Genomic DNA, 53,683 nt, shown 5'->3' with positions numbered 1-53,683 from the left:
AACAAAGTCACTTAAGACTTGAAAAAGAACTACTACAACATACTCAACTTACTCGAAAACAATCTACCTAGATTGTGCCATGTTTACAACAAAAGGGATACTACAGCTAGAAAGCGCACCTTACTCCTTAATGCACACTTTTTCTGACTTGAAGTGATGAGATCCAAAGTGGCGTAAGAAGTTATAAATGCAAATCGTGGTCCGACCTCATTAAGCCACTTGTACTAAATCAAACTGGCAAGGGGCAAAGCCTAAAACGAGTTGCACAAATAACTTAAAGACAGCGTGATCATAATCAAACATCAATACGAAGAGGATGTAAACCCGACGTCACAACAATTTGTTTAAAACAAATTGAGAAAGGATGGCGATTTATAAGAATGCCTCCTCAAGCCAAGAGGTAAGTATCCGACCTTACTAAGTTGACACAAGTATAAAACAAGTTATCCGACCTCCCAAAAAGAGAGTCTAAAATAACTTGTAAAAGTCACATAGCAACAAATAGTAAGATTCAAGAATGGCATGACTGAATACTCGAGTCCGACTTTATGAAGCTCGACCTCGAGTAGGGGCACTGGCTTATCATGAAAGCTAAGTCCAAAATTATTAAAAACTAAAGACAACATTCTACAATGATGCTAGAGCACGAAAGAAGAACGTGACCCCCTTCCAGAAACCTGAGAGCAAACTCAGATAAGGAAAGAGCTCTTGAGACAAAGGATGGCTACGAGATTCGCCGCAAAAGACCTCATCTTGATAAGAAAAAATATCAGGCTACTGAGTTCGGGCGAATGAAAGCTGACAACAAAAAGGATAGGACCCTACAAGATTACTGAGATCTTAGGAAAAGGTTATTACAAGGTGATTGACTTAAACAACACCGAGCTACCAAGGTCGTGGCATGCTTGTAACATGAAAAGGTACTAAAAACGAACTCTACTCCCTGATGTACTCTTTTTCCAACTTCATGATTTATTCCCAAAATATAAAGGATTTTTTCTGAAGAAGGGTTTTTAACGAGGCATCGTAGTAGAGACTAAGGGATCATAGATAGTGAAAAACCCTTAGTAGCAATAAAAGTACCTTCGCAAATAAATAAAGATCTTTTATCTCTTATAAATTCCTTCTCGTTTTTCTTTCTTTCTACGAAACGCACCGACTTAAGCTCGACAAAGCGTGAAAATCCCATGAACCGACCTAGATGGTCGTCAGGATAAAACGACGAGGTACAAGTCGGTGTAAAGAGGTTATAAAAGTCAATCGTAATAAACTCGAAAATTATCTGACTTACAAGTCGGAAAAACCGAGAAAAAAGGAAACGCATCGCAAAAATAACCTAAATCATAAGAGCTCAATAAATCAAAAATTGAGTATAAGGAATACCAAAAAGAGATCAGGAAACCTATTGAAAGCACTAAGGCAAAAGGCTGTCCCGAGTTGTTAAGGAAAACTTAACTTAAAGAAAGGGACAGTCAGCCAAGAAAAAGGTTTTTCAAAACAAAGATCAAAAAGGTTTTTTCTAAGATTACTGAAATCTTAGAAAAGGGCTACTACAAAGTGTCTAACTTCGAGGGTGAAAAACTACCCAGGTCACAACACACCTCCAACATAAGGAGATAAAACAATTCCTTAAGAAAATTGATTTTCTACAATTAACACACACCAATTGAAGCTCGATAAACCGCGAAAATCACGGGCCGATCATATAGAAATCGCCTGGATGAAGCGACGAGGAACCAATTGGTGGAAAGAAGTTACATATGCGAATTGGAAAGAAAACACCTCGAAACAGCTCGGGCCAAACGGGTTGAAAAAGTTGTGTTTAGAACAAGTCGCAAAAGTAACTTGACTAAATATGCCCCTTGAGGCATAAATACGATCTAACAACTCGATCCACACGGATAACAAATGGATCGTACAAAATCTCAAGCCCACAATCTCATCTCTACAAGTTCTAAAAATAAACGACCTAGTCGTATAAAATGGAACACTTTCACAAAAACAAGTTGTTCCAAGAAAACTTGTTCTAGCATTCACAACAACATAAGGATAACTTGGATTAAACGAGTTATGCCAATCAACCATATTTTCAACGAAATTGTGTTAAGCACAAGTCGTGTCTATCTAAAAGCAAAGCTTTAAAAGTGATTTGTATGAAAATGAATCACTTCAACCAAACGACTCGTATAGAAATGAGTTAAAAAGGAAGGATTGTAAACGTTTTTGAACAAAATCGAAACGTAAAAACTATCCTCAAAAACAACTTGTGTAAAACAAGTTGTATCATACATAAGGATGACAACCTTGTAAAAACTAGAAAGGGGAGGGAATAAGCATATAATCCCTTCACCTAAGGCGCCAATTTATGCTCGACAAAGCGCAAAAATCACGAGCTGGCCTTTTCAATGGTCGCTCGGATAAAGCAACTAGGTATAAATTGGTGTCCAATGGTTATAATACGGCTTGATGATTTAAAACAACTCAAGCCCATGAGTTGAACAAAATCGAGTAAAAAATAACCATATGATCTAAGTAATTTAAATTGCGCAAAACAACTTGATATATAACGAGTTGTGCTTCAAAAAAGTGACTTGTATAAAAAACAAGTCATCTAGAAAACTCAGAATGAATGAGTTCAATAAAAAAAGGCTTCATTTGAAAATCCTTTCTGCTTGATTGCTCGAGTCCGACTTCATAAAGCTCGACCTCGAGCAGGGGCATAATGGATAAAGCAACGAAGTTCGATGGTTATAAAGATGATCTGATAGTTTAAAAGGACTCAAAATAAACAATTTGTACTTGAAACAAGTTGTGAAGTACAAAAAACAGCTCGAATTTAAATGAGTTGTATGAAATTAGATCAAGAAATAGCCACGTTTTAATTAAACGATTTGAAATGGAACAAATCGTAAGACCTTAAAACTACTCGCATTGAACGAGCTAGATGAGGTTATACTAAAAAAATAATTACGAGTTTTGAAATAAACGATTTGTATCAAAACAAGTCGTAAGAAATCAGAATAAGTTTCAGAAAGGTGATTTGTATTAAAACAAGTCATGCATCCTCAAAACAGCTCGAACTGAACGAGTTGTACAAAATTAGGATAAGAAATGTTTTCTGGTTAAGCACGATGTGCTAAAACCAGTCATACAAAGCCTACAAGCCTTAAATAACTCGGAAAGAACGAGTTGTACCAATCAGTCTTAGAAAAAAGACATGGCCAAAAACAAGTCGTTTAAAGAGGGAAAAGTATTTATAGCACGCCAGGGGCATAAGGGTAAATTGACGCGATCATTAAAGAAACGCGCTGTTACCAATGTAACTGCTCCCACGTGTAAATGCGAAAACCCCAACAGACGCGACGTTTGATTAGACTTGGCGGTTAAGAAATTTAAAATCACGCCAGTTTTAAAAGTTACGTCAGCTACAGACCAAGTTCAATACTCGAATCTAACTCATAAGCAAAAGAGATTGGACTCGAGTAGGGGCACTGTTCCTACCCTGACCCAACGGTATGGCCCAGGTCCAAATACACCAAAAGGCCCAATCCAAAGATTGGCCTTCGTTATTCACCGACCTCTTCAAAAGAGGTCGGACTCAACACAGACTTCTTTCCAAAGAAGTCGGGCTCAAGAAATAGCTGGCAGATAACACTTATTCAAATAAGTAACTGCCCCTAAAATCTCTCTAACCACTTCTAGAAGCCATATCCCAACAATCCCTAGATAAAGGGACGGTTATCCACCTAAAAAGGTGGCACTACTCCAACGGTGGTTATTGGATCACCACTATAAATACCCTGACACTCCTCAGGTATAACCAAGTTCCAATACATTCTAAACCTGCTTAATCCCATGCTGACTTAGGCATCGGAGTGTCTTTGCAGGTACCACCCCCCATCTCTTGGAACACACAACTCGGAGGCAGCTCCCAGACGTAAACCAAGTCGGAGACCACACTCCTCCAGCGCTTGGGCCTCAAACAAGTCCAACCACCGTCCGGTTCTAGGTAAGCCCCGGAACACTATTCTTGTCTAATAACTATATATTGACAATTATGAGGAGTTAATCCTATTAAGTTTACTTCTAAAATTGAAATATGTCAAATAGGCTTAGTTAATATCAACCCATAAGTCCCAATTTAGCTACTAATTAATTTAGTAGAAGATTAGTGTCAATGAGTATCAACTTGGCTAATAAGGACTCCTAAATCATCAATTCGATTAGACCCAATGACTCAAGGTCACTCAATTTCTTTAACCTAGACCAAGAGTATGAAAAACTACTCCTATAATCAAAGAAGACATTTCATCAAACACTTGATATGCAATAGTCAAAGACATAATTAAATTGCAAAATTAAATAGAAATTAAAAGGGATAAGTACTTTTTTCGTCCTTAAGTTTTGAGGCAAAAATCAAAATCGTTCCCGACCTCTTTTTATTATTAAAATAATCTTCAACATTACAAAACGTTATAAAATTGTCCTTTTGTCCATAAACAATATTTTTTAAACAATTTTACCCTTAAACAAAAATAATAAAAAAATCTCCACACCCTCGTCATTAACTTCACATCATCATCATTGCTTCGCATCTCCTCCCTCTCCCTTTCCTCACCATGACCACTGCCACCATAACCAACACTCCTTTATCTCTATTACTCGTTTATCATTTTAGATTATTATCACCCATTCATTACTCCTAACACTTTCCTTCAGCAACAACAACAGTCCCAAAATAAATCATCCACAAAATAAATCAACAAAAATTTCAGATTAAACAATAATTCAATAATCATTAACAATAATTTCAGATCTAAAATCAGCAACAACAGACATTAAAAAAAATAAAAAAAAGAGATGATTTTATGTTCTTCAAAAAAAAAAGGAAGAACGAAGATAGAAACAGAGAACTCAAAAGAGGGGTAGTGTTGCTGCCATCCGTTGCCGTCGCAGTTGAGGGAAAGAAGAGGAACGACGTGTGGGAAACTACTGCTACTGACGAGGAAAGAAACGACAGTGATGGAGAACAACGTGATGGCAGCGGCCAGAGCTAAAACGACGTCGTTGAGATCGATGCCAACATGGTTGCCGTTGGTGGGTGGCTGAGGAAGGTGAGGCTAACGCCAATGAAAGAAGGGTTGAGGTTGGTGATGGAGAGGAAGAAATAGGTGGAGAAGGAGGCAAAGACGGAGATAATAGGGCAGCAAAAAGGGAGATAAGAAGAATTGGGATTTAGGGGTTTCGAAAATAGGGGTATGAGGAAGGAGATGGGGAGAAAAGAAAGGGAAGAGATACGAAAGTGGGGGTGCAGGTTAGGGGGGTTACGAGGAAGGGGATGGGAAAAGACGAAAGGGAATTGGAAGAGATACAGGAGTGGAGCTGCAGGCGCGAGCGAGGATTTTGTTTTTATTTTTTAATATTATTTTTATTATTGATTTTAATTATTAAGGATAATTTGATAAAAAGAATAAAATTAAAATAAAAAAAAGACGATTTTATAATGTTTTCTAACGATAGGATGATTTTAATAACAAAAAAAGGTTAGGGACAATTTTAATTTTAATCTCAAATCTTATGAACGAAAAAAGTATTTAACCCAAATTAAAACTACCCCCTAATAATTATCAATAATAATAACTAAAATAAAACTATTGAAACATAAAAACATCAATGCGATGATAAAATATTAAAATTAACAAGCTTCACAAATTGAAACAAAGAGATAAACTAAAATGAAACTACTAGTAAAATATTTAAGCAAAATTAGAATGAAAAAACTACAATTAAAGTAATAAACACTGAAATTAACAAGATTCAATCCATAGCTCGCGTACGCGACCAGGTGCTCGCGTATGCAGAACCAGCAGAATTCCAAGCTCCAAGTTTCTTCATGATTCCTCACTCTAGCATGCTTTCCTCTTCAACTTTCCATGTCATTTTTACCCTATATAATCTGAAAGAATTGAATAACTTTCAATCCCACACGCGCAACTTTCTGAACATTCTCGTTGATACGAAGCGCATGGGGCTGTTGAAGGAGATTGTGAAGGAGTATGAGTTCGTGTACAACACACTCACAGATATAGAAATGGCTGTGGTGAGTTCAGTGGTGAAGCTTGAGTCGCAGCACTTAGCACAGATAGCAAAGCAAGTGCACAAGTTAACGGGGTTAATAAGAACGTTAGAATCAAGACAGTTATTGACCCGAACCTGGTGGCTGGATTTACCGTTAGGTATGGTCATTCTGGATCCAAGTTGATTGATATGAGCCTCAAGAAGCTGCTCGATTTGATTTGGGTGACATCAAACTCAATGTATGAAATTTAATAATAAAATCAGATCAAGTCAATGATGCAATGAATCTGAACCAGATTAACCAAATATCTTGAGTTTTCTTTTTATCTAATTATTGGGAACTCATATGAATTTTCTTTCTGTAACTTGGTTAACCGTTTTATTTATTTATTTGTTTATTTTTTAAGTGTGCTGGAGATGAAAATGGATATATCATATTGGATAGGTCATGCAAAACTGGTAAGTTTCATCCATGAAAATTGTTGAAATATACTTTTGTGCTCCTGAAATATCTAATATACTTAGTATATTCCTCAGTCTATATACTTTGTGTCGTGACAAAAGAACCTTCAATCTCATGAAGAATTATTTATTAGTAAAGTCTGTTAATCGCAACAATTGGAAGCCTGATTCCTCCCTAGGGTGAAAATAAATAACTTGTCAATGTAAGCAAATTAAAAAGCCAAGCTTGGTAGGTAGGTGGAAGATGCATTTAACAAGTTGCCCTACTGCTACTTCAAGTCCACTCCTCACTTTCAATATATTCATATATATGGAGGTATTGTTTTGATAATTGATCCTTAGAGGCAGTATGATTCTTCTTGTTTCGTCACCCTCGCCAATCTGCAGATGATTTCAGGTAATGTTCTTACTCTGTTCCTCAGTATTGCAAAGAATTCAACACAAGATGGGATGCTTGAACAAGCAATCACCTGCATTAACCGAAAAGTATCAAATACTCTATTTATTCGGCTTTTTTTTAGTCAATGTATCTGAATAATTCTTTATTGTTATTTTGTTAATAAAGGTTAGTATGTTATTCATTAATCTCTTTATGATTAACTACTTCAAAGTAGTACCCTGCTGAATGCTGATCTTATCCATTTGAATGTTTGTGCCGGTACAAATTTGTGATACAAAGACAGGAAATTTTGATCTAGCATTTGCTGTTTACAAAAACAGCTGATTATTATCTTGATTCAGAATATGTATATGATTTTTATTTTATGAAATTGCTAACCGTTGATCAAGGGAAATCTTGGGATGACTTAATATTAGTTGAGCATAGTGAGTGAAGTGATACATGCCATTTATATGAATCATTACGATAAAATTCAGTACCATACTCTTTAGACACTTGATCTATTAAGTGGATATGACATAAATGAAGCTACACCATTTATTGAGTGGAGTATTAAGGGAAAGACTCCAATGCAATCTCCTGCTGGAACATTAGCTTGTGTATCTTGAATTTTATTGTTTATTTAACCTTACTCACAAATTAAAGTGTACGCTTATTGATATCCATATATGTAGATAGCAAACTGAGTAACGGGAAGAGTTTGTTTCATAATTTCTTTCGTCAAATATATTTTATTCAGGTACACAACCGATTGGGGCATCTTCTGTCTAATGGTTCAGAAATTTGGAGCAAGCAATATTCATTCAAGTCATCACCTTATCCTTTTATAATACTTCAGATTCAGGTGGTGAATCTGGAGTTTTGGTTCAGACCATGTTTTATGTCCTAGCTGAACCCTTGAATGCCTCGTTATAATAACAAGGAGAAATCATTTTCGCCTTTGGAAAAAATTTCAAGTTACATTCAAGAAGATACCTTTCTTCTATTATCACCTACCTCCTATCTCTCTCCTTATCTCTTTACAGGGGTGCACAGACCCGGCCCGGCCCGAAGACCTAGTTCGGTTCCGAACACTTTAGTGGCTAATTAGGTGTGATTTTATTGGGTTTAGAGTCGGGTAATGGTCTCAAAAGTAGACCCGATTGTTATTTCGGGTCGGGTCCGGGCCATAGCTCGGGTCATCCGAAGTCGACCCGGTGGCCCGGTCATCATTTACAATTAATATTTTGTGTTATTAGTGATGAGTCATGACTATTCTTATGTGGAATTTAAGTATTGTAAACCTTAATATTTTGTGTTATTTGTTTTGAGAGACTGAGACAGAGACTGAAAGATTGAGACTCAGTATTGTGTTTGTTGGTTTAGAGATTGGTATTAAAATTTCTGTCTCTGTCTCCAAAATTTCAGTATTTCAGTACCTCCAAAAAGTAGGGACACAGGGACTGAAATTTTTAGAGATGAAGACTGAAACTTTAATAACATTTTATACCTAAAATACTTTCATTTCAATTAATTAATTTCAATTTTACCCTTTGTGCAAATTAAATTAGAGTTTCATTCTTGTTTCAATTCCTGTCTCCCATTTTGCACCAAACACAATACTGAGATTTATTTCAATCCCTGTCTCTTAGTCTCTGCTCTCAGTCTCAGTCTTTCCGTCTCTGTCTCTCCACCAAACGCTATATAAGTTAATGTTTTATGTTTAGAATGCATAAGACTTTAGACTAATGTATAATATTGTGTTATTTGTATTGATTTAAATATTTGGTATTATTAGACAATATTAGTATTGATTGTGGTTTTGCTTTAGTATTAATTGTGGTTATGCTTTAATTTTAAAGAAGGATTGGTTCTTGTTATATTTTTCTAAGTGAATTTTACCATGTTAAATAATAGTTGGAGTCTTAGAAATTTGGATATTTTTACATGCTAGCTTACAAAAAGGTATCAACGTAATGTAATGTTAACGATCCAATTTTTACCCGATATAATTGTGGCCCGAAAATGTATTAGTTTCATCGGGTCTAGGGTCAGATTCGGGTCTAATAAATAAACTCGGTGTATATTTCGAGTCGAATCTGGATCCTATCAAACCCGGCTTCACCCGTCCTATATGCACCCCTATCTTTTTATTCTATCAATTCCCAAATTCCTTCTTACTTTTTCTTTTTATTCCTTGAGGTCATGGGCTGTAAAGCATTACATAAATTTTGAAAATAAAGGAAACGTAGTTTGTCCGTCAAGGAAGAAAATTCAAAATAAAAAATATAAATTTTCTGGTGTTTTGTAAATTTTTCAAAAAATATGTAAAAAATACTAGAATTTTTATTATTTTAAGATAACACAATATTTTTAAAAAATAACACTAAAGTTCTAATTAAAAAAATATTCTGAAAATGAGATTTTCACATCAAAATTATATTATAAATTTTTAGATGGTTAATAAGTATATTTGGTAAGATATATTAACAATACCGTTTTGGTAAAAAGATATTATTGTTTACGATTTTTTTAATATTGGGAGAATAAAGTGTGATCTCTCACATTTAATTCTATAAATGAGACTAAAATTAAATAGGAGAGAAAAAATAATGAAGGATAAAATCAAATAGTGAACACCATTTATTTTTTTTGTAGAGAATCCACTCCCATCATCCACCATATAAAATTGTACAAATAATTTTCTTCTTCAATTTCTTCAAAATAAAACAAAAAATGGGAGAAATTGCATAAAAATTCAGTTGAGAAGAAGTGAAAAGTGGATAGAGTGAGTGAGTGAGTAATACACTACAGACTCTGCAGCAAAAATGCAAAGCCTTGAATCACCTTATCTCTTTTTCTTCACTTTCCCTAAACCCTTAAACCCTCCTTCCACCTCTTCATTCCACCCTCGATACCGTCATCCGCCACCGCCTCTGCGCCTCCACCGCCACCATCCTCCCCTCAAATGCTTCGCCTCCGACGAGTTCCCCGTCGACGAAACCTTACCCGAAAACTTCGTCCACAGGAACAAAGAAACCGAAGACGAAGCTCGCCGCCGAAACTGGATCGACCGCGGTTGGGCGCCATGGGAGGAAATCCTCACTCCCGAAGCCAATTTCGCCCGGAAGAGCCTCAACGAAGGCGAAGAGGTGCCTCTGAAAACTCCCGAAGCCATTGAAGCGTTCAACATGCTGAGCCCTAGCTACAGGAAGAAGAAGATGGAGGAATTGGGGATGGACGAGGACGAATTCTCTGAGAAGCAGTTTGAGATCAAAGGGGAGATTCCGGAGCCTATTGAGACGCTTTGGGCGGGTCCTATGGTGGTGCGCTTGGTGCCGCCGAGGGATTGGCCGCCGCGGGGATGGGAGGTGGATAGGGAGGAGCTGGCGTTCATGAGGGAGGCGCATAAGATGCTGGCCAGGAGAGTGAGTTTGGAACAACTTGACGGTGGTGTGATTGTGGATGAAGACTATGATACTGGTGGGCTTGCATTGGATAGGTACAAGGTGTTCTTGAAACAGTATGAGGAATGGGTTGAAGCTAATAGGGATAGGTTGGAGGAGGAATCTTATCTGGTATTTTTGTTTTCCTACCAATTCAATCCAAATGTTACTTGCTTTAAGTGTTCATGATATTGATATATAGGTTGTGCTTTGTTCTGCTTTGGAGAAAATGATTCTATAACCCAAATGTTTTATGTGATTGCAAAAACTGAAAATTGATTTTTCTATGCTACTATTTTCAGCTTCTGTAATGCAAAAAGAAAAAGTAAGAGAGAAATCCAAATACTGATTATTTTAAAAGATTTATTTAAAATAAGTTGAAGCTTATAATTCATGATAAAGATTGAGTCCATGGATCAAGTGATTAAATACTTATTCTGTTTAAATGAATTCTCTGGGTGAAGACCTTTACCTCATGGTGGATGTCTTGACCAGATTAGTTGCAGCCTATTTGGTTATGGCATTTAGAATTTTGGATACTAGTGCTTGGGATAAAAAATGAATCATAGATAAATATGTAAAAAAGTAGTATAATAATGTGCTTTTTGTGAGAAACAGCTAAAAAGGAAATTGACTCTCCTTTCTCCACCACAACCCCCCTCCCCCGGAGATATCTAATTTTCTTTTTCCAGTAAGTTTACCTAAATGTTCCCCCTACGTACTCTGGTTTCATCCTGTGTATGACTTTGTTGTTGTTTGGAGTTATGTTGATTGCTGATAAGTGTGTTTTTGTGTCAATGTGACAGCATGACCAAGATTATCACCCTGGTAGGAGGAAAAGAGGGAAAGACTACAAGGAGGGCATGGTAGGATTGGATGAAGTAGCAAATTTTTTGTTTCTTTCAATTTAGGAACATTACAACATGGTGCTCACTGTTTGGATTTTTTAATGTTTTCTGCAGTATGAACTTCCATTCTATTATCCTGGTCAAGTAAGCCCTCTAGCTCCTGTTTTTCATTTTGATTAATGCTGCAATTTTGTCTTCTAGACACTTTACCTGTTGTCAATTTTCCAAGATTGCATATACTGCAAGTGTTTTTAGGTGTTAGGATGCTTGCATTACCAACCTGCTGATTATGATTTATGAGTTCAAGTGGCTTATAGGGTAAGGGCATATCATTGAAAACCAATTTTGGGGAAACCTAATTTCATGGTAGAAGGCTCCTGATGATTTTCTGGTAGCTCTTTGTAGTGACCGTTTCAAGTCTGATCATGAAACTTGGTTGCAATTCTCAGCCGCTGACCAACTCTATGCTTTAGTGGTTTGCAATGATTTTCTTCCGTTTAATAATGATGACTGAATTTTCATGTTCACCTGTTATGATGTCCTAATTTGAACAGTTATATAGTATTAATAACTTAATAGATGATTCTTATGTAATTCATGGTTTGGTTGGCTCTGTTTTATCTCCATGCCTACATATGTTTCGAAACATTTTTTCCAACAAGAACCAAAACTTACCTGAATGTGTATAATTGAGATGCAGGCAATTGTAAATGCCTAACAGCACTTTTCACATATACTATTTGTTATTATGATAATATTAATTACGTAGAATTTCTTCTATGCAGATTTGTGAAGGGATGGTGACAACTTTGCATCTCTATCAAGGGGCATTTGTTGACATTGGCGGCGTATATGAGGGGTAACTACCAATTTTCGTATTGTTCTTTTTAGAATTCTTCGAGTCCTTTCTGTTCAGGATGTTAATTTGCTTAATATTTTGGAATACACACTCAAGTGAACATGTTGCTTCCACTATCATGATGTTGCTAATTGATTAGCTATAAGTTTAGAAAGTAAAAGGTTATTTAATGCATACATGAACAAAATGTAGGGAATTAGTATACAAAAACAAGATGAATTTTCTAAAATGGGAAAAGCAACTTATGAGCATCCATAGCACTTAGATGCTCTAATCTGTTGGCATCAACAACCATGAACGAGGTCAAGCCTTAAGAGACAGATATACTTCATGCTTGGGACTATTTAAAGCATTTGAGTTGAGATATTGGATCCATTCTCTTACGGTCTTACTAGAGAAAAAGGAACAGTAGTTTATTTAGAAGATAATAACCATAATCTCTCTCGTTTGGCATGGTTATTGGAAGGATGTCGACACTATTCTATTTTATTTTCAAACAGTCCTTCTGTGTAAAATTTCAAAATGTGATGTTTTCTCTCCAGAAGCCATCAATTATTGCATATTTTATTTACTGTCATAGTGTTGCCATATAACCAGCACACTCATCTTGTTATCATTAGTAACTTAGAGGCTTTAAATATTTTTTGCCTTCCAGTTTTACTATTTGAGCATGTTCCAATTATTTTTATTTATTTATTTTCGCAAGTGTTTTTTTCTGGAAGACTCATATAGCATGATGTATTCTAGGTGGGTTCCCATAAAGAACAATGACTGGTATTGGATCCGCCATCACATAAAAGTGGGTATGCATGTCATGGTTGAAGTTTTGGTGAGTGTTTAAAATCCCAAGTTGATAACTTCCTATATTAGTTGTCACTTGGACTGTATATTATTTTGGCCACTTGGACTGTTCCAAGGATAAAGCTCTTGGCTTATACTACCATTCACGAGATTTCACATTTTGTATTGATGGATTGATAGAAGCTTTTGGCCATGTTCTTATTTATTTATTTTATTTTGTAACTGAGATCAACCCTCTCGCTTTAACCATGCACTTTACTGAACCCTTAACTATTCCTCTAGTTAGGATACATGGTCTATTTGTCTGATTCTATATTGTATGTTTCCTGAGCAATCTGAATAATCATTATAGTTTTTTCACTATAGTATTAAGTTTCCCTCATGTACAAATATCATCATAATTTTTTTGAATCAATTTTATTTAATAGTGTTTGTATTTTTTTTTTTTGGCAGGCAAAGCGAGATCCCTACCGTTTCCGGTTTCCGATCGAACTTCGGTTTGTCCATCCAAATATAGATCATCTGATGTATGATTATCTATTTGCAATATTCAGCTTTCTATAAGTATTTGATATTTATTTTGATTAGATTGAGGCATCATATTCAACTTGTGTTTTATATTTCAGCTTTAACAGATTCGAGTACCCACCAATATTTCAACGTAACGATACTAACCCAGATGAAATACGGGTTTGTGTCTTTCCCTCGTTATGCAAGTTGACTGCAATCTTGTTAAAGAAAAAGTATTTCACAAACACTGATCTCTAAGGATTCGTGACATTTATCTATATCTAAGAACTTTTAATTGAAAATGTTTTCACAAAGTTGATTGCAAAGTGTAAGTTTCCGCAATGATGTAATTTAATCATGGATTCTGCACATGATATTAGAATTGTAACTCAATTGAATTAGGCCAGATTGTTCAATTGACTTTGTTAAGTGTCTTAATTTCATGGTTATTTAAAAAGGTGGCAGTAATAATTTAATGTTTCAAAAGCATTGGTTGACCTTATCATAGTTGTTCTCTTGATTTTATATTTTGAAATTTGCAGCGAGACTGTGGAAGGCCTCCCATTCCTAGGAAAGATCCTGGAGACAAGCCGGAGGAAGAACCTTTGTTGTCAGATCACCCATATGTTGACAAGGTTAATTAGATGCACCTCTGTTTAAAATTTTATTCCATTTTGGAATTGGAGTATTTTGGCAAATCAATGTTGTCAAATCTTATATAATTCCTAAAAGCTTATGCTAGTTATCTTAACAACATTCATGAAAATGTAAGTATGCGCCGTGCAGAATCATCCTTCAGGACATGGGATATGACCTTTGTTTTGTCTCCACCCTCATCATTCATCCACATTTCAAGTTCTCTCTGGTTGGTCCATCTTTACCTGACATCATCACTAACTAGTAACTACTACATTTTTGCAGTTATGGCAGATTAATGCAGCTGAGCAAATGATTTTGACGGATATGGAGGTTAATCCAGATAAATATAAAGGCAAAAAGCTGTCAGAGTTGACTGATGAAGAAGACTTTGATGAACAAAATTCTGCTCAGCATACAGAAGTCAAATATAAGAACACAATATTACCCAAGACTATTCTGGTTAGTGATATTTTTATGAGATTGCATGCATCTGGCTACTTATGTTTTTTTATTTACTTCTTGTTTCTGATACTTTGGCAGAAAGTAAGTGTCAAAGAGCTTGACTTAGAGGCTGCATTTGCTGAGCGTCAGGTAAGCTTCCAACCTCCCCAGCCTTTATTTAAAATAAGGTTTTTGTGTTGCTGTTGGTACCACACATTATATGGCTGGTTTGAGAGTTCAACGTTGTAAGGGTCACTTAAAATTTGTTGGGCATAATGAAACAAAAGCGCCAAAACATAAGTTCACTGAATATGCCTCATTTTCCCCCTCAAATTATCGTTCAAATTTCTATTACCCATATGGCTTGCACCTTTTTGGATGCAGCACCATAATAAACAATTTGCGGAAGCAAAAGCCAGAGGCGAGGAGTACGAAATTTCCAAATTAAGGCGTCACATCGAGATGGATGAGTATGATGCCATGCATTGGCGCAGATCATTTGAGGAAAGAGAAGCCCTGCTTAGAGACGTCAGCTGGTAATGTTGTGTTGATGTTTTCAAATGGATTCCCTGTTATTACAGATCTTTCTATTCAAAATGTTTCTTCTCCCTTGTTTTTCATCTTATCAGTCGCAAAGCGCTTGGTCTGCCATTGGAAGAACCAGGAAGGTATGTGGATGCCAGTCACTTTGGTAAAGACCAATTTGATCCTGAAAACCCTTTATATCGTTATGATTATTGGGGAGAACCCAAGAATTCAGAGAAGAGCAGGCTAGAACGCATAGCAGATCAACATAACAAATCAATTGTGGGGAAGGGCACTGTTTGGTATGAGATGTCATACGAAGACTGCATCAAGCAACAAGAAGTAAGAAAAGCCCAGGCCAAGAGAGAGAGGGAAGAAGAACGGAGGAATGCAGATAACAAGCAAGATCAGGGATCAAATGAGGACGAAGACTCTGATTCTGATGACGACTTTGACTTTAGCCTGCTGAGAAATGTAGATGGCAACTTGTCTGAACAGATTCATGTTAATGGAACCGAGTCTTTCAAAATGTCAGACGAGGGTATGTTTGAGGAGTGAGACTATAATCATAATGTATTGAGATAAAAAAAAAATAGTGTACAGCTAGGCTGCTGAGAAATGTGCATAAATTTTTGGCGGTGTAGGAACTCTATGCAGTAAACTTCAGCATGTGATTTTAATGAAATTGGTTGTATTATCTACTGTCTTTCATGAATTATTTGTAATTTATTCATTGGGTTGGGTTGGGTAGGAAATTTGCAAAAGCTCGCAATCCCCATAAACATGCTAATGATCCTATTCATTCCGATACGAAAAATGTACAAATAACATCTAAAATATGCAACCTAGTTTGCCTCATCACACTAAAGCTATCCTCTCACAAGCACCACAAGCAACTTTAAAGATTGAAATAAATAGAAAGAATCGATTTTAACCTCTGTTCTAACATACTTTACTTTGCAACTGAGGCTAACTAGTCAAGGTGATGCATAAACTCGTTGCAAAGGAGTTACTTCTTGCAAGCAAAATTGGCACACTTCCCATCTACACATCAAACCCCTACAATAAATGCGGTCTACCTTGGTATACCACATTTTTAAACTGTTTCCCAAACTAAAACTAATATTGAAGAGAGCCCAAACCAAATCCAATGTCCAGGCAGTCCAGCCATAAACTTTTACTATACCATCTTCAAACTTGTCAAGGAGACAGCTCATCTTCTAACTTACAGGGGTGCTGGAAAAACGAGCACCCTGTAACCCTACAACTGTTCCTCACAACCACCAAATTCTTGCATGAGCGAGAAGGAAAACAAAGGGACAGATCAGTCAATTTCTCCTTCTTCAACATCATTTGATTTCCCAGCAGCACGTTGAGATGGTTGTTCCTCCAAATCTTCATCATCATCCTTCATGTATAATCCCAACTGCTCTAAGGGATTACCCTCCTGTTTGGAGCTATCCAATCCACTTTCAGGATGATCTGGATTTGTCTCGTCTTTGAAAATTGGTAACTGTTCACCAGGAGCAGCACTAGCCGTCTCTTCATCTTTTGGTTGTCCTGCAGCACCCTGAGGCAGTTCTTCATCCAAATCCTCATCATCGTCCTTCATATACAATCCTAGCTGTTCTAAAGGATTTCCCTGTAGCTTGAAACTACCCAATCTACTTTGTAGAGGATCTGGGCTCGCCTCTTCTATGTAGCTTGGGAACTGTTCACCTTGTACAGCACTCAGCAACTCCAGATCTTCCAAAAATTGACTGCCCTCATTGATGTCAACAGTTTTCTCCATCTAAAAAAGTCACCATTCGGTGGGAACAAAAGAAGCTCAATTTGTATCACAACATATGAACTACAAGATATTAGTGTTATGTACTAGTGGATTAATCCTGTGAGATTAGTCAAAGACAGTAAATATTTTTCTCTACTTTAGGTGGGCTTGATTCAAGTCTTGAAAACAGCCACACACACACATATATATCATGTAGAGTATTTTAGGAAGAAAATTACAAATCCCATCCAATCCCCTTTATAAAAAATAGATGGATGATACCAGAATCAATTGCATGATTTTACAATGTCTCATTGCAAATTCTTTGTAAAATAGAGAAAATAATAATTGTGGGGAACAATGAAGTTAGTTTGGAGACATTAAGATTTTTAAATCTTTTGGATTACCTATTGACTTGTGGGATAGAATACAAATCTCGGAATCACTTTCTAACTCTCTTAAGGGAGATTATGTTACTGATTTACATAGGGACTTTGGAATTGTCTGCTATTGTTCACTGCTATTCTTTAGGACCCCACAGAGGCTTTCTTAAGGAACTGTATGTTTCATGTTTCTTATTGATTTACATTTTCTACCCCTCTTTAGAAGTTACCTTTTGCAATGCCAACCGAGCTGCTTCTCTCTCCTGTTCCCTCTTCTTCTTAGCTTCAGCTGCAGCTACTGCTTCAGCTTTCCTCCGAGCCTCTTCTGCAGCTTTTGCCTCTGCCTGCAACCGTGCTTTCTCTACAGATGCAAACCAAATTGAAAAAGACAAATTAGTAAAACGATGCAAACCTTGAAAAAGTAGAATTTGAGAAAATTAGACTACAGGTACCACAGAATGAGTATTACAAGGTTCAAAAAGCAGAAACACACCTTCCTTCTGCCTCCTTTCAAGTTCTTCTCTCTCCATCCTAAGTTTTTCTGGATCCTGCTTTTCGGCCTGAGATCAAAGGTGGAACCAATTAGACCAGATTTTAAAAACCACTTGCATTAATGTTGGCAAGGCTTTTATCAAAGGTGGTAATGATGGTAATTACCAGATTAGAAACCTGTGAAGTGAAAGAACTTTATTGGTGAGAAAAGAAAAATTAAAAACTTCGAATTTTTTTTTCAAGATGTACCGAGTTGAGAGCCAACAGACTTGTTTCCAAGAGTAGGGTACAAAAATCTCTAGCTACCACATTACCACCTTAACAAACCTTTTCAAGAGCCTTCTCTCGAGCTTTAAGAATAGTGTCAGCAAACCGGCTCCTTAGTAAAGCTGCCCGGTAGAGCTTGTCGGGAGAGACTTGCCTCTGAGGTGGAGCACTCTCCCCTAAAATGTTATATTACGAAGGGTGAGATCATGCCCCCAAAACTAAGAGCAGACAGTTTCTTCATGTTTCAAGCTTACCCTCTTGAAGGCTTTCTGGCTCAGTAGTCACTAGTTTGGTCTGTGAATCCTTTTCGGCTTGGCCATCCACATTAATTGAATCTATACATGAAAGAGAGCTATAAGGCAACAATTCCTGGACCATCCTCAATTCCTCACCAAAAGAAATGCCTAAGATGAAAATATACACACGATTAAAAAACACCAACTTGGGGACTCACCCTTTTCGGACTCAGAATTACCAGGATCCTGTCTGTTTTGATTGGAAATAAAGACAGGCCCTACATTTTCCTGCAATATTGTCCAGAAATGAAGGTTCATTAAAAATAGTAGGGGTACATTGCAAACAACTAGGAATTAATAAAATTTCAGCAGTCTGTTCATAGACATTGTTTATGATGGGATATTATATAAGTGTCTAATACACATGTAACCATCCCCACCTAATAAAAAGGGAGATGGATCGACACCATATTATTAGACAACTCATGGATATCCCTTTTACCTTGGCACTAGGAGGATCTGGGGATTTGGCAGTGTCTAACTCACTAGCCGAGGAACTAGCTGAGTCTGAATCTGTCACGCAACAAAGTTGTATAAGAAAAGCATATTCCAGATCCAACATACAGAGAAATTCATTATCAAGGGTTATATTGCCTTCATCTTGAGATAAGAACTGAATTTTAAAGAATACCCTACGAAATGTCTTGCAAAAGTGCAATGTTCAATCATCACATTATCTAAAATCCTCAATCTCATTTATAGAAAATAAAAAATAGTAAAACCATAAACATAAACTATCATGAGATTTTCTTTTATCCAATAATTAGAACATAAAAATAACAGTCAACACTGTCCGGGCAACAAAAAATGTGCAATTAAAAATAAAATATCTAAGAAATCCTACTGATGCAGATAAATAGAGACTAAGTTGTTTTCTAGGAGTCAACTCTAACACAAAATTAATGTTAAAAGACTAGTCTAGTTACAGAACATAAGAATATTAGAAGGACCAAGTTCTGGAGGCAATTGCTTGGACAAGAGAAGGCTTTTTTTGCTGCTTTTTCTTTTTCTTGGTTTTTTTTTTTTGGGGGGGGGGGGGGGGGATCAGAAGACTAAACTCATTGTGATATGAGAAATAAGAAAAGTAAGCAGCTACACAAACCACTGGAAGAAGAGCCAGATTCACTACTGGAGCTACTTGAACTACTGCATTTAGTGTTTCTGTTGGCACCATCTTTCTCAATCTCTACTGGAGGATAATTTGAAACAGGAGGATCATTCACACCAACAATGTCCACATCCTCCTCAACTTGATCATTACCTGCATTTGCACAGTGAACTTCAAGAATTACAAGTAGTTTCAATAATGAACTTATCATATGAACCCAAATAAAAAAAAGATAACTAAAAAAATAATATATATAAAAAAAGATCAACTTATCATAGACATGTCTATCATCAAGATATAACCAGGAAAAAAGAAAAAAACAACAAATCAAATATACCTTTAGGTGGTTGCATTGACGAGTTGCTAAACCCAGATTCATTCACAAGCTGCACAAAGATCAATCAAGCAAACAAAAACCATTAGCCTGAATGATACACATTCCATAGATTATTTAAAGACATGCACTATATTATGCACATCGTGATAGTACAGCACACAAAGAAAAACATAAGACTAAATCACAGATTTGCTCCAAATATTTCATTTCTAAAAATGTTGAATTTGCACTAGTACAACTGTTAGATTGAATTTTGCATATCAAAAGATCACAAATTTAAGCACTATATAGGTCCATTTAATTCTTAATATTAATATTTTGAAATATAAACATCAACCAGTTGACTGGATTTTTCCAAATGTCCACTTTATCTTTTTGTTTGACAACATGACGGACTATCCAACAAATAGGTTATTACACAAAAAGTCAATCCCAGCTGTATTAAATTTTTAATATTAATATTTTGAAATATAAACATCAACCAGGTGATTGGATTTTTTCAAATGCCCACTTCTATCTTTTAGTTTGACATCATGACGGACTATCCAACAGATAGGTTACACAAAAAGGCAATCCCAGCTGTATACATCTGTGACACTTAATAGATGAAAATACCCACCCTATATGAGCAAATACACAAGTCCTATAACACACACACACACACACACACAGACAGATAGAGAGAGAGACGGACCTCCATTTCACTCTGTCTCGCTTTGGCCAAGGATTTTTGCTTCTCCAGCACATAATCATCAAGAAGCTTCCGCAATTTGAATAAGGTATCATCACTTAGGGCATCAATGTCAATCTCAATCTCATCATCATTGGCCTGACCTGAACCATAACTTTGCTCTTTCAAGAAGTCAACAATGGTTTCGGGCAACTCTCCAAGCATTGCCTCCAACTCCATACTCAATTTATGCTTCTCCTCATCACTCATGGTTCTTTTAACAGGCTCTGGTTTCACTTTAGTTTCTTTCGGGGTAATTTTATTCTTTTTCATGGGAGGAATTTGGTTAAAATTTCCAGTTTCTACATAAGCAGTTGGCTTTGATGGCTCAGAACGAGCACTGTTCATGGCAGGAAGTTTCTTCTCTATCGGCTTCCATTTCGTTTCAAACATCTTACTAAGAGTCTCTGCCATGAGGTGTACATCATTCCCAGGAGGATTATAAGTCATTGCGTTTGAAAAAGTTAGCCGTACATCTGCAGCAAACTCCATAGGACTTGAATATTTACCAGACGTTATTCTATTCTTCACTGTACCCAAATCCATGGGATGTTTGATGACATTGAAATAATCCGGAATGTTCAATTTAACAACATCAACTGGTGTGTTAAAAACCCAACTAAACTGATGGGACATCAACCGGTTAAGTAATGTCTCGCAAGGTTTCATCAATGCAGCTAATGAAGAATCAGCAGGTTTTGCATGCTCAAACTGCCCAGACATACTTTTTTTGGTCTTTGGACCGTTATGTCCTGGTAAGGGCCTTTTCTTACCCTGTGGCACCGATGCTTCTTGTGTTCTATACTTGCTCTCCGGCTGAGGTCTTTTCTGTCCCGCACTGCAGCCCCTAATATCGCCAGGGGAAGTTAATGCAACAACATTCGGCTTCATACCATCAACTTTCTTCTGAAGTTCCCTTACACGTTCAAGCTCCCGTGCTAACCTCTGTTTCAAGTCCTTCCTCTCGAAATCTGACATCTTTGACAATTTGAAATGCTGGAATGGCACATCAAAATCACCATAACCATCAGCAATCAATCCAATGCATTTCCTCTTTGGCGCAAAAGAATTTGCCGAAGCTGTCAGTTCCATATCAACCCGTCCGGAGCTACCCAACCCCTCTGATTCACCCATAGTCTCCACCGCATGTCGGAAATCCGGAACAAATCCAGTAGAAAAGCCTTTGGAGTATTTCCTAGACTTGCCCATTGTCTGTGAGTGAGAGTACAACCTGGATTGCTTTTGCCCAGCAAAGTCTATTGGTACAGTTGGTGCCATAGCATAAGCTCACAATAACTGCACATATCAACTACAACAATATGAAACATGTTCTTCTCCCACACCACACGGCAATCTCTGAATAAGACCCAAATTCTCAGAAGCACAAATCAGGTCTAATCTCCAAATCTTAATGCAACACAGCACTACAAAACCCAATGGTGGGTGTTCTTCTCTCATTACCTATCCAATCCACTAAAAGTTCTTTATTCTCCACAACTTGATCCTCAAAAATAAAAAATAGCCGGTCCAATCAAATAAAGCCAGTTTCTTCCTATTCAAAAAATGCAGAACCTCTATGCGAGTACCAACTAGTATATAGAGGGAAAGCCACACTATGAAGAAACCCTCCTTTTCTATTTATTTACCTCTTCCCCCAAAATAGAGCACAATATTATTACAAAGCAATCGAAAGAATGTAATAGGTAAAAGAAACTAACGGAATCATAAACCCTAGATCGATAAGGATGTAGAGAAAATGCGGCGACGGAAGCAAATAGAAAGAACGAAAAATCTCGAAACCCTAAGTATAAATCCAATTCGAAGAAAACCTGGATCTCAATCACCGAGCACGCATGAAATGCAATGAGCCACAAACCCTAACAGAAGAAGAAGAAGAAGAATGAGAAGAAGAAGCAGCCTTTTCTCTGTGTGAACGAACGAGATAGAGAGAGAAAATTGAGAGAGCGAAAGAGAGAGAGAACGAAAAAACGAAACGAAACGAAATCTACAGAGCGAAGGCTGTGAGATCGCTGGTTTAGTTGTTTCGCTTTCTCTTCTCTCTACTTAAAGCCACGCTACAACCTTCCCCGCCGCTGCTGAGAAGATCTCAGCCGTTCAAACATTTTTCACACGACTGCATATCTGACGGCACATATTTTTGGGGTGTTTTTGCGTGTTAGTCCTTTCCGCTTTCGCCACGTGGAATGTGAAATGTGGACCCTCTTGTGATTAATCAGAGTTTTAACCACAAACACAACACACTCCTGTCCTCTCAACTAGTCTCTTAATTCTTCATTTAAATATTTTTTTTCCATGAAATTGGTATTTTAATTGTGTTTTGAGTTTGAGTTTCTAAACCAACTTGAAGAAAAATTAAAAAGTTTGGAGTTTCACAATCACAAGCATATGAAAGTCTCATTCTCGTAATATTGTGTTTCCATATAAAATTATCTATTAACTACTATAATTCATTAATGTATTTTTATTTTTTTAAATTTAATTTAAATTTATACTAAAAATAGAAAAAGTTAAATTGATAAGTACATACTCTATTGATATTTTCTAAAAATATTTTATTATACTGACATACATTTTCAGTTAGTATATTGTCTTTACGTGGCAGTATCAGAAGAAGACGCATGATATAAGAGTAGTTGTAAAAAAGAAAAGTAGATTATTATGTAATAATTAAATTTTTTTTTGGTCTTGATGTAGTAATTAATTTTATAACTAAATGTTGAAGTAATGGGCCGATCATTTGTGAACTCTTACGAATTTTTTTGTTTTGAAATATATAATTTAACCAAAAAAAGCTATTCGAGTTAGGTTTTTTATTATCTTATGAATTGACGTGAGTAGAAGGCGTATAATGTAAACAGTGCAATTAGATATCTTTTAAATATTATCCTATCATTCTTACGATATTGTGTTTCATACAAAACTATCTATTAACTACTATGACTCAATAACGCATCGTTATTTTCTTAAAATTTAATTTAAATTTATACTAAAAATAAAAAAAAGTTAGATTGATAGGTACACAATCTATTAATATTTTTTTGAAAAATTCTATCATGCTGACGTAATCTAGCAATATGAGAGGACGACGCATGGGCATGAAAGCGGTTGTAGAACAGAGAAGTAAAGGTGTCGTGTTTTGCATGTGAGAGTCATTGTATAAAAATTTCTTCTGCATGTGAGAGTCATTATTATATGAAAAATTCTATCTTATATGTTTTCAGCATGGTGTACTGTCTTTATGCATGGGCATGAGAGTGGTGTGAAATGGAAAACTGGAGGTGTCCTATTTCGCGTGTAAGAGTCATTATGTGATAATTAGTTTTATAATTAAATATTGAAGTAATGGACTCATCATTTATGGACCGGAAATTTTTCGTTTTGAAATGTATAATTTAGCCAAAAAAAATTTTGGTTAGACTTTTTGTTATCCAGTGAATTGATGTAAGTAGCAGGCGTATAATATAAGCAGTGCAATTAGATATCTTTTAAATATTGCCCTTTATTCAGCTTTTAGAAGAAAAAGAAAATAAAAAGTAAGTAATTTTCCTAACCCTCATTCAAACACCTCCTTTGCCATAACTTCTTCATCCGAGCTCTCATCGCCGCACCGTTTGCGGCACGAGTCCACCGCATCGAGCTCTACAATTCTATCGGATCAATTTCATTGGTAAGCTTCTCTCTCAATTCAGTTTTTCTATCCCTATTGATTTTCAAATATTAGGTATGTGAGTGTTGAGATTTTGGTTCTCTTGTATTATAGGACCTGATTAGCTTGAGAAAAATGCTTACCCTTGCTCATTTGGCATTTGGGTACGGTAAGGATCCTTAACCCCTAATTAATTATTGGAATTAGTGAGCTGGAAATTAAATTGGGTATGTGTATATATGACAATTGTGTTAGGTGTATGAGTATATGTGAGATGGAGTAAGAATTGTATATATTAGAGACTTGATTGGAAACTTGAGATGCTGAATTGTGGCAAGGAAGGCTTGAAAGCTTGCTTTGTGGAGGTGTCTTGGATTATACGCGGAAATCGATCAAGGTATGGTTTAGGTTTCGCGTATTTAATATGTAATATTTTGTGAAAACTTAGGCTAGGTGTCCATAGGATAGGTTGAAACGTATGTGTATAATTATTGCTTAGTGCTCTTGAGAAGAAGTAGGTTTCGGTGTTGGTGCTTGTTGACCAAAGGATAAATGATGAATTTGGTGATTAATTACTTGAGGACATGTATATATACAAGTCTTGAATTGGTGAATTATGATTCTGTTAGTGTATATTGGAAGTGTATGTATGATATTGTTGATTTGGGGATATGGTTTACTATGGAGATTGTTATGGTGTTGAGGAACATGTGCTTGTTAATGATTTGCAGGTTTGGTATTGAGTTGAGAATGACTTTTAATGAAAATGAGGTTTTGGAGGGTTTGTAAAACTTGGTTTTTGGCCAAACTTCAGCGGCTCATAACTGGAGTTTCAGATTTCGGTTGGAGGTGGAATTTATTTCAACTTAAAGATGATTTTACAAGCTTTTGGACGGTATAAATTTTGTTAAAAACGAAATTTTGTAGCAAAAGTTATTAGCGTCGGAAGTTAGGGTGTGGATTATGTGCTATGCAGGTGGGCAAAGTAAATTTCTAGGCATTATGCAGCTTTCTGGGTGAACTGTGCTTTTTTTTTAGCAACGTACGCCCACGCGTGGCCCACGCGTGCGCGTGGCATGGTATTTTAAACTGCGCATGCGCGAGTAGCCTATGCGTGCACGTGATGAGCCAGCATGCATGACCACACGTACGCATGACCCACGCGTACGCGTGACATGATGTTCTCAGCTGCGCGTACGCATGGTAAGAGAATGCGCGTGCGTGCTACCTTTTCACACTACCACGTGTGCTACCCTTTTTTCTGCAAAACTAGTTTATATGTTTTAAAATCAATTTCAGACTTCCAAACCTCTATTTTCACTCTCTTAGTCATAAAAAGTGATATTAAGCCTGGTAATTAGCTGAAGTTAGGAAATAGAGATAATTTGGGAATGAAGTCAAGGTTAAAAATGATGGATTGTATAAGAGAGAGGTGTGTATATGAATGAATTATGATGTTAAGGCTTGAATGATTGATTTTCTATAATATGAAATGTATGAGGCAGGTAAGAGAGTAATGTGAGGAATTGAGAATTGATGATATTAATTAATCAAGAATAATAAAATGTATGAGCAATAGGTTAAGTAAAATTGAGAATGTTGAGATGAGATATGAATTAGTATCAAAAATGAAACTGATAATTATGAGAAATAATTGAATATACTGAGTTTCAGGGTGTTATCTCCCTCATGTCAGCTTGGGGTGTTGTCTCTTCTCCCCATGTCAGCTTGGGATTCGTCCCATGGATATCATTGAGCTTGGGGCATGCTTTTCCCCACGTCAGCTTAGGGATTTTCCCCATCGTGTATTTTTGAGCTTGAGAACATGTCGAGATGGCTACGTAACCGACAGTTGATATCAACAGTCATAGGACAGGCAGGCATCATGTGCACATTATTTGAATTGCTTGCTTGTGAATTACTTGAAATTGCCTACATGATTATAATCTGCTACTTGTTATAATTGTTATTGGTAATACTTGTCAAAATTTCCTGTATTTGCCTTGTTTGTTTATCTGTTTGTGCATATTCACTGGAGATGGAGAAACGGAGGAAGGATAGAAGGGTTTAGTGTTTAGGTCAAGATTTAGTTAAGTTTTAGAACTCTTAGAAGACCACCTCTTATTGTTTCTGTTTAATATTTTAAGATTATAATCTGAGTTTCGGCGTTGTAAGATTGCCTCTAGCATTCCATAAACTTATATATTATATGCGTGGCACCTTTACCATGCTGAGAACCTCCGGTTCTCACCCCATACTGTGTTGTTGTTTTCAGATGCAGGTCGAGAGGCTCCTTTCTAGGCGTCTAGCTCACTGAGGCGGAGCAGTCCCTGGGTTTTTGTGTTTATCAGCTTATGTATATATGTACTTAGCTTCCTTTCCAAGAAACTTGTTTATTTTGTTCCTCTTAGAAACTTAAGGAGAGTTAGGGTTTTTCTATATGTTTTGGGGTTTTGGGATATGTATATATGTATGTAAATATTCTCCGGCCATCCTTGGCTTTGCAGGCTGAGTTAGGAGCTTGTTACTTTGTATCTTCGATCCTCAATTCCCAGTTTCGTTATCTTTCACCTGTTAACTACAACTTTCTTGGCATGCAAGTTATCTCGTTTCTTGAGCATTGCGCTTTTATTTTGCGATTTTGTTTTACCCGTTTTTCAAGGCTCCTAGTTAAATATCTCTTTTATTATTATTATATATATTTTTACTTTTAGAGGTCGTAATACCTTACTATCTCAGTCTTATGACTTAAGCATAAGATTAAGTATGGTAGGGTGTTACAATAAAGCTTTTTGTGTGCATTATGATTTAATCTGTGAATATGAACCCAGTTTTTTTTAAAAAAAATCTGTTTTTTTTATACCATTCTATATAGATTCATTCTCTTGGCAAATTCATTATTTTTTTGTTTCGCATGGATTGAATCATAATGATTGATTCTAATCTTGTTAGATAAAAAAAAATTTTGGCATATAAATTTGTTGAATAGTTATAATTATGTCTTTTTTAAGGTTTAAAAAGACACCATTAAAATTTGAATCCTTTTGCGATTTAAATGTTCTTTTTTAATTTTTACATAAGAAAATTAGTAACAATTTGGATTATTATACCCACTTATTTTATATAGATTTGGTCTTGGAATAAATTAATTGAACATTATGCTGCCAAAGTAGTCTCTTTTGTGAAAATTAATTTATTTAAAATATTAAAAATATGGTAATATGTAATTCATGCGAATATTAGTCAACCCAAAGGAAGGTCTATATTTGGCCGAAATACATACACATATTGATCTTAAATACATGTTTGGGTAATAATTAAGAATAAAGGAATGCTTATTATTTATGCGGACAATAATTGGCACAAAAGAAGTTTATTGTTTGGCCAAATAATAAGCATTGTACACTTTTGTTTATTTTTTATTAATTATGTGATCAATAATCAGCCCAAAGGAAGGTTATTGTCTGGCCAATTAATAGAAAATATATGCAGTAATAAATATGTTGCGAAGTTTAAGTTTCCATGTGCGCATTCAGTCGGTCCAAAGAAAGGCTTAATGTGTGACAGAAATTTTGACAATATTTGATTACTGCGATAAGAGTATTACTTACAGTTAATTTTCTATCCAAAGATTGAAAATTAATGTTGTTCTAGATATCTCAATATGGATTTTTCCCATTATTTAACTAATATTTACTGCATATTCCTTTTTTTGTTCTAATAAAGAAATTATGGCTTCAGCTACCAATGTTTCTGTATAAATTAGCAGTATTCCTATGCTAAATGGTTCAAACTTTAAAGTTTAGAAGGACACCGTGGAGATTGTCCTCGATTGTATGGATCTGGATATAGCTTTTCGAGAGGAGAAACTCACTTTCACTCCAAAAAATCTCAATGAGGTTAAAATAGAGATGTGGGAGAGATCCAATTGAATGAGCATTATGATCATGAAACGTTTAATTCCTGAGGCGTTTTGGAGCTCAATTAATGAGGATAAAGATGCCAAACAGTTCCTGAAAGATGTTAAAAAATTCTTTACTAAGAATGAAAAGGCAGAGGCAAGTATCCTTTTGAGCAAACTTGTCTCCATGAGGTATAAAGGTAAATGGAACATAAGGGAGTACATTATGGAAATGTCTCATCTTGCTTCAAAATTGAAAGCACTAAAAGTTAGAGTTGTCAGAAGATTTACTCGTGTATTTCATTTTGATCTCCCTTCCTGCACACTTTGAGCAATTCAAAGTGAGTTATAATACTCTAAAGGAGACTTGGTCCTTAAACGAACTTATATCTCACTGTGTGTAAGGAGAAGATAGGCTATAGCAAGATAAGACTGAAAGTGCTCACATAGCTTTATCTTATCAATATAAAAGAAAGCGTGATACTACTGTGGATGTGCCTTCTCAGCAGAAAAAGCTGAGAAATAGGATCAAGTTTTAACCTGTTTCTTCTGTAAGAAGGTGGAACATAAGAAGAAGGATTGTACCAAATATGTCAGTTGGCGTGTAAAGAAGGGTACAATTCTTACTTTCGTTTGTTCTAAGGCTAGTTTAAGTTATGCACCTGTTGATACTTGGTGGGTAGATTCTGCTGCTACTACTCATGTAAGTGCTACTATCAGGGTTGCCTGGGACCGCCAAGTGATGCTGAAAGATACATCTATGTGGCAGACAGAAATATAGTTGCAGTCGAACCTATAGAAGCCTTTAGATTATGTTCCACGAGTTTATTTTACTTGGATTTATTATAGACATTTTATGCACCGTCATTTAAATAGAATTTAGTTTCTGTTTTTTGTTTGGATAAATTAGGTTATTTTTGTTCATTCGAAAACAATAAAGTCAGCCTCATTTATAATTCGAATAATATTTACTCTGGTTGTTTGGTGGATAATCTATTTTGATTTGAATTCCTATAATAATGAAATAATGCAAACAGGTACCAAACAAAAACTAAATGAGAATTCGGCATCATTATGGCACAAACGCCTAGGTCACATCTCTAAACAGAGAATTCAGAGGCTTGTGTCGGATGGAATTCTTGGATTCCTAAATTTGGCAGACTTTGAAGTATGCATTGAGTGCATAAAGGGAAAAAGGACAAACGAAAGAAAATTAGGTGCCGAGATAGCTAAAGATGTCTTAGAACTGATACATACCGATATATGTGACCTATTTCCTACTGTCTCTTGGAATGGACAACAATACTTTATTACATTCATAGATGATTACTCTCGTTACGGGTATCTATATTTAATTCATGAAAAGTCCCAAGCCTTGGATGTTTTCAAGTCTTTAAAAGCTGAAGTTGAACTCCAACTTGGAAAGAAAATTAAAACTGTCAAATCTGATCGTGGTGGTGAATACTACAATAGATATAACGGTTTAGGTGAGCAATATCCCGGGCCTTTTGCTCTTTTCCTAGAGGAGTGTGGTATTGTTCCGCAATACACTATACCAGGCAAACCTAGCATGAATGGTGTTGCAGAGTGAAGGAACCGAACTCTTAAGGACATGGTGAGAAGTATGATTTGTCATTCTTTCTTGCCTGAATCACTCTGGGGAGAAGCCTTAAAGACCACAGTGTACATCCTTAATAGAGTGCCAAGCAAAGCAGTTAACAAAACCCATATGAAATTTGGACTGGGAAAAGGCCCGGTATAAAACATTTGCATATTTTGGGATGTCCAGTTGAGGCACGACTTTATAGGCCGCATGAAAGAAAATTGGACTCAATGACAATTAGTTGCTACTTTGTTGGTTATGCTAAGCGCTCACGGGGGTACAAGTTTTACAATCATGCATCAAGGCCTATTTTCAAACGGAAAATGCGAGATTTCTTCAGGATGTTGAATTTAGGGGGAGGAAATATTAGGAATGTTGCTATTGATGATGATTCTATAACTGACAATGATCAGGTCTTTGTACCTATTATTATTCAAGACACATTTATAGTACAAGAGCACAATGAGAATCCTACTGTAGATCTAGTTACAGTACAAGAGAACAATGAGAATATCATTGTTGTTCAAGATACTGCTATAAAACAGGAAAATAATGAGAATCCTCCTCAATTTCAATCCATACAGCAAGCTCAACAACCTCAAGAAGTTTCATTAAGGAGATCCAATAGAGAAAGGAGAAAATTCATCTATGGTCTCAAACAAGCTTCCCGTCAATGGTATCACAAGTTCATCAAGTCATTACCTCATGGTTTTGAGAGAAATATCATAGATGAATGTGTATACCGCAAATTCAGTGGGAGTAAATACATTTTTTTGGTCTTATATATTAATGACATTCTACTTGCCAGTAACGATATAGGTTTGTTGCATGAAATTAAGAAATTTCTATCGAACAAATTTGAAATGAAAGATCTTGATGATGTCTCTTTTGTATTAGGAATCAAGATACTAAGAGATCGCTCTCAAGGTATTCTTGGATTATCACGAAATAACTATATCAAAAGATTTTAAGTAGATAAGTCATGGAAATATGTAGACCAACGGACACACCCGTAACTAAAGGAGACAATTTCAATCTCAAGCAATGCCCTACAAATGATATTGAGAGGACAACAATGCATGATAAACCTTATGCATCAGCATTAGGGAGCTTAATGTATGCTCAAGTCTGCACACGTCCCGATATATCATTTATAGTGGGAGTGTTGGGTAGATACTTGAGCAATCCGGACATGGATCATTGGATAGCTGTTAAATGCATAATGCGTTATTTAAAGAGAACAAATGATTACATGCTTATTTATCGGAGATTAGAAAATTTGGAGATCATTAGGTACACTGATTCTGATTTCATGGCATATGGTTACAAAACTTTGTCACTGAGCTTTATATAGTAGATGACATTAAAAGGCTATTAAAGATATTTTGCGACAATAAGTCAGCAGTACTATACTCCAATAACAATAAGAGCTTGACAAAATCAAAGTATATAGACATCAAGCTCTTAGTTGTCAAGGAGAAAGGTTAAGAAAAACAGATTTTCATATAACATATAGGAACAGAGTATATGCTAGTAGACTCACTAACCAAGGGATTGATCCCTAAAATCTTTCATGAGCACACTGCTCGAATGGGTGTCAATATTAGTGATGCCTTGGTTTAGTGGGAGTTTATTTTATACTATATGTCCTATGACAGATAATTGAATTATTTTTCTACAGAATTAAGTTGATAATTTATTTCATGTTATGTAAAATATTCATTTTGCAATATTTGTATTGTGTTTGATCTCAATAAAGTTTTAAAGTTGGACCATCTAGAAATAGACATGCATGAGATCACTTGGTATATAATTTCCATATTACTCATCCAAATCTGATATATGTCGTTAAGTATATTAGGATGGTGACTGGCGTGGTTTAGTCATGACATTTAATGTGATAAAAGTTGCGGTGATTCCATATCTAATATATGAGACAGACTAGATTGTTAAAATAATGAGAGAAATAGCATTCAGATGCGCGCATAAAGTTTATAAGATGTGATTATATGAAAAAAGAATATATGTATAGCCATTGTTAGGAAATTATTTTAATTTCCTAATTTGTTTGTGGGCAACACATATATTAATTATAATAACAAATTATGCTATTTTAAATTAAATGACTTATATAATGGTGATCTCATTTATTGTTTTAAATGCTAAATTGAATAAGTCATTATTACTTTTGATTTGGAATTAAATGATAATAAAAATCGGATATTATCTTTTGGATTTTAGATATATTATCTTTTAGACTTTACATACTATTTTATTTGGGTTTTAGAGTTTAATGGTTGCCATGCTCAAATATAAATAGTGCCTTCAGGATTTCCGTCCCCAATATACCAAAGCCGCCTTTATCGCTCTTTTCCCCATCAGAAGAGTCACAATTCAGCCGCCTAGGAACATAGAAGGCTTTGGTTGAAGAAGATTGAAAGAACCACAAGATCCTAACTCTTCCAATCATGATTCATATTTATGAATTCAGGTACGCTTCCGTATTCAAGTATTTTATTTCTTAATAATTTAACATGGATGATCTTTGGGTTAAGAAATTTTGAAAAAATTCCAACAAAAGTTAGATTGATAAGTAGATACTCTATTGATATTTTTTAAAAATATTCTATTATGCTGACATATGTGTTCAGCATAGTATGCTGTCTTTAAGTGGCAGTATCAGAGGATGACACATGGATATGAGAGTAGTTGTGAAAATGAAAAGCAGAGGTATCTCCTTTCGCGTGTGAGAGTCATTATGTACTAATTAATTTTGTAACTATATGTTGAAGTAATGAGCCGATCATTTGTGGACTCTTAGGAATTTTTTTGTTTTGAAATATATAGTTTAACCAAAAATAGCTATTCGAGTTAGGCTTTTTGTTATCATATGAATTGACGTGAGAGTCGAAGGTGTATAATGTAAACAGTGCAATTAGATATCTTTTAAATATTATCATATCATTCTCACGATATTGTATTTCCATACAAAACTATCTATTAACTACTATGACTCATTAATGCATCGTTATTTTCTTAAAATTTAGTTTCAATTTATACTAAAAATAGAAAATGTTAGATTGATAAATACACAATCTATTAATATTTTTCTTGAAAATTTCTATCATGCTGACGTATTTTTTCAGCATGGTATGTTGTCTTTACGTAGCAATATGAGAGGACGACGCATGGGCATGAGAATGGTTGTGGAACAGAGAAGTAGAGGTGTCCCATTTTGCATGTGAGAGTCATTATATGAAAAATTCTATCCTGCTGACGTATGTTTTCCGCATGGTATGCTGTCTTTATGCATGGACATGAGAGTGCTGTGAAATGGAGAATTGGAGGTGTCCTATTTCGCGTGTAAGAGTCATTCTGTGATAATTAGTTTTGTAATTAAATATTGGAGTAATGGACTCATCATTTGTAGACCCGTATAAATTTTTTGTTTTGAAATGTATCATTTAGCCAAAAAAAAGCTATTTGGGTTAGGCTTTTTGTTATCCAATGAATTGATGTGAGTAGCAGGCGTATAACATAAGCAGTGTCATTAGATATCTTTTAAATATTGTCCTTTATTCAACTTTTAGAAGAGAAAGAAAATAAAAAGTAAGTAATTTTCCTGATTTTTTAAATAACAGGTACATGAAAGTGGGTATTTAAATTATTTTAAATAATACTAGATTCTTAAAAAAGTTTACCAAAGACTAAATTTTAAAGAACAAGTAGCATTATCATAATGTAAATGCCCAAATCGAAAATATTTTAAGAAAAAGTGAGTAATAATACTAGTTGAGTTTTTGGACAAAAAAAAAGAAAATGAAACAGCTGATCTGTTTCGTTGAACATTGACTTTCCGATACGCAATGAGGTATGAAGGGAATTATGAGCGTTATAATACTGATTAAAAATTATGCACGATAAGATCTGAACTCCATTTAAGGGTGTATTGTTGGTTGATAAGTTGCTGTATATACAAGACGGATTTAAACTCCTGATACTTGCTAAAACAAACCATTCAACCTATCCAAATTGGTTCTCAATAAATTGCTTATTTCTTTTTCTAGGCTGGGAGGTTATAATCCCAATTTCTTATTCGAGGGCTATTTTTATTTTTCCAATATTTGGGTTCTAAACATAGTTTAGAGTTAGGCTCTTAGACCAGCATCGGACACTTTGTAAAAAAAAGCCTGATCCAATAAAAGAAAGACAAAAAAAACAAATAGCGGGTCCCAAAAATAAAAAACAAATGTTTTTTTCCTGGTAAACAAAGCAAATGGCTTTGAACCTGCTATAGAGAGACTCACCTTTGAAAATTGTATCTAGGACTGGCAATATATATCCTATCCATAGGTATCCAACCCAGACCAACTCGTTCGAGTAGGTTGTCTATCCTACTCGCTGCGGGTAGGGTAGGATAGTGTACAAATTTGTCTGCGGATAGGGTAGGGTATGGGTTTAGGGTATACCCTACCCTACCATATCCGCATCCCTAATATACAGCTAGTTGATGATCATATTATTTGTAATTTTATCTTGGATTTCTTTAAGATTTTATTGTTTTTAATTTTAATTTGAACTTTGTTTTTTTATTTCTAATTTATTAATATGTATAAAATTTGGAATGGTTGAATTTTATATTTGTTTGAAAAATTTTTATTTTTCTACGGATAGGGTAGGGTAGGGTAGGGTTTAGAACTTTAGAGTGCGGGTAGGGTTAGGGTTGAGAGATTCTCAACCCACGGGTAGGGTAGGATAGAGTTTTAAGAAAATTTTCAATTCGCGGGTAGGATTAGGGTAGAGTCCATACCCTACCCTACCCTATCCATTGTCAACCCTAATTATATCCTCCTTACCCCAAAAATATTTTATCTGTCCAATCCAAAAATAAAAAAAATTATTAAATGTTTATGTATTAATGTTTGTAGACATATCTTAGTATCAACTTGCTTTTGTAAAATGAATTTTACAAAAATTAGATTGGTGTCAATGTGATTTATAATCATGTTACATATATATTAAGAATCTGTTATTTATATAAAATATATAAAAATACAAAATAAACATAAAAAAAAGTTAAACAATATATATATTTATATAAAATAGTTAAAGTGGTGGCTGATTTATAGTATACATATAGTCTTCTATTTGTCTTTGGATAATATAATATTTTGTCTAATATAATTTCATGAAAATGAATCAGATTAACTAAAATTCTGTTGGGTGTATATGACTATTGAAAAGGACATTTGATTTTTTTTAAATATTAACTGTAATTCATATTTTTCAATTTAAATAAATCACATGAATAATTAGAATAATTATATTACTATTATTTTCTTATCAGATAAATTATTTAAAAATACTTCTCAAATTAATATTTTGTAATATATTGCTTTGACTTTTTAACTAATATTCTTGGATTTAAGTATTAATTTTTAGAAATAAAAAATATATTTTGTACTGTTTTATTTAAATATTTATTAATTTTGTATGTTAGAACAAAACAACAATTTTTTAGTGGTGAAATTGGTAGTTTAAAAAATAATGTTAAAACTGATTTTTTTTTATATATATAAGAGCGAGGTATATATGTAGCGTAATTTATTTTATTTTACTCTTGTAGCGACAATATGTCAATGTAAAAGTAGGAAATTCTTGCTTTGGTTTTCGTCTATGTAAACGATTGATTGAAAAATTCCAATAACATAAAAACAATCAAACAAATAGATTCAACCTAGCATAGCTAGTAGTTCTTTAAACATCATATTTTAAATTCAATTCTTATGGACATGTATGCAAAAATCAGACATTAACTATAATTGAGAGACATTCTAACGGACGTAAATAAAAAAATTAGACATTAGCACACAAAAGAAGGCAAACAAAACAGAAAAAGAAAATAAGAAAGAATCGCTCCAAAATTGCAATAAGATGTGTAATAAATTTTTTAAATGATTTTTAGTTCGTGAAATATGAAGAGTTTAGAGAGTGTTAGAAAGTGGAGAATGGTAAAAAAAATTAAGCATAAAAATAATGTGAATATGTTAGGATTGATAGAGACAAAAAAAAGATATGATTGCTAAGTTTGATGTAGTGTAAATTTGGGATAATAATGTAGTGGGTTGGGAATTTGTGGGATCGGAAAATGCTTCCGGAGGTTTATTAATAATGTGGAATGATATGATGTTTAGGTTAAGTAATTGTTACAAAGAGGAGAGATGTTGTATATAGAAAGAGAATTGACAAACAATAATTTTCATTGTGCATGCAAGAGAAGAGAAACTTGATGTGTAGGAAGAGTTGAGTTTTTTTATCGGAGATATGTCAAGTTCCTCTTTACTATATGGGTGACTTCAATGAAGTTGTGCAGTTGGAAGAAAGGAAAGGCGCTAGTGTGTTAACAACAACCGCGGAAGACTTTAAAACATGGATATACGATATGAAATTGGTGGATATAGAACTGAATGACCGTAAATTTATGTGGTTAAGGGGACAATCTTGCAGTCGAATTGATAGAATATTAGTGAGCTTGGTTTTTTTGCTATCATTTCGACTTTGGAGCACTTGGTTAGTAAGGAATGACTGAATTTTCATGAATAAAAAACAAGTGTTGCGAAAGTTGTCAACGGGTTGATGAGGAGTTACAAAGAGTGGAATGATATTTGATCTTTTGGGTTGTTGATGGCATTATCGAAGATGATTAGAGATTAATTTATTTTATCTGTCTAGTACTTTTCCATTGATCCTCTACCTTAATGTGTTGAGTTTTTTGTTGAAGGGTATTTACAAATTTGATTAATTATTATTATTAATAATATTAATAAGCGGTTACTAACCGTTTAGTACTATTTGCCTAAAGGGACATAACCTTTTAAAAATTGTGTATATTCAAAACATTGTATCTATTGACTAAACGAACACAATTCTTTAAAAATTGTGTATGTTCAAAATATTGTATCTATCAGCAATAAAACAGACACAACCATTTGTGTACATAAATTATAATTGCTAAGTGCAATATGTATAAATAAGTCATTGTCCACTATTTCAAATACACAAGTACTAAGTGTACATTTTACTTAATTATTAAGAGATTTTCTTTGTTCAAGAGAGTTGAGAATTTCTTACTATTGCTAATTATGAAATTCTTAGGTTTCATTATTGTATCTTGGAAAAGTATTATCAATCCTATAGCAACTAAGTGAGGAGACAAATGTCTCTCTAAAGAAAACGATCTAATCGTGCCTTAAAATCATCTTTATATACCCAACAATTTTTAGAGAGATATTTGAAGATGGCACAAGATCAAAACACAACGTTCAAAGTCATGAATCAAAAGTTTGTCAAGTTATATCGCTTTGATGGAACGAACTCCAACCATTGAAAGGACAAGATGATGTTTCTTCTTTTAGTTCTCAATCTTGCATATGTGATTGACCCAAAGACTACACCAATTACCAATACCGCTGAAAATTCCACATCGGAAGAACTTTATCCAACTGACTTTATGATCTCTATATGTCAATTCAATCACCATTAAAGATTTAAACATTTTTTGAAGAAAAGTACAATACTAAACGACAAGTAATAGATAAATTTATTATGAATGATACTATGCTTGTTATGGATCAAATTCATGAATTACAAATCCTTATAAGTAGACTTCGTGATCTACAAGTGGTGATCTCTGAATCATCACAAGTTGGAGCAATTATTTTAAAATTATCTTCATCATGGAATGGTTATTGGAAGAAAATTTTATATCTTGGTGAGAACTTCACAATTGAGAAATTACTAAGGCATATACGTATAGAGGAGGAAACTCGAAAACATAATGTTGTGTATCTCTCTGAAAGTTCTAAAGTGAATCATATTAGAGAAGACAAAATCAATAAGAAGAAAAAATAAATGGTACCTTAGTGGATATGGTTAATTCAATGTTACTAAATGCAGAATTACTTTACAATTTGTGGGGTAAATCATTATTAAAATCATGTCATATCCATAATAGGATACCATCAAGACATAAAAACTTTTCTCCTTATGAAATTTAGAAAGAAAGAAAACCGAATTTGAATTATCTAAAAGTGTTGGGGTGTTTAGAATATTCTAAAGCATATAGAATATTAGACTTAGTGTCTAATGTAGTTGTTGAATCAAGAGAGGTAGAATTTTTTAAAAATAAATTTATCAATGATTCAATTTTTAGTTCAGAATATCCTTAAAATGATACTAATATTTTACAAGAAATAAATAATCAAAATAATAAACGTCTAAATGACAAAGAATTGATTGAACCAAAGAAGAGTTTGGGAGTAAAAAAAGAAAAGGACTTGGGTCCAAATTTTATTTCTTCTTAGGTTATCACCTTTTTGGTAGAAGGAACTAGAAGTTCTATGACAAACAAGATTTCTATTGTGATGAACATAGAGGGTGATCCTCAAACGTTCAAAGAGACTATGGCTTCAAGGAATTCTATCTTTTAGAAAGAAGCAATAAATGATGAAATGGACTCAATATTATCAAATAATAATTGGGTCTTGCTTGATTTACCTACAGGATCAAAGCCTATAGGATGTAAGTAGGTATTTAGAAAAAAGTATAACACTAATAGTTCATTACAAATCTTAAAGCAAGGTTAGTGGCTAAGGAGTTTAGACAATAAGAAGGTCTAGGCTATTTTGATACCTATGCACCTGTGGCAAGAATGACTTCTATTAGGACTCTTATAATGTTAGCATCCATTCACAAGCTTCCTATACATCAAATGGATGTTAAAACGACTTTTTTAAATGGATATTTTAATGAAAATTTTTATATGGAGCAACCGAAAGACTATGTGCTACCCGAAAATGAAAAAAAAAAGCTTGCAAATTAATTAAGTCTTTGTATGGCTTAAAACAAGCGCCTAAACAATGACATAAGAAGTTTATTCAGTGATATTATCAAATGGCTTCTCACATAATAGTGCAGATAAATGTATTTACTCAAAATTTACTAAAAATTATAGAGTAATCATTTGTCTATATGTTGATGATATGTTAATCATCGGAACAAATTTAAAAGAAATTCGTGTAACGAAGGAGTATCTAACTTCTATGTTCAAGATGAAGGATTTGAATGAAGTTGATATAACATTAGGCATAAAGGTACATAAGAATGAAGTTAGTTTTACTTTAAGTCAATCTCATTATTATCAAAAAAGTATTAGAAAAGTTTAATGTATGCAATGCATTGTACTAGACCTAATATAACATTTGCTGTGTGCAAATTATCAAGATTTACAAAAAGCCTAGCAATTAACATTGAAAAGTTATAACAAGAGTTCTTGGTTATTTTAAGAAAACCATAAACTTAGGATTACATTGTATTAATTTTCTCGCAGTTTTAGAAGGTTATTTCGACGCAAGTTAGATTACAAATCTTAGTGATAACGAATTCATTTCAGGATGGATTTTCACCATAGGTGGTGGAGCAATAAGTTAGATCTCAAAGAAACAAACAATATTACACATTCTATTATAGAGGTTGAGTTTGTAGTTTTATCTGCCACAGATAAAGAAGTAGAATGGTTAAGAAATTTATTATATGATATAAAGTTGTGGCCACAGCAGACGACAACCATTTCAATCTTCTGTGATAGTGAATCAACCATGTCTCGAACATATAATAAGATTTATAATGGAAAGTCTAGACACATAAGTTTGAGACATGAGTTTGTGAGGCAACTAATAGATGATGGTGTAATTACCATCACTTATATAAGATCTCAAGAAAATTTAGCAGACTCTTTGACTAAAGGTTTGTCAAGGGATAAAATCAAAGAGACTACTGCTAAAATGGGATTAAAATCTATTATTGCTAAATGATGAGAACCCAACCTTATTCTAGTAGACCACTAGTTTCAAGGTTTAATGGGTAATAACAAGTTATTTAGGAATTGGAGCACCAAGGTATAGAATTTAGTGCTATTTACAATAAATTAGGAGGGCGAGTTAAAACTCTTAATAGAATGATAATATTATTTATCAAAATATTCCACATATATGAATATAGGAGTGGTTCCGCTCTAATCGAGAATTTTAGAAGTTTTATTCTCGTAAATATTCATGAAACCAAGATGAGTACAAGGTCATATAAGTGTTTAAAATTATAAACTCTTAAAGAGGATATAAGTAACGTGTGTGATTTTTTGTACTAGAATATAGAGTATAGGTTTAATCGATTAGACACCTATTATTTCATTAGAACTTTAAAATTTACACTAAAAGAATGTTTAGTCTTAGTGGCACATTCTTTATGCATATACTTGTATGGCATTTAAATTTTATAAATAGTAAAAAATCGAAGGGTATTTATAAATTTGATTAATTAATATTAATAAAAGGTTCCTAACCATTTAGTACTATTTGACTAAAGAGACCCAACTTTTTAAGAATTATGTATATTCAAAATATTGTATTTATTGGCTAAAGAAACACAACTTTTTAAGAACTATGTATATGTTCAAAATATTGTATCTATTAGCAATAGAAAAGACACAATCATTTATGTACATAAATTATAATTGCTACGTGTAATATGTATAAATAAGTCATTGTCCACTATTTCAAAACACACAAGTATTAAGCGTATATTTTACTTAATTATTAAGAGATTTTATTTGTTTAAGAGAATTGAGAATTTTTTATTTTTTTTTAGGTGATTCGTTGAGGATTTTTTATTATTACTAATTAAAAAATTCTTAGATTTTATGATATCTTAAAAAAAATATTATCATCAATCTTATAGTAATTAAGTGAGGAAATAAATATCTTTCTAAAAAATGATCTACTGGTATCTTAAAATCATTTTTATATACCCAATATTTGTTTTTAAAAAATAAAATAACAAATATTTAACTAGGAGCGTTCAAGACTTTAAGGTGATTTTTTTTAATTAAAATATATGTGTAAAACATCTACACGGTAACAAGCAATGAATGAAACTAACTCTATAGGAAAAGATAAGTAAAATATCAAAATAATTTCATATGTTTATATTACACTAAGTGGTACACTTGTGACTTGACTAAGTATGCTGCATGGCACATCAATAATAATCCAACAATCCAAGTCTTGCTATGCATTAAAAATTTAAAACTAGTGACCTATCATCACACATTTGATCAATCAAATTAATTAGCATTAGTGGCCTATATACCACCATGTGTCATACATCTCCAATTACTTGCATCGGTTGTTTAATTAATTAAGAAGGCTAAAAAATGCATACAGCACTCCACATAGTGCCAAATATAATGGATGTAATAATCACGCCCTCCAAATTTAGTGATTTATCAAGAAGTCCGCAACCAAAATTAGGCACAAACATTATCAAGGAATCATATAAACACAAACGTTTCTATTTTATACTTGGATACCAAAACTGTCATAAGATATATGTTACAAACTAATGATAGAACTTCGTTATCATTGATTACAAAATCATAACTGATAAGCGGCTATGAAATATACCTACCCTATAAAATGACATAAACACAAAAAATATATGTTGAATGAATCTATTCTCTTTGATTTAAACAAGTATTTCATATTTTGATTTGAATATCGAAATATTTTGTATAAATATTTACGGACTGTATTCTTTCACAATTCGAAGTATAACTTTTTATTTAAAATCCTTGAGAGTACATTGAAAAGGACAAGTTATATAAAAATATCTTTTCAACAAATTACATGTTTAAACATCAACGACTATACCGAATATTCTATGGACTTAAATGAAATTCCATTAAAAACATCATATCCAACTTCAAAGTTTGTCATTTGAAAATTACCAAATATTGAAGTATCATCCTCTTCATATTCCTAAAAGTTAAACACATCGAAATCTTCTCGATACGAAAAAGTCGATAAGGGTTTAAAAGCACAATGATATTGGGAGAAAAATAAAAGTTTACTGAATAAATTTTGCTCATTGTATTTCAAGACTTCATATAAATTTGGTATCAGGATTTATGGTAAAGACCATCATGCGTTTATGCATCTTTTTTCGGAAAAGGTCATAGGCCGATGATATTAACCCTATGAACAAAGTGTCACCGACTACAATAAAACCCCTTTTATTTTTAGGTTTTAGTATAATAGTTTCTCTTGGCATACTTACTTTGGTATTACTTACGGTTGTTAGAGATATAATCATTTATATTACCTCTTCAACCTAAACTTTTGGGAGAAGTAGAATCATAATATAGTATCAGAACTCTATGTTTAAAAAATCTAGAGTTCAATTCTTAGTAAACTCCAAAAGAAAACAAAAATAACATAAGACAAATTAAAAAAAGACTTGTACAATAAAAATCAAACAAATTCAAAAGAGGCCATCATGTCAATCATTCCTCGAGTATTATATTTGTATGTCCTCTCCAGTGTGCATAAATTGCAATAACTACCTAAGATATTACATTGTGTTTTGTGACAATAAAGACCTCTTGAATTTTTACAAATTAAAAGTCTATGTGTGAATTTATTGAGATCCCACATTGTGTGAATTTATTAAAGGATAGTATTAGAGATATAAACATTCATGTTGTCCTCTCTTATCAACTTAAGTTTTTAAGAAAATTAGTATCATGACAATCATTCCTTGAGAGTTATCTTTGTCTCTATTTGTGAGTGTGCATAATTTGCGCGACTACGTAAGTTGTTACATTGTGTCTCACGACAATAAAGACTTCTTGAATTTTTGCAAGTTAAAAGTCCTTGTCAGAACTTATTGAGACCCCAGGCATTCTCACTTTCCGTGTTCACTGAAGCCGCTACTTCTTTAAGTTCAAAACTATTTCCTATCGTGAAACTTATAAGGATATCTTGATATTTTTCATTTACTAGTGTTGTTGCGGCATCTGTTGGTGAATTTATTTCTCCTCTACTGCTTGCATAGCCTTAAGTTATGATAAAGAATGATTCTTGAAAATCTAGCATGCATCACAACTACGAATTATTGGCATTGAAAAATAATTCTTGGTGGTAGTGGTGGTAATGATAACAGTGAAGTAAGTTGAAATGTGAACGGACAAAATAAGAGAAGGACAATAAGAAATATAATTTATTTATTAGGTTGGTTTCTGATTTTTTCAAGAACAAGCATTGTTGAGAGAAAAAAGGGTTATCCTTAGGTGATGATGACAACTCTATTGATATAAAGGGAGAAGGTGAAAGAAGTGATTCTAGAAGAAAGAGGTGAAAGAAGTGATTAGATGAAGAAGGTGGTGAAGTAACGAGGGAAATAAAGTTAAGTGACAAGAAGAAAGAGGTGGTGATAAAGCAAATTGGAAAAATAATAAAGTTGTATTGAGTGATTTTTTCATCCTTAAACTTATTTAAGATTGTACACATTTTGGTGGTCAAGATATGTGTTTTTTTTCTATTTGTCTTTCATTTTTTAGCATCTTATTATTATACATTTGTGTCTGTGGTTCTAAACCACATATGTTTTTTTTTTTTTGTTAGATAAGAGATGTTCAATCTAACTATCTACAACTACAAGGGAGGAGAAACCTAGGTACTAAGTTATAGCGGTGAAAATATTGATTACTCGTGAGTGGACTATGTGACCGGCTTTTTCATAGGCAAATAACACACTTAAATTTATTAATTTTGCTATGTTACCAACAGAAATTTTGTCAAATCCTGCCAATTTTCATTGGGCTAGATGATGCGTGAGCATCTTTCCTATCTTTTTTTAGTGAATTTGTATTTAATTTGTTGAGTTTAATAAAAAATTAATTATCTTTTAACCAATATAGATGCTACTTTGAGTCTTTTGCAATTTTATTTATTTTAGGTAGCATTCGACTGGATTTGATGGAGTTTCTGCAGTACCAGAACAAAAGGAGATGGCAGTGAGGAGCGACGCGTACGCGTGACTGACGCGTACGCGTGATTTGAAGAATTGCATAGTGACACGTACGCGTGACCGACGCGTCCGCGTGACTTGCGAAAAAGACCATCGACGCGTACGCGTGACTGGTGCGCACGCGTGACATACGCCACGTGCAAAAAACGCAGAAAACGCTGGGGTGATTTCTGGGCCCCATTTTAGCACCCAAGTTAGGCGCAGATCCAGTGAAGCCAAGTGGTCCCCACGTTACAAGACGCGGAGTAGTTAATTAATTCTGATTTAAATTCAAATTTGAATTTGAAAATAGGAAAAGATATTATTTTAATTTTAGAAATTAGATTTTAAATTAATTAGGATTAGTTATAAAAAGGAGAGACTTCTCTTCTATTGGAGGTTCTATAGACGTTCCATAAGGGGGATTCCATTAGAAAATTCTATACAAATTTACATTCCACATTCCATGAGCAACTAAACCTCCACTGTTAAGGTTAGAAGCTCTGTCTATTTATATGGATTGATTCATTTGATCTTTCTAATTTAATTCATGTTTTGATTTATATTTCAATAATTATTTTCGTTCTTTATTTTATGAATTTGGGTGGAACGGAAGTATGACCCATGTTCTAATTGAGTTCTTGTATAACTTGGAAAAGCTCTTTACTTGAACAACAACTTGAAAATATATTTTTCTAAATTTCTAATTGTTTGTATTTAACGGGATATGTGACATATAATCCCCTTATTTTTGGATAATTAGGATTCTTATGGCATATAAACTGGAATTTGATCATCACCTTCTAATTGAAATTAATTGACCAAGGAATTGGAAGTTAATGAATTTTAGAGGAGACTAGAAAGGTCTAAAGAATTAGGGTCTAGTCACATATAGTTTGCCATGAATTAAATCTTGCATGATTAAAATAGTTAGTAAGAAAAATCAATCCGGGAAAATAGATAACTCTGAAGCCTTAACTGTTTTCTCAATATTTTATTTCCAACTTATTTATCTGCCGATCTTTAATATTCTGAGTTCGAACTTAAACCTTTTGAATATCTCAAAATCCTTTTCTACTTGTCTAACTAAGCCAATCAATCAATCATTGTTGGTGGATCCATCAATTCTCGTGGGATTGACCCTTACTCACGTAAGGTATTACTTGGTACGACCCGGTGCACTTGCCGGTTAGTCTGTGGTTATAAAATACCGCACCACTAGACTCTAGGGCCTATTTCAAAAAAAAAAAACACATGTTCAATCACTCATGATAAACTTAATTCACCCCCAATTACCACTCATAAATATAATTAACCCTATTTTTCACTGTTCAAGTCCAACCTTATCCCCTAACCCCAGCACTGCCCCTCTTCGAGAAGACATCTCTGTTTAAAAGACACATCCACAAAAAATACTTCCATTAGAAGACACATGCATAAAAAGACACTTCTTGAAGATACATGTATAAAAAAACACCTCCATTAAAAGACACAATCATAAAAAAAGACAAAAGACACCTCGTGAACATGTTGATAATTGCCATCAGTACAATTATACTCATCACCCACATCAATAAATGATACATTCGTTCCTTCTTCTCCAAATATACGTTCCATCAACGAAGCGGTCGGGGGATGCGGGATTTTTGTTGGCAGCTTTGGGACACTGTCAATGGTGTTACTGAGAGCGCAGGTACTTATTTCGGATGCGTTATGGCGAACGTTGGGGGCGGCTTTCAATGATATATACGGTTGGCGATGTGGTGGGATGGATGACGATGTTCGACATGAGGATTGGAAGGCTGAGGTTTGGGGAAACAGGGGTTCACGTTCGGGATGGGGGGTTGGTAGTTTGATCGAAGGAAAAGCAACGTGACAATGAAATGGAGGGGCGGGAAAATCCTAATTTTTCAAACATTTTCTTGAACTGGGGATGTGAGAACCAGATGTCCATAGACCTAAATGGTTTCGGTCTCCAATTCTTTGTCTCTTCTTCTAAGATAATTGGTACATGATCTGATTTTGTACATCTTAATGCTCTAGCTTTCAAACTCGGGAACCTTTGTATCCACAGCGGGTCCAAACAGAATCAATTAATCTCGCTGGCTGTCTTACTATTTCTCCACGTATATTTCCTCCCTCCCAAGCGGAACATCCACGAGTTTCATATCCTGTAACCATTGTCTAAAATCTCCCATGCCTGTTGTACTAGCCCTTCCACTACTCCTTTCATTTGTATGCAAAACCTCATTGAAGTCACCAAATGCTACTACTGGTACATTGATCTGGCCTTTAAGAAAAAACAGTTCCTCCCAAACTTTTCTTCTCTCTGTAACTGAGTTTGGTGCATACAGTAACATAACCCAAATCTTTTCTTCTAATTTTTTTACAGTCCCCACCAAGTACAGTCATCTATTTCCTTTAATTACTTGTTCAACATCTAAAAATCCTTTTTCCCACACACACACACCAGCCCTCCACTATTTTTGAGTTGTTGGCACCATATCCCACCCACACTCAACATTTTCCCATAATCTATTAATTTCATAATCTTTTATGGTAGTTGCTTTTGTTTCAACAAGACTTACAATTTTCACACAATTTTTACTCACCAATTCTCTTATCACCCCCATTTTTTCCGCTCCTTTCGATCCTCTACAACTCCATAGCAGAATTATTAAGACAAATTGATAGAATCACTGACCTTCCTTTTACTACGTTTTGATCGTTTTCGGTGGCCCACTTCTGATCTGTTTTCTTTGTCTCTTCTAGCTTTGGCTTCCAATCTTCTAAGGTATTTCTTTGCTCTTTCTTCATCTTGTACAACTAGTCCAAGCTTGCTTCCTATTTTTCATGTCTTTTGCATCCCTCTCTCTAGTTTGTCTTCTGTTTGTTATTTTCTTCCGCATGACACTCTTGGTTTCATCTCGTTTTTTTTCCTTCTTAATAATTTTCTTTATTTTTCTTCTTGGCATCACCATTGTTTTACCACATGTTATCTCTCTGCCCTCCTTTGTCTTGCTGCACTGCTCTTCATCATATCTAAGATTCTCAAATCCTGGTGGTTCTAACGGGTCCGATAGTGATTCTCCCTCCTCCTGCGCTTTATTTCCACTCATACATCTTAACCCAATTTTTTTTGTTTGCATTAACTTGGATTCCCTCCTCCTTATTAATATGAAGCCCACATGGTAAGCCCAAATTTGACTCCTTGACAATATCTTCATGGTTCATATCATGTACGTACGAGCCATTTTGTTGATTTTGATCTTATACAATTCGGTTAATGGGTTGGTAGCATCACTTGCCTCCGGGAGTATCCAACCCGCTTTCACCTGGTCTTAGCGAATTGACAACTCGATCCACAATGATATGATTAGGTTAGGATGTAATAATGTGTTGTTGAGGAAATAGGCATTAAATTTTCGAGGATCGATTTTCAGCTAAAATGAGGAATTAAAGATGATCTACCCATTGTAACTTAATTGTATTTTATAATTCGATTACACGCTATAAATCCGTTATAATTCAAATACTAAAATTTCCGTAAGACAAAATTTTCGAAGATCGGCTTTCGGCTAAAATAGGAAATTAAAGATAATCTATCCGTTGTAACTTAGTTATATTTTATAATTTAATCACACGCTATAAATCCATTATAATTCAAATACTAAATTTTCCGTAAGATATATTCTACAAACTAATGAAAGGACTTCATTACCATTGATTACAGATTCATAATTGATAAACGGCTATGAAATATACTTAGACTATAAAATGATATAAACACAAAGGACATAGGTATGTTGAATGAATCCATTCTCTTTGATTTAAACAAATTTCATATACTGATTTGAAGATGGAAGTGTCTTGTACAAGATACTCATACTCCATGTCTTTCCACAACTTAAGGTATAACTCTTCTTACTTGAAGGTCTTGAGTTGAGAGTAGTCTGAAAAGGACAAGCTATAAAAAATGCTCAAGCCAAGCTACACAAGATTAGAAAGGATAAACATTGAAGACAAAACTATATATCAAAAGGAGAGGGAAAGAAAAAAAAAAAGAAGAGGAAATTATAAGAAATACAACGAGAGAGAAAGAGAGTGCGAATTGAAAACATTACCGTTACCAACACCAACTCATAGTGTACCGTAATGAAGAATTTAAACCTCTAAGCACGAAAGTAGATTAAATAAAGTTCAATTTTCTCTTCCGGTTTGTGTAACTAAAATTTCTTTAACGATATATATAGATAATAATTAGACATCATATATAAACCACCTGAATATATTATTTTCTAAAGGAAAGTGAAAAAAAAAATATCACCCGACAAAACAGATGAAAAATGCAAAACAAATTAACATGTATGACGGAATTTACGAAAATCAGAGTTCTGCTGGAAGCAAGATTTGAAATTAAAACTCCAAAGTGGAAAGACTGAGTTTTGTAATCTTGGTAAGTACAGCTCACATGAAAATACTTCCAAAAGAGAAACAGGGGTGTGAGTTGTGTTTAGATAATTTTTTGGGTATAATTATTCTATTAGCAAGAGAACATGTATAATTAATTAATAATTTTTAATCTCGTATTTGTCTTCAATTCAAGTTAATATTAACATTTTTTATTTTTTATTATAAGTGTTGCTTCCTTATATTACTCATTTTAATTAGGTTCATTTTAAATATGAAAAAGTATAAGTAGACAATAAAAATATTAAACAATATAAATAATAGATATATTCAATTCACTAAATATGTGGATAGTTATTCTAATATTAAGATTTCGGTGGATAATTTAAAAGGGAATATTTTCAATAATAAAAAATCCATATTTCTCCAAACATAATTTTTGGACTTTAATTCCCACGACACGATTTTTTTTGCATTTAAGTAAGTTAGCCAGACCGGCGAACTCTATAAAAATTGGCAAATTCACCTAATGGCGAACTCCATTCAAGTTTTTTAAAACATGCACTTTTAATCTATATCATTGTTTAGAAAATAGTACATAGATATACAATCAGGACAACAAGCATGACTTCTTCAAACAAATTTTTAATTATAAATTAAAAAAAACATATTTAACCATGGCGACCATTGTTATTGTCTCTGAAAATATATAGATACACCGGAATAAACCATATTTAACAAGGATTATTATCTTGTGTACTTTTGTGTACTCTAATATACTCTGAAAACGATGATAATGATTACCATTGTTAACTTTTCAATCTGATATATTTGAAGTGGATTATTTTTGGAAAATAATTATTTTTTAAATTTATAATTAAAATTTTTTTTATTAAATATGACTTATTCCGGTGTACCAGTATATTTTTAGAGACGATCCATGGTTAAATATGGCTTATTTTTTTAATTTATAACTAAAAAAATTCTTGAAAAAGCGATGCTTGTTATCCGTGTATTTTTGTGTACTCGTATATACTGTTTGTAAATTTATGTACTATTTTTTAGACAATAATATAGATTTAAAGTGCATGTTTCAAAAAACTTAAGTAGAATTTGCCGGAGTTAGACGAATATGCCAATTTTCATAGAGTTTGCCGGAGTCGAGTGAACTTGCTTAAATGCGAAAAAAATAGTATTTTTGAAATTAAAATCTAAAAATCATGTTTGGAAAAATATAGATTTTTTTAATTTTATCATTGAAAAAAAATGTATTGTGTTTTTACTTTATTGGGTCAATTTTAGAGTTTATTATTCACATTATTCATAAGAGTCATTGTCTAACAAAATTCTTTAAATATTTACTTTTGTATATAATGTAAGATGAATGGTAAAATGTTATATATAAAAACAAATATCCACGATTATTGCAATTTAATTGAAAATTTAGTAGAAATATAAAGACCAACCGAATTATTAAAAACATTTGTTATATATAAAAAAAAATGAGCATGAAAGAATTAAAAATACAAAAATAGTAATTACAGAAGATTAGGGATTATAACTCCACTTAAAAATACATCCATGCTGTATTCAGATTTAATATTGAAACAATCATAGCTCCTTAAATAAATTCATACCGACAAATTTTCAGAAAAAAAAATATGTAATAAAATCATGTATGGCTAAATTAAGTGAACTTTTCGGATAAAAAATATACTCTCATACTCTCTATTTTAAGCGCCCATCAATTCTGTCTCAGAAGATGACATAACCATAAGTCCATAACATGTTATGTTCAAAACAAATATATAAATTTTAATCCAAAATAGAAAACATCCCAAACCTACCATCTTTTAAATCTATTATTTACACCATGTCTATTTTTTTATCATCAAAATATTCTCATTTATATGTCTCTTTCCCACTGCTCAAACTGCAATCTAATTGGAGGATCTGTTTCCGTCTTTGTCACAGATTTCATGGTACAAACGAATGGGAAGTTGCCACAGTTTAGGGTACGAAAGGGGCATATCAATTAATAAAAATTAAACATATAATTATAGTGATCTTAAAGAAAATAAACCCTAAAAGTAGTAGTAACTTTCCCTCTCAGTAACAAATCAATATAACTCCACCAACAAACATGACCCAAGGGACTAAGGAAGGGTTAGGAAGAAAAAGAACACTAAACCATACCATTAGGAATTAATACTTTGATTTTTAGCTCTTTATGTCAAGCTTATTGCTTACTAGCTAATTCAAATTACTAATTATTAAAAGATTATACTAAGACATTTAAATAAAAAAGGTCAAATTAACAACTCAAATATATAATATAAATTCTATTCTCTTATAGAAATAAATAAAAATACCCCAAATAGATTCCCAAAATGTTTATTTGTTCAATACTTTAATTTTCAACAAATTTTAATTATTAAATTATTTTTTATTTTTTTTATTTCGTACGTTGAACAATCTTTACATCAAATGATTTATCTAAATAGATAAATTGATTTTAAAATTTTAAAGAACTTTTATATTTATATTAAATAATAATAGAAACTAATCTGTCTATAAATTTAAAATTAAAATTTATTTTAAAAAAATATCATACAAAAAATTTCCTAAAGAATACACAACAATTACGTATCCACAAAATTTAATTCTTATAATCATCACTATCTTAACATATACCACTAATAAATTAATAAATACTTATTTATTCTCATGTTTATAGTATTTCTAATATGAAGAATAATAATTTATCAAAATTAGTCAAAATAAATTCTTTTAATTTCATAATCAGCAGTCTTAATCTAAATTCTCTGAATATTTTAATAAGAAACAAAATATATATAAAAAAATCCAATAACTTAAATACTTTAAATATATACACTTTTTATTTTTAATATTGAAAAACAAATGTACTTTATTGTATTATAAAGATAAAAAGTGTATCACAAAATTCTAGAAAACAATTAAAAAAATCTAAAAATCAAATTTGGGTACTAAAAATTTAAAAGTCAACTTTGTGTTTATAATTTTTTTATTCTTTTAAAATCAGAAATTTGATAGTCAGATTTATGTATCCGTAAAATCAGATCATGAAATATAATTCTCATATTTTCTATCTCCACATTAAAAAGAAAAAAAGAAAAAACACCTAACCTACCGTAACATTACACATTATGTTTGTCCATTCCAAAAAAAAAATTAGCCAAATATATAACTCATAATTAGATCTCCATTATTGGGAGATAGATATCTATTTTACAGTAGACATTAAAGTTAAACACATCAGGGTTGTTGGGGTGAAAAACCAAAAGGGTTACTTCTCTTGGTTTGTACTTTGTAAGTAAGTGCTACAAGTTAGTTTAATAGCTCATGGTAATTGGGTAAATTTCTATCGCATTCGATAGGTCCTCAAAAAGTGTGTCTATTTTTTCTTTCCAATCGCTAAAGAGTGGTTGAAATCTGGGGAAGTCACTTACCAGAAGCTATAACATAGGAAGCTAAGAACGAAGCTTTCATCTTTCTTCATATTCTCATTCTCTATTCCCATGGAATAAGCAGAGGAGGAGTCAGCAGCACTTGCTACTAGCATCTGCTTCTGGTAATTGCTTTTTGCTTATTAATAACTAAGAAAAAAAAAATATAATAACATATATAAATCTGACACTGAAGACAAGGAATTTTACTTAATTAAAGACACCAAAACATAATTTAGAAAAAAGGTATATTATGCATGCTTTGCTCAGATGCAGCTACGTGATGCAATCGCAGACTTGTTAAGAGGTTAATGGTGCCGTATTTTTATACCTTTTCTTTTTCGAACAAATAAATACAAATATTTCTATTTTTCTATTACTATTACTACCCAGTAACCAGTGACCACATACACATCCAACAACCACACAAATTAAACAGCGTTTTTATTGTGTCACAGTTTTCCCTTCAATTCAAAATCCACCTGTCCCACCTAGCTAGCTAGCTAGCTGCCCCATCTCTCGCATCTTTTTCCATGATCTCATAGCTTTCTTCTCATGCAATTTTTTTTTAACATTAATCTCAATAAATTTGAACTTTCAATCTCGCTAAATTTAAATTTTCTGATTTTTTTTTTCATGTATAGTTCAAATTTCTGTATGTGCTCGTTTATCATTCAAGTGCAAAGATCATCACCAGAGTAACAACAACAACAATAATAAAAATCAATTAAGGAATACAAAAGAAACAAAACAATAATCTAGATTTAAAGAACGAAGATATATATAATTATTGAATCCTATTCTAATTTCATGATCCACTATCCACTATCAAGCTAATTAACTAACAACTATATAAACAATATTCCAGGACCTACCCCTTCTTCATCTTGTGTAATCGGGCGAGTTAATTAACAAGATCTGATCTATATAAAGCAATCATGTATATGGATAAGCAACACACAGCATAATTAGCCACAATTAACAACAGAAAAAGGTTTAATTAAGTAGCTACTGAAATGGAGCGGTGAAAATTGGTCATGGTAGCAAGTTAACCAACACAACAAAACAAAACATATATTATATATTAAAATTACAGATTCACGCAGATTAGTAGCTAGTACCTCACCAAACGCAAATTACGCATTTAATTTACAGTTATACAGTGTCGAGCAAGCAAAGCCACTTTAGCCCTCGCCACCACCAAGCCCAAGGGTTTCAAGATCAAATCCCAAAACCGCAACTCAAACGGCACCGTTTTTCGTTCTTTGCGCGTTTTTCTTTTCGGTACCTGAATTACAAGGCCAAGCTCAAGGTAAGTGCAGCGTTAACGTCTAATCTCCATGCAAATCCAGAACCGTCGATTATTCTCCAAACATCACAGGGAACCGTCAGATCAGTGTTGCTATCTTCTCTCTGCACCCGTACCCTGCACGTGAACCCACCGCAGTACGGTGCACTCGCAGCAGCTGCAGAAACAACGTTCGTCACTAGCCACACTCTTCCCTTTACCTCGTCACAACCACTACCACCAACCATTCCGTTAAACGCGCCGTTTGTCCACGTCACGTTCCCGTAACCGTCAGATATAAAACCCGGACACGTGTCTTGACTAAGCTTCACTCTCATCGTCTCCTCGTTCGAACTTCCTCTCTCCTTTTGCCACGTGTCCGTCACACACTCCACCGTCAACACAACTACCGATCCCTTCGCCGGTGACGTTGACTCGCCGAAACCAAACCATGACACCGGCACGGCGTCCTCCTTCACCACCGGAAGTATATCCTCCTTCGGATCCGGAGTCTCCGGAAGCAACGGCAGAGTCACCGCTGGCGACAACGGCGAAACTTTAGCCGAAGCCGACGCCGCGGTTTTCCTCCTCCGACGGTTGCTTCCGCTTCCGTCCTTTGTGTACTTTCTTTTGGCTACTCTTCCGGCGGATCTGGAAAAAGCGTCGCCGCTCTCCGATGAAGAACCATCGGAACCGGCGGCACCGGCGACTGGCTTAGGAGCTATAGGACGAAACCTAAGCATTATCTTCTCCATTTTGGACATATCGTAAGCACCGGTTGCATATCTCGTTACACAACAACCACCTTTACCTCCCATTATCAGTGAGTTCTTCCTTCTCTTTTTCTCTTTTATTTCTTACAATTTTTTTTATTTCTTTTTCTGTTGAAAACTGTTACGAGAAAGCGATGAAAACTGAAAAAAAAAAATTCAGAGAGAAAGAAAAAACAGTGAAATGTAGAGAGTAGCGTTCATTAGTGAGCACCTAAATGCAAGGGTTTGGGGAAAGAGGAGGGATAACTTTATAGGAGGTTGAAGACTTGATGGGTGTGA

At 33.9% G+C, this 53,683-nt stretch overlaps 3 protein-coding genes across 6 annotated transcripts; 1 reads left to right on the top strand and 2 right to left on the bottom strand.

Moving 5' to 3' along the window:
• Positions 1–9,671: 9,671 nt before the first annotated feature.
• On the top strand, positions 9,672–15,703 carry LOC107478849 (protein PLASTID TRANSCRIPTIONALLY ACTIVE 10). Its single transcript, XM_016098987.3, has 12 exons — positions 9,672–10,497; positions 11,172–11,231; positions 11,328–11,357; positions 11,999–12,072; positions 12,820–12,901; positions 13,327–13,400; positions 13,500–13,563; positions 13,926–14,018; positions 14,305–14,481; positions 14,563–14,613; positions 14,848–14,999; positions 15,093–15,703. The coding sequence occupies exons 1-12, from the start codon at positions 9,748–9,750 to the stop codon at positions 15,544–15,546; spliced, it is 2,061 nt and encodes a 686-aa protein (XP_015954473.1). The 5' UTR covers positions 9,672–9,747; the 3' UTR covers positions 15,547–15,703.
• A 179-nt stretch (positions 15,704–15,882) lies between these two features.
• Positions 15,883–22,396, bottom strand: LOC107478848 (transcription factor GTE10). 4 transcript variants are annotated; one of them, XM_052259411.1, is made up of 10 exons: positions 20,337–22,396; positions 19,643–19,691; positions 19,300–19,458; positions 18,640–18,710; positions 18,356–18,425; positions 18,156–18,236; positions 17,962–18,077; positions 17,636–17,702; positions 17,373–17,503; positions 15,883–16,780 (listed from the first exon to the last, which is right to left on the bottom strand). In XM_052259411.1, exons 1-10 carry the CDS (start codon positions 21,648–21,650, stop codon positions 16,313–16,315), a joined length of 2,526 nt encoding a protein of 841 aa, XP_052115371.1. In that variant the 5' UTR covers positions 21,651–22,396; the 3' UTR covers positions 15,883–16,312. The 4 variants fall into 4 exon arrangements, 3 of the variants coding, with proteins under 3 accessions (XP_052115371.1, XP_020993926.1, XP_020993927.1); XM_021138267.2 differs by lacking the exon at positions 15,883–16,780 and having other exon boundaries at positions 17,612–17,702; XR_002372205.2 differs by lacking the exons at positions 15,883–16,780; positions 17,962–18,077 and having other exon boundaries at positions 17,612–17,702.
• Positions 22,397–52,391: 29,995 nt separating this feature from the next.
• Positions 52,392–53,614, bottom strand: LOC107478846 (uncharacterized). Its single transcript, XM_016098985.3, has one exon. It carries the CDS (start codon positions 53,447–53,449, stop codon positions 52,637–52,639), a length of 813 nt encoding a protein of 270 aa, XP_015954471.1. The 5' UTR covers positions 53,450–53,614; the 3' UTR covers positions 52,392–52,636.
• Between the last annotated feature and the right edge of the window lie 69 nt (positions 53,615–53,683).

This window comes from Arachis duranensis, chromosome 3, assembly GCF_000817695.3.
Source record: "Arachis duranensis cultivar V14167 chromosome 3, aradu.V14167.gnm2.J7QH, whole genome shotgun sequence".
Lineage (NCBI taxonomy): Eukaryota > Viridiplantae > Streptophyta > Magnoliopsida > Fabales > Fabaceae > Arachis > Arachis duranensis.
The sequence above is the reverse complement of the archived record's forward strand: the minus strand, read 5'-3'. Positions and strand labels throughout refer to the sequence as shown.

Coding starts and splice junctions, on each gene's coding strand:
- LOC107478849 (XM_016098987.3), top strand. CDS start 9,748: ATGCAAAGCCTTGAATCACCTTATCTCTTTTTCTTCACTTTCCCTAAA. Junction 11,358..11,998: donor CATTCTATTATCCTGGTCAA/GTAAGCCCTCTA, acceptor TCTTCTATGCAG/ATTTGTGAAGGGATGGTGAC. Junction 14,019..14,304: donor ATCACCCATATGTTGACAAG/GTTAATTAGATG, acceptor ACATTTTTGCAG/TTATGGCAGATTAATGCAGC.
- LOC107478848 (XM_052259411.1), bottom strand. CDS start 21,650: ATGGCACCAACTGTACCAATAGACTTTGCTGGGCAAAAGCAATCCAGG. Junction 19,459..19,642: donor GTCAATGCAACCACCTAAAG/GTATATTTGATT, acceptor GTGCAAATGCAG/GTAATGATCAAGTTGAGGAG. Junction 18,426..18,639: donor CAGATCCTCCTAGTGCCAAG/GTAAAAGGGATA, acceptor ACAATATTGCAG/GAAAATGTAGGGCCTGTCTT.
- LOC107478846 (XM_016098985.3), bottom strand. CDS start 53,449: ATGGGAGGTAAAGGTGGTTGTTGTGTAACGAGATATGCAACCGGTGCT.